Source organism: Narcine bancroftii, chromosome 3 (assembly GCF_036971445.1).
Source record: "Narcine bancroftii isolate sNarBan1 chromosome 3, sNarBan1.hap1, whole genome shotgun sequence".
NCBI lineage: Eukaryota > Metazoa > Chordata > Chondrichthyes > Torpediniformes > Narcinidae > Narcine > Narcine bancroftii.
In genome coordinates this window covers 364,025,413-364,097,501 of record NC_091471.1, presented here as the reverse complement: position 1 = coordinate 364,097,501, position 72,089 = coordinate 364,025,413, and the positions used below count along the sequence as shown (strand labels likewise).

Below are 72,089 nucleotides of genomic sequence, written 5' to 3'. Positions count from 1 at the left end.
TAGTGTGGTTAAAACTAGGGCAGTGCAAGAGGTTAGCATCAGAGAAGCAAAGAGATCCTGTGGTTACAGAGTTAGCGTGTTCAGGGTCAAATGATTTTTAAAAAATAAAAATTTTAAAATCTGGATATTGCCAAAGAAGAAACTGAAGTAGATCTTTGAGATGGAAGCAATGGTCAAAGTGGCGGAACAAACTATAGTTCAAGTTATTATTGTCTGAATATAGAGGGTTGGTCAGGTGAGTATTGGAAGAAGAATGCCAACAGTAGGTACATAATGACTGGTAATGGGAGAAGATAGAGGGGCAAGCAGTCCCTGTGATGGAGAAATTATGTGCTTGGAATCTAAAGCAACGAAATAGTAAATAGTTTTGGATTGGCATTGCTGACAAGGAAATACAAGGGGAAGAGGGCATGGAGACGAGAGGGTTAAAAATAAATGTGCTTAATGTTTCATCAAAGGTGCTTTTGGATGTGCAGCTTAAAAATTAACAATTTGAGGAAAAATGATGCTTTAGAGTGGGAGTGGAAGCCATTGGTGCAATGTGGATATCTCACCAAGAATAACGTCATGACATGAAATATGAGAAAGCCAAGGATAATCCCTTCAGGTCGACAAACACAATAATGTAGCAGCGGAAGGAGAAAACACATCAGATGATTTTTTTTTTAACCTCAAATAAAATAAAAAGGATGGAGCAAAAAAATACCAATTCCACCAAGATGGAAGATGGAATTAAGCTGTTAGTGTGCCACAGAAGGCAAATGATTATAGTCACAGTCAAGTTTTTCATGAAATAATTTAAATGTACTTTTTAATCAATTGTTATCAATGAAAGAAGAAATGACAAAGCAGAACCCAGAGTGGATTTGAAATGATTGGTCCTCTTGCTGGATTCTGACTGTTTTTAGTTTTAGCTTTCTTTTCCTTTTTTAGTTCACAAATAACACATGAATTATGATTCTGAATATTATTATAATTATGTTCAACATGGTAGTACTAACAACAGAATCTTCCTTTTGTTTTATTTCACTCCTCCTTTATCCTGTTGAAATCCCAGCAGCTTTCAGACAAAGCTAATGTTCTGAGATCGAAACTCTGCCAAATCCATTCATTGTGGAATCTTGACATGAATCGAATTATGCTATTTTTACTATTTAGTACTGAGCCAAAGTTAAAAGCTACCAGATTGTCACATATTTTCTGGAACATTTTATTTAGTCCCATATGACAGCCTTGGATATTAAAACAGAAAAAGTCATTGATGTGAAAATCCTGAAAATATTTTTTTATTGTTTCCCATGATTTTGCTCCATTCGGAGTAAAAATATAACATATAGATCATAGACTGCAATGAATGCCCTCGGTGTTCTTTCAAAAGGTAGTTACATTGATGTAACCATCTTCAGTTCAGGTCATACAATTAATAAAATTCTTACCTTCAATAGTAATGTAAATGTCATTTATATTTATCTTTGGCGTATTTGTCTCCATTTTAACAAGTGTGCAATTTGGCATCTCAGGTTTTGATTACAGAATGGTGATGATTTACACTTCTGTTTTCATTTTTCAGATTGGTTCTCGAGCTGGAGCAACTTCGGAGAGACTGACACAACCCCCTTCAATAGAGGACCTTCTGGCTGGGCTTCTTGGCTTCTTTGGCTGTGGCAATTTGGCATCACTATCCGTGCTTTGGCAAACTAAAGGCTTCTTCCATTAACTATCTGGTCAAAAAGTTTCTGTGTAGTGGTCGATGCTGCTCTCTACATTCAACATAATGCAGTGAAGATCATGTCCATTGTATACTGAGATGGGAGAAACCTATGTAACAATTCAGTGATTAACATTTGGACACCAGGGGGAGGATTTTGAGAAGGTTCCCGTTTAAAATTTTCATGTGGAAAACTAGCGTACTCTAGTTATTGAAAATGGATCTCCCACCTTTCTTGAAGATAGTTTTAATTAAGGCATTTCTGAAACAGCCCCTTTAACAACTGCAATGTGCTGACAGTGACGTCAATTTACAATAAACATCTGCCTGCCCATGCTATGCCTTCTTCCCTGTCCCCATTCATTATCTATATATGTGCCTATCTAAAGGCATCTTAAACATTTCTATTGTATCTGCTTTCACCACCTCCCCTGGCAGCGTGTTCCAGGCACCCAACACTTTCTGTGCAAGAGTTTTGCCTTAAATCTCTTTTAAACTTTCCTTCTCTTCTTTTAGAGACAAGCATCCCTGGGACCTGACTCCATCTTCCTTATTGATGCCTCTCATAATTTTATTTATTTCTATCAGGTCACCCCTCAGAGAAAATAATGCAAGTTTGTCTAACCTAATGCAGAGAGTATAGTTAATACTCTCTAATCCAGACAACATCCTGGCCAACATCTTCAGCATTTTCTTCAAAGCCTCCACATGCTTCCTGTCATATGGTGACCAGAACTGCACACAATACTCTGAATGTGGCGGAACCAAAGTTTTATACAGCTGCAACATGATTTCTCGACTTTTATAGTCAACATCCCAATTGATGAAAGCAAGTATGCTATACGCCTTTCTTCCCCCCCACCCTATCTCAGATTCGGTGCCAGAATGAGTCTTGGGGGGGCATTAGGGTAAATGGGGGGCACAGTCTAAAGCTCAAAAAACTCGTCCATCCCTCCGACGTAGTTGATGAATGTGTTGCTGATATCACACGGAGAGTCTCTAGCACCAAGCTTCGCTAGCGGCTAATGACGCTTGATGCACACTAGTAACTCTAGTGACACGAGTGGGGATGGGGGCGGGATGGTTCTGATCATAGTCAGGGGGTGTGAATAGTTCTGACAATGGTCTGGGGCCACGGGAGGTGGGGGGTTACAATTCCACATTTGGGGATCGATGGCCACGAATGTGTGGGGGGGTCACCTCATTTTGTGGGGGGGGGGGTGTTAGTACCCATGAATTCCCCCTCCCTTGGCGCCGACCCTGCCCTATCTACTTATGTTCCCACTTTTAAGAAGTTATGGATTTGTACCCGAGATCCCTCCATACATCGATGCTCCTCATGGCCATGCCCTTTTCTGTATACATTCCTCTTATAAGTTCAATGCCTCACACTTGTCCAAATTGAATTCCATCTGCCATTTTCTTTCCCTATTTCTAACTGGCCCATTTCCTGTTCAATCCTTTGACAAACATCCACACCATTGCCAATTTTTATGTCACCTGAAAATTAATTAATCAGCTCACCTACATTTTCATCCAAGTTATTGATGTAGATCACGAACAACCTGATACATGTGGGATATCATTATTCATTGACCTCCAGTCATAACTTTCACCATTACCTTCTGTCTTGTATGATCAATTTTGAATCAAACTAAATTTCCTTGAATCCCATGTGCCTTAAACTTCTGAATCTGCCAACCATGAGGTATCTTGTTAATTTTTTTTTAATGAAGTCTGTGTAGACAACATCCACTTCCCAACCTTCATCAATTGCCTTCATCAGCTCCTCAGAAATCTCAATCTTCCTGCATGGCCTCCTCTGGTCAAAGCAGGGAGAGAAAAGGCAGTGCGTTTTGTGCCCGAGGTCATCTCCCTCATGTTCTGCAGCAATATCAATCTACTCCAAAGGCCTTGTTGTTTCTCAAAATGGCAATATGACAGCCAATCTGGAACAAAATGATTGCTGTGTGATGACTCAAGGACATTCACATCAAGTACTGGTCATAGCTGAGGATTTTTTTACAAATGCTCTTCTCTGCAGGCAGTGATTGCCTTTACATCTTCGATCAGCTCTCCTCTGCTCTTGGATCATTAATGCCCTTGACAGAGCTCCAGAATCTGTGCATGATGCGGTCATTGAGTTGCTGGATCTTCCGAGTTCTTTCCACCCACATCTATTCTTCAGGCTAAAGATTTCTGTTAGTCTTTAGCTTTCAGGTGACTGTGGAGTCTTTGTCTTTAAAGATTGGTGAAGTTTACAATCAAGAATTCACAGTATTTTTGGTCCATTAGCTCCTGGTCAATCTTGTCAAACTAATCCTGGTGCTTTCTGGTATAGGAGACAATGGTTTCTTCACTAGTACCAATTATGAGGACTTCATGGTTATAGGAGACAATGGTTTCTTCGCTAGTACCAATTATGAGGACTTCATGGTATTTCATACGGTGAACACTCTGCCATTCCTGCAGGTTGCCTGTGAGATGATGTCTAAAAAAGAACCACTTTTTCAGTGCTCCTGAGATTTTGAACATTTTTGTTTTCTTCAGCCTTTGGACATTTGAGGAAGTGAGCATGTGAAAGTCAAGACCACAAAGATGGCAGAGATAATGGTCAGGAACATGTCATGAAATTATGATAGACATTAATATAAACAACCTTACAAAATAAATAAAAGGCAGTGCAAGAAAAAGTCAAAATAAGGCAGTGTCTGTGGTTCATTGTTCATTCAGGAATCTGATGGCAGAGGGGAAGAAGCTGCCCTTGTGCCACTGAGTGCTTGTCTTCAGGCTCCTGTACCTTTCCCCAATGGTAGCAGAGTGAAGAGGGCATGGCCTAGGTGGTGGGGGTCCTTGAGAATAGAGGCTGCTTTCTCAAGTCACCACCTCTGGTACATGTCCTTGATGGAGTGAAGACAAATGCCTGTGATGTCGCAGACCGAGTTTTTTCTTGTCCTGAGCATTGGCATCTCTGTACCAGACAGTGATACCATACAGCAGGCCTTCTTCATGATCAAGACTTCTTGTGAGAGGGCAGTGACATTAGTTCACTTACAGTATGCTGTCAGTGGACTTGGATGGCAATTATGCCTCGTCTGCAATCATTTTAGCTGCATGGTGTCAGTGGTCATGACTCAGAACTCTAAGGAGAGCAGCGCCTACTCTGATCTGATAGGCCATGAGCTTTGTGCTCGGTTTTAAGTCTTGTTATTAGCATTTTTTTCCTCAGATGACAAAAGATGTTCACGTGCACTGAAGGTGATAGTGAATTCGCCATCACAGAGATGCAATCCCTTCTGGATCTTCGGAGCCTGTACAATTACTATAAATGTTTCCTTCAAATTACAAAACTCCTGTCCTCTGACAGCCCGTGACTTAAAACAGCAATTCTTTACTTCTTATATGATTATCTATTACTGTAGAGCATTCTGATTAATTCTGGTCTGACTGGCTCCAGACTGACTGGGAGGATAAGTATAGGGAGGTGAAGCTCCCGAATGCAGAGCTGTCTGTCACTGGGAATATTAAGGATGGCACAGTAGTCATCTTATGGATCTGACTTGTCCTCACTTTTCAGCTAGTAACGATTTAAATATCCCCAGGTGTATTATCTGGAAACTGAAGTAAAATCCCCTCCAAGACACTATTGAACTGTTCCTGTGCTTTGATCAACATAGGAAGTCAAGAAACAGAAATGGGAATAGAAATGGAATAGGAAGAACACAGGTGAATATCCACTGGCTCTAATTCAATAAGGCATTGATATATTTAACCGATAAAGAATAATGGGAGCAACTCAAAAGGTCAAACAGCATCCTTAGGTAGAAATGGTCAGTTAACGTTTCAAGTCAGAACCCTTTATCATGACTTCTTTCAATCCCTGGGAATATTCTGCAGATGCAGAATTTTGTTTTGCATTCCAGACCACAATGTCCCTTTCAGACCTCATGTTGGATAAGGAGTGTGTGTTTCGATGTAAAAAAATTAAATTATACAGATGCTTTATTTGTTTCACGCCTTGTCAAGAACTTTTAAATATTTTAATTAACTCAGTAGACTTGTTAAACTTACCTCATTCTTATTGAAATAGACCCCCAAGTTTCCAAATGGATTATGTTTGTCTGATAGGAGCAAACTCCTTGCTTTATTTATTTCTCTCGAGATGAAGCCCAGTGCTTGTGATTGCTTCTTCCACCTGTGAGTGTTTTTAATGGTTTATACAGGCACCTGGACTCCAACCACTCCATTCCCTTCCAATTTAGAATACAAGAAATTGTCTTGTAATTTTATCTCAATAAAATGCATCAACCAAAAGAAGGGTCTTCCTGAGTCAAGTAATATCCTTTGGAAATTATTTGCTCAATTCACAAATTGCTTTGAGGAATATAGTGTGAGCTTCTGCACCACGACACAAGTAACATCTACAAATTTATATAATCAATACTTATTACTGAGACCAATTAATTTAAGAAAAAAATTGGGGTACGCCACAGATGCTTGATGGATGTGTTTATCACTGCAAACTAATAAGTGAACAACATTAATTAAACCAATGTCTGATCAATATCTGTTTTGATGCAAAGTCACCCTCCGTAAATATTAACTCTGTTTCTTCCTTCCATAAGGAATCAGTTGCTGCCTGCCTGCTCTGTTGAACATTGTGTGGCAATATTTTGCTTTTATTTCAATTCTCTATCTTGTCAGGAGATGGCGTCTAATTCTATTATGGTCCTTCCTGCACCTGTAAATTGGGACTGAACTTAGTGACAAATTTAACTTCTAATTCATCTGTCCCTTTTTCTTTAGGGACCTTGAACCCACCTGTTTCAGGTGAAATAGTCATTGGAATGGAATACTATGACATCAGTGGGACATAGCTGCAATTTTCAAGGCAAAATGGTCCTGGTGTATATTGTGCACAATCCTGGAAACATTCAACCATCCCATTTAAGAAGAGGGGCTGATCAGTCACAACAAATAATCTTGTCATTCAAAATAAGGTCATTGATTCTACAACCTGAAACGACTAAGAGAAGTTTCAAAATCTATCAGAATAGATTAGTAGCAATTGATTATTTTGGTTTGAGTTATGCAATCAGTGGAGAAGCACTAATGGTTAGACAGATCACAAAAACGTTATCCCAATGTCTGAGCTGGCACATTTCCTGATGCTGGGACATAACTTCTAGGGTAGATATTAATCCACCAGGGTAAATATTTAAGTGCATTGGAAAATTCTGAAAAAACACCAGACAACAAATTTCTCGGCAAGTGTCCACCTACTTCATGGATGATCGTTTACGGTGTCATTCAATGCTGATGGAGGGGTTCCTGCTGGATATGACACAGACTTGACAACACCGGACAGCAGTTTTTTTCTCCAAAAGGTTTGCTTCCTGAAAAGAAATTGGGGATTATGATAGACAACTTCAAACTGAACACAAAGATAATTTCAGATTTGCTGTATCACATTGGAAGTTGGAGAAACATGAAATTAATTTTTATTGAATTTTACCTATTTAATTGCATAACGACACTGACACGTTACAAAAGTTCAAATGACCTACAAATATTTCGCTGCTGATTTCCATTTGGATTCAGCATCTGATGCCTCCAACATTAGTCAGCCAACCATTGAGGGAATCCAGTTGACCCAATACCGCTTGTCCATGGTCACATTACCCTGGTGAAGCCTTTCACCGTGTTCACCACTGACGGCACCAAGATCAGCAGGGAAGACGTCCAAGTGCCAATGCAGAAAATGAATTTTCAACGACACGTTGCACTTCATGGGTTTGAAGACTTGAAGTAAACTTAAAATATGACAGGAGATCACAAAAATAGGTCATAGCTAAAACTGGCACATGATAGGAAAATGTTAAGGTGGTTTTTGTGACCCACAGTCCAAAATCCATAAAATACACCCAAAAGTGTTCATTGTTCAGAGTATTCATTTAATCAGGGCAAAAAAATCCATCAGTTAACCTCAATCGACATTTTAAAGATTTTACAAAGAATTCAATAAAGATTGTGGTAGGGACTCCATTTTAAAAAAATCACAATAAAAAAGAAAGATAGCAAATAATTTCCCAATAGTTTCAATGATCACGTTAAATAGGTACTGAAATTTGAAGCTATTATGAGAAAATGTTAATCCACAGATAAAGTCAGTTTTACTAGAGGTGTAGAAGTTGCCATGCAATACTAATTGCTAAGAATAGCATTAAAACCTCACACCTCGAGCAAAGTACATTTTTAGTTTTTAATAATGAGAATAATGGAGTCACGAGGCACGGAAGTGGGGTCTTCAGTTGCATCATGCCAACCTTTTTGTCCATCTCTTTCTACAATGCGCAAGTGAATACAATGCTTCCTTGCTGCAGGTGCACAGATACACAAAACACACGATCAAACAATTAGTGCTAACTAAATGAGCACAATAAGCTATGAGAGAGAAACAAGGATAATGGATAAGTATGTCCCATTGCAATGTACAGTTACAGTGCCAAAATATCATTTCAATTGTGCAGACAGATCTTTGGTGATCCTGGAATAGTGTTTTGGGGTGGTACATATTCTGATCTATCTCGTGTTTTGTCTGTAAGAAATTTGTACATTCTCCCATGTCTGAATGGGTTTTGCCTGAGGGGCTCTGGTTTCCTCCCACGGTTCAAAACGTACCGAGAGTTGGAGGTCAATTGGGTGTCATTGGGCGGCATAGGCCTGTGGACTGAAAGGGCCTGTTACTGTGCTGTATGTCTGAATTTAAATTTAAAACTCACATTCTAACTTTTGTGCTCTGTGCGCTGATTGACCAAGGCAAGCATGCCATTTGGGATTCGTCTTTTTCATCACCCTGTCAACCTTCTTTGCAATTTCCAGGGAAGTCGAGATTGAACCCTCCATTTATTAACTTTCCCGAGCGCCCTACTATTCACTGTCTATATCCAAACTGCATTGCCTCACATTTGTCAGGATTAAATTCCATCTGCCAACACTCCACCCATTTACTGTCTGCTCTACATCCTACTGAAGCTTCAGACAACCTTCTTGGTTGACCAGGGAATATGGATTGAAAAGGACAAAAGACTCAAGGTGCTGCATCAATAAAAAACAGTAAAGAATGGTCTAAAGGTGTAGAAGGAGCCCATAAGAGAAAAATATGCCAAAAAAACCTAACTCATGATGAAGGACCATGTGTGAATGGGATGGAGAGTAGCAGAGGTAACTGCAAGAAAGAGCCTCTAACAATATTCATCCAAAAGACGTGTATCATTTGAATTATGAAGGCATTTACACTCTCTGCAGTCCTGACCATTTTGTGATGCATCCAATAGACAATAGGAGCTGGAGTAGGCCCTTCGGCCCATCGAGCCAGCACCGCCATTTTACAGATCATGGCTGATCAACAGAATAGTTTGTCTTGTGCATCTACACAAATGAGTTAGAGTCAATGGGAACATGGTTCCAAGAATGTGGAGACATTGGGGCATTTTCATGACCTTAGTGTCATAGTAGATGGACCAAGACAGATGGCTGGTGATCGCTACACCTACAAATTTGAAACTCTCTACCATCTGCACCTCAGTTCTATTGATACAAAACAGAGAGTGAGCTCCACTCCAATGACTGAAGTCGATGATCAGCTCCTTCATTCAGAGGGAGATTGTTGTCCTCAAACCATGCCACTGAACCCTCTGTTTCCATCTCAGCATTGTTTGAGATCTGGCCCAAAATAGTGGTGGCATCTGCAAACTTGTAGAGGAAGGTAAGATGGGATGGGTGCAGGTATTGTCCACACGGTAAAAAAGGGATTATATGATAGTGAGATACCCCCTGAAAGCTAAATACTTGATGCTTTTTATCAAACTGCACAATTATCATTGAGTTTGAGTCAAGTACAAATTTATTGTCAGAGTAAATACATGACATCTCATACAACCCAGAGATACTTTGTCCTGTTGGCCAGGCAGAATTTCTATTTATCGGTCATGTAAACTGTACTCAAGAAAAAGGAATGTGTTCAAGAGTGAGAAATGTAAACAAGGAAAGAATGTCAAAAAAACTGTGCAAATGCAGGAAAAAAATTATTCAGTCATAAATAATGTGCTAAGTAAGAGTCTTTCAATGAGTCTGTTTGAGTCTTTGCTTCAGAGTCTGATGGTGGAGGGGTAGCAACTGCTTCTGAACCTGATGGTAAGTGTCTTGTGGCACCTATACCTCTTTCCTGATGGTAGTAGCATGTGCTGGGAGGTGTGATTCCTTGATGATCACTACTGCTCTCCCACAGCAGCATTCAGATTTCTCGATGGTGGGGAGAGTTTTTCCTGTGATGTTCTAGGCTGTGTCCACTACCTTTTGGAGGGCTTTACACTCTGGGGTATTAGTGTTCCCATCCCAGGCTGTGATGGAGCTGGTCAGCACACCTCTGTAGAAATTAACCAAGGTTTCTGGTGACCTACCAAACCTCCACAAAATCCTGAAGCAGAGGCGCGGTCATGCTTTCTTCACAATGCCATTGGTGTGTTGGGTCCAGGAAAGATCCTCCAAGAACCTAATTTTTCATACCCTCTCTACCTCTGATCCCTCAATGATCACTGGATTGCATACCTCTGGCTTTCCTTTCCTGAAGTCAACAATCAGCTCCTTAGTTTTGGTGACATGGAGTGCAAGATTGTTGTGGGTGTATCATTCAGCCATGTTTTCAATGTCCATCCTGTACACTGACTCATCCCCTTCCTTTATACAACCCACTACCATGGTATCATGAGAAAATTTGGAGATGGTGTTATTGTCATACCGAGCTACACAGTCGTAGGTGTAAAGTGAGTAGAGCAAGGGGCTAAGAACACAGCCCTGTGGCACTCCAGTACTGATGGACATTGTGGAGGAGTAGTTCTTACCAATCTTCACTGATTGTGGTCTGTTTAGTCTGCATGACCAAATAAAGGGCCTGTATTGTGCTGTAATGTCTGTCCTTCAATATATTCAAGAATTTGGCTTCAATTGCTTTTTATAGTAAAGAAGAATAAGGCATCAATTAATTGATTTCTAAGCCATTCACTGAAATGGCATACATACTACAAATCATCTTCAATAATATCTCATAAATAATGCCATACATATTTAGCAATACAACACCTAAAAACCTTCTTGTGTTTGGAGAACTGGTGCAAATGGAAGTAAACAGCACATGATTAGATCATGCATGAAGTTCAACTCACCAGACCGATGGCTAGTATACAAATTGAAGCGTGGCAGCCTTTTTATTAGAAGGTTGCAATGTTGAGAAAACATTCAATTGGTTTCATGCTTTGCTCCAAATATACCTTCTACAAGTCTGTAGGTGCCAAAGCCTTTTATATCAAAAGCATCTTTTTTTATGGCATCAACATTAAATCCCAATTAGCATTCAGGCAATGATGGAAACCCAGGAAAAGTGACGTTCGTTAAAATAAACTTCTATAGTTTTCATGGATAATGCTAAATCGTTTTCAAAATATTTTTGGCATAAAAACGAAACAATCTGTACAGCATCTTTTTGGTGTTCCAACTATTTATAGCAAATTTGTGAAAATTTAAACAATTACTGGCTTCATTAATTGGTGGAAGATATGCAAGTATCTTATTTGGCACAATTTCAAGCCAAAAGCATCATTATTATTTTTTGTAAATGCGTGAGAATTTTAAATTGAGTATGAATTCCAAAGATGAAAAGCAGTGGGATCAAACCCTCCTATCACACACTGGAACATTTTAAAAAGAAATTGTAGCACAAATATTATGGCTAGTTATGTTCTCACGCAACACACCACATTGGGAGTCAGTCTCAAGTGTTTTGTCAGCAAATGGATTGACTTATGATATGGTCCACTGGAAGATTGAAAATAAAGGAAAGCCATACTTCCAATTCTTGGAAATGATTGATTATTGGAGTTGATAAACTTCATAATCTTCAACCCTTCAGAGAAATAAATCCTTTGTTAGTGCCAAATTCTAAAGAACGACCACAGAGAAAGTTGAAAGTTATCTTAATGGTGATGTTTTTATCTGTTGGTTGAAGTGTGCTTTGTTCAAGGGGTTGGAAGGTAAATGGCATTCGAAGGTCGTAAAAGAAAAAAAAAATTGAAGCCCAGGATTTATGTCATAGAGCACGGAATCAGGCCCTTTGACCCTCCAAATCCAAGATGACCATCAAGCCCAATTTTTTGTTCTCACTGTATTCCTATTAATTTCTCCAGCATTCTCCCACTCACCAACCCACGAGGGGCAATTTATTTACCACTTTGGGATATGGGAGGAAACCCATGGAGTGTAATGTGGGAGGAAACCCAAGAGTGTTGAAATGCCCCAGAGGTTCAGGCCAATGGAGTAGAGAAGCAGCAGCAACACTGGTGGTGAAATTTTAAAAAATGAAGTAGAAAAATATCACAGATTTGACACTAAGCTTCCTAACAGCAACATCTTTCAGTGACAAGCATAATGTGGAGAGAGTGACAAAGGTAAACATGTCAAGACAATACCATTCTTCACAAAATGGATAATAAATAGATAAAGCTCACCTGTTGGCATCAAAACTTCAAATGGAATGAATTCTACTCACACTGGGCAGTAAATATTTCATTTACTCTAATCACCAATGGTGGCTTTGCAGATAAAATCCTTTATGTATGTCCAATGACTTGGTACCTTCTTTCTATTAAAGGGACGGAGGTGCATGTACTGGGTTTATGATACCCTGTTTATGCACAAAAGAGAATGGGGTTCTGCTAGCTATTGATATGAATCAACCAGATATTGTACAGCATGGGGGGCTAATTTCATTCGGCATCAGATCTTTTCAAAAGGTTCACTTCCCATAAATGATAGACGACTTCAAGCTGAACACAAAGATAATTTCGGATTTGCCATGTCACGCAAGAAGCTGGGAGAAACATGAACTTTTATTGAATTTAGGATGTTCAATCGCATAATCTCGCTGACATATTGTGTTAGTTCAACTGTCGTAAAAATCTTTTGCTGCTGATTTCCATTTGTACTCAGCATCTGATGCCTCTCATGTCAGTGTCCAACAATGGTCGGCCAGCACTGATGGAATCCAGTTGTATTGATACTGCTTTTCCATGGTTGCAATGGCTTGGTGAAACTTTTCATGTGTTCGTCACTGACTGGACCAAGATCAGCAGGGAAGAGGCACCTACACTGAGTGCATGCCCAGGCATGCTTGCAATTCTCACTGATGGTGATCTGGAGGAGAGGAAATCCATCAAGGGGGTGATGGTGCTAAATACCAAACTGTAGTTGATAAAGAGCATCCTAATGTATGCATCTTTGCTGTCCAGGTATTCCAGGGCTTTGTTTTGAGCCAGTGAGATGGCCTCCGCCATAGACCTGTTGCTATAATAGGCAAACTGCAATGTATCCATGTCACCACTCACACAGGAGCTGATATGCTTCAACACCAGCCTTTCAAAACCCATAATCACTGTGGATGTAAGTGCCACTGGTCGGTCGTCGTTAGCCCTAATGTGCTGCTTAAAGCAAGGTTGCACCTTCTCTCTGGCCATCGCCGATGGTAGACCAAGAATTAGAGTATAGAGTCTCAGGAAAAGGGGTGGTCATTTTGGATATTTCTTTTACTCAGTTGTAATATATATTAAAATCAAGCCATGCATTTTTATCATTTTCTTCCTCCCCCTTTCCTCTCAGAACCTTGTAGACATTTATTCAGTCACCTCTCATCATTCTATGCTGTGTTTCACTGGCTTGTATACGTATATATTTTATACTTTAGGAGAAATATTAGAGGTGGCTTTTTCACTCAGCGAGTGGTGGCAGAATGGAATGAACTTCCGAATGAGAGAGTTGGGTCAGGGTCCCTTCTGTCATGAAAAAGAAGGTTGGATGTGTACATGGAGGTGAAGGGGTTGGAGGGTTATTGGCGGTGAGCGGGAGGTTTGAGCTAGTGGAGTTGTTCTAGTGAACCGGTGCGGATTCGAAAGGCCGACGCGGCCTGTTTCTGCTCCGTAAATGGTGATATGGTTAAATCTTTGACTTCTCTACCTCTAGATCATAGATTCTCAAAGTGGGGTGTATGCCCCACCAGTGGGGTGTGGGAATATTTTGGTGGAGCATGGGAATATGCCAAAGGAGGGATCTGAGTTGCAAGATAAATGACTCTGAAAAATAGTGAAAGGAACCTTGATGAGGCTGTCGAGAAGAAAGACCCAAACTCGACTACTTTAGCAAGGGAGCTATTGATACCTTTTCCATCACCTTATTTAGTAGGATGTGGCTTCAGTGCTGTTAGTGATTGGCTACAACACTGAAATTACAAATTGTGAAGATTTAAGGTTGAAACTAACTAATCTGCAGCCAGCATCAGGGGCCGAGGTTCCCACTGAAGAGACGACAATTGTTGAATGAGTGTTTGAGATGGTTGACCTATCGTTCCAGCGCATTCTTGACTTTAATTCCATCGAAATACACTTGCAGCAAATGATTTGATGAAAACTTCTATAGAACATATCACTTTTTTTCCACTAATGGTGGGGCGTGCGTTTTTGGGGGGGAAAAATTAAAGTGGGGTCCAGGGTAAAAAAAAGGTTGAGGACCACGGTTTGGATGGGAATGCAGGGGCTAGGACCCGTTTTTTGAGCTGGCTGAAGGGGCATCAATTTCTCCTGGGTTGTGCCACCACCTTTTCACCTGATGGAGTTTCCATGAGGGCCAAAACTAACCTACCCCCCAGTGTCTCCGCTGAACTCCTGCTCCAGGAGTGACTCAAATCCTGCTTTTCTTCAGAAAGCCACAGAAGAAACGATGAAGTCCAGCTTGTGCACCAGATCCAAGAGACTGACCGGATGGGCATGAGATGCCGAGCGCAGCGAGGTTGGAGCGCGGGGAAACACCAGCTCCGCGTTCCCGCCGATAGAAAAGCTTGGCGGGAGGGAGCGGCCGCTGGGAATTCGTCGCCGCTCGGGGCTGAGATAGGTGAGCACGAGGTCGATTTTCGCTGCGATACTTTAAAGCGTGTTCAGCGGGCTCAGAGGACGCGTGCGCCGGGGTGGACGTCAAGGTCCAGCGAGGAGGAGGAGGAGGAGGAGGAGGAGGGGAGGAGGAGGAGGAGGAGGAGGAGGGGAGGAGGAGGAGGAGGAGGGGGGGAGGAGGAGGAGGGGAGGAGGAGGAGGGAGGGGGTGGAGGAGGGGGAGGAGGGGGTGGAGGAGGGGGAGGAGGAGGGGGTGGAGGAGGGGGAGGAGGAGGGGGTGGAGGAGGGGGTGGAGGAGGGGGAGGAGGGGTAGGGGGGAGGAGGGGTAGGGGGGAGGAGGGGTAGGGGGGAGGAGGGGTAGGGGGGAGGAGGGGGAGGAGGAGGAGGGGGTGGAGGAGGGGGAGGAGGGGGTGGAGGAGGGGGAGGAGGAGGGGGTGGAGGAGGGGGAGGAGGGGGTGGAGGAGGGGGAGGAGGAGGGGGAGGAGGAGGGGGTGGAGGAGGGGGAGGAGGAGGGGGTGGAGGAGGGGGTGGAGGAGGGGGAGGGGGTGGAGGAGGGGAAGAGGGGGGGAGGAGGGGGAAGAGGGGGGGAGGAGGGGGAGGGGGAGGAGGAGGGGGAGGGGGAGGAGGGGGAGGGGGAGGAGGGGGAGGGGGAGGAGGGGGAGGGGGAGGAGGGGGAGGAGGGGGAGGAGGGGGAGGAGGAGGGGTCAGTTGTCACGCTGAGCAGCAAGGCCAACCCAGCCTGACCCATCCACCGTCTCCCCGGGTAGGTCCAGCCCCGAACCCCGGTCTCCCTGGGTCGGTCGAGCCATCCTCTGGACTCCCTGCAGCCCCCCAGCAAGATGCTGGGAATGGGGTGAATGAATGAACATTGGTGCTGAGAGAACTCCTCCAAACAGTCCCTGATAGTTTTGGTCAAGCTCTTGCTGTCCACACTAACTATTCAAAGGACTTACTCCGAGAACCCATTGCGTGTGGGTATTTTGAAGATCCACACCCGAATATTATCCTAATTTTTCTCCCTTACCATTTGGCTGGTCTATCCGAGAGGCCTGAGTCTATTCACCAGAATAGGGAGGAGATATTGGTCGTTTCATTCTTTATAATTGTTAAATTTTAATTTGGAAAAAAAGTTTTAATTATTTTCAGGTTATTGAAGTTTTAAGCAGTGTTTGGATCTCTAACTACTTGGCTAAATGGTGCACCAACAGCAACCTTGCACTAAGGAGCTGATTGTTGGCTTCAGGAAGGGCAATCCAGAGGTGCACAATCCAGCGATCCTTGGGCAGGATCAGAGGTGGAGGGGCGGGGGGTGAGTAAATTTAGGTGCTTGGGAGTCACTACCTTGGAGGATCTTGCTTTCACCCAACACGCAGACATGAAGAAAGCACATCAGTGCCTCTACTTCCTCAGGAGTTTGCGAAGGTTTGGTATGACACTGGAAGACTGGGAAATTTCTACAGAGGTGTGGTGGAAAGCGCACTGACTGGCTGGTATGGGAACATCAGTACCCCTGAGCATAAAGCCCAATAAAAGGGAGTGGACAGAGCCCAACATCACAGGCAAAACCTTCCCCACTATTGAGTACATCTACGGGAATGCTGCCATTGGATGCCAGCAGCAATCGTCAAAGACCTTCGCCACACGCTCTGTTCTTTCTGTGGCCATCAGGAAAGAGGTCTAGGTGCCACAAGGCTTGCTCCACCAGGTTCAGGAACAGCCCTCCACCATCAGAATCCTTAACAACAAACTCAATCAGAGACTCATTTAAGGACTCTTACTTGTGTACTTTATTAATTTTTCTTTTGTTTTCTCTGTATTGCACAGTCAGTTTGTTTGCATTCATTATCTTTTCACAGTTATTTTATTTGTTTACATGTTTACACTGTGAACGGTTTATTTTTTGCACTACAAATTAGTGGTAATTCTCCCGTGTCTGCAGGAAAAGGGAATCTCAAGGTTGAATCTGATGGCATACATATTATAACCATATAACCATTTACGGTGCGGAAACAGGCCATGTTGGTCTTTCGAGTCCGCACCGGTTCACTGATTTTGTGCGCCCTCTTCAGGCATTGGTCCCGGTAGATCTTCATTCAATAATGATGGGCGAATTCAATACAGGTGGAATCTTATTGAAATTGAAAGCAAGATTGTTGTCCTGGCACCACACAACCAGATTCTTGATTGTAGCGTAATGTTTTCATCCTCTGCTAACAAATTTTGCTTTGCTTGGCAGTACAAAGTAAAGGGAGAAAAGTTTAGGGGAAAATTAGGGGATTTTTTTTTTCTTTTTTGTTACATGGAGATGTATAGGTGCCTGGAATGCATTGCCAGGAATGGTGGTAGAGACTGCCAAATAGGGGCATTTAAGAGTCTCTCAGGTACGTGGATGAAAGAAAATAGAAGGTTATAAGGTAAGGAGGGTATTCTGACAATAAATCTGAAGTATCTCCAAATGTCAGGTGCTTAAAATATTTGGTCGATTTGATGGCTAGCTGAGCGAGATGGGGGACATAACATTTACAGGGAACACTGCTTCTCTGCCACCCTTATGGTCCTGTGGATTGACCTCTTATCCATTTCCCTATAGCAGTGAGCTCAGTATTAAGTCTGCCTCTAGTTCTGCTTCATTGTAATCAATTTGATGCTGTTATAATTCTGTATTTTCTTAGCCGTCATTGTCTCCCGTAGGCTTGTCTCCATTCCCTGTAAATCAGAAAGCTTTCTCTCTGATTTATAATCGAGTTCTTTGCCTTGAATCTTAGTTTGATTATAGCATGGCCCCTCATGTGATCCATCTTGCCTTCAGAAGCTGTGGGAATTAACGTTGTACCATACTGTATAATTTCTTAGAAGCTACCAAGTGAGTTTGTTACACATCAGTTGAGCATCTTAACAATACATTAGTATAGTAATACATTCTCGAAACTGGTGACCAGAATCGGAATTTGTCATGAAATTTGTTGTTTTACAGGGAGCATTGCAGTGCAAATGTTGATATAAACTTTACAAAATAAATAAAAGTAATGCAAGAAAAAGTCAAAGTGAGGCAGTGTCTGTGGTTCATAGTTCATTCAGGAATCTGATGGCAGCAGGGAAGAAGCTGTTCTTATACTGCTGAGTGTCGATTTCAGGGTCTTGTACCTTTTTCCTGATGGTCAAAGAGTGAAGAGGGCGTGGCTGAGGTGGTGGGGGTCCTTATGGATAGAGGCTGCTTTTTAAAGACACTGCCTCTTGTAGATGCCCTTGATGAGTGAAGTCTGGTGCCCGTGATGTCGCAGATCGATTTAACAACTCTCTGGAGTTTCTTCTTGTCCTGAGTGTTGGCACCTCCATACCAGGCAGTGTTGCATCCAGCCAGAATGCTCTCCATGGTACACCTGTAGAAATTTTCCAAAGTCTTCAGTGACATACCAAATCGCCTCAAACTCCTCACAAAGTACAGCTGCTGGCGCTATCCGAACTATCCATTCCTCAAATTTAAACTACTCAGTATGGGTGCTGTGATTAAAAACATAATTGAATCTGGACTCAGTAAAAGCCTGTAGAATTCAGAGACTCAGGGATTGGTAAATCTCCAAGCAGTCATTCTGGCCTATGTCAGAATCAGGATTTATTGTCATGAACAAGTCATGAAATTTAGTGTTTTGTGGCAGCATCACAGGGCAAACATAGATATAACCATCTTATTACTATAAAAAATAAAATAATAATAACACTAATAGGGCACGAAAAGTAAGGCAATGTCATTGGTTCATTGATTATTCAGGAATCTCCACCTTTTAATGCAAACGATGAGTCTCAAAATGCCAGGAAGCATCAGGAGAAATGAACAGGTTGTAATCCTTTATTTAGATCCGACCTGAAATATGGACTGTCCGTTTTTCTCCATTTGCTGCCTGACCTGCTCATCCTCTTCATCTCCTTTGTTTGTTTGAGATTCCAGCATCTGCAATACTTGCATTTCCCCCCCTTGTGGTTTCACGCTCCTCGGATGGAACAAAGAATGATTAGATGTGCTTTCAACTCTGAGTAATCATTTAAACTCAAAAGGTGCAGCAAATGAAATAAGAATTCAACCTCCAAAAGATGTCGAAGCGGCATGGATCATCTCTTGATCCCTGTAGTGGTAGAGTTTCACCAGACTGGTAGCAATAGGAGGATGTTGGATTTGCCTTCATTACACTCAAGATGTGCATCATTTGAAAGTTTGTCTGGATGAGAACCTTGCAATATGTGCATTATGAAAGTTTGACATAGGGAAGAGTCAGGTGACTCAAACTGGCTTGCTCTGTTGGTTGTGGGTTTAATGAAGGTCACAAAGATGTAAAAGAATTGAAGTAACTGAACTTTTTTTAGTTGGTTTTCTTTTTTGGGGCAATAACTTTCTTGATAAATTTGCATTTCTGGCCCCACCATGTATTATGATGGAGGTGCAGATTAATGCTCTCAAGAGGTGTTAAGGAATCAAGCTGGACAATTCTTTGTTTCTTACCAACCAGATTTATTTCTGATTTCATATTTATTGTCAGAGTACATACATGACATCACATACAACCATGAGATTCCTTTTCCTGTGAGCCAGGCAGAATTACTACTTAAAGGAAGTGCAAAAAATGTGTACTCGATGTACACATGTCAATAAATAAAGAAATGCAAACAAACTGACTGTGCAATTCAGAGAGGAGAACAAAAAATCAATGAAGTGCAAAAGTCCTTCAATGAGACCCTGATTGAGTTTGTTGTTGAGGAGTCTGATGGGGGAGGGGGAGCAGCTTTGTATCAGTGAGAACCAAGTATGTGCTTGATGATATGGATCCTTGATGATATGGATCCTTGATCATTGTTCCTGCTCTCCGACGGAAGCATTCCCTTCAAATGTTCTCGATGGTGGAGAGGGTTCTGAACTGTGTCCACTACCTTTTTGCAGGGCTTTCAGCATCTGATACCATTAGTGTGTTGGATCCAGTTCTTGGGAGTCACTATTTCAGAGGACCTCTTCTAGACCTGGCACACTAATGGCATCTTGAAGAAAGCATGCCAGCACCTCTACTTCCTCAGAGGTTTGGTATGATATTGGACACCCTGGCAAATTTCTATAGCTGTGTGAAAGAAAGCATTCTGACCAGCTGTATCGTGATCTGATATGGGGACACCAATACCCACGCCACCCAGCACACACTCACTTCTCACTCCTACCTTCAGGAAAGAGGTCTAGGTGCCACAAGACTCGCACCACCAGTTTCCCTCCACCATCAGACTCCTCAACAACAAACTCAATCAGGGATTCGTTTAAGGACTCTTACTTTTGTACTTGTACATTTCTTTATTTGTTTACATGTGTACATTGAGTACGTTTTTTTTGCACTACTAAGTGGTAATTCTGCCTGGCCTGCAGTAAAAAGAATCTCAGAGTTCATCCATGTACTTTGACAATAAATCTGACATCTGAAGTGCAAAGTGGTGACATTTTAGATTTAGACCATTTATTTGGTCGATGGTCTTCCAAGGCATTTTCCCCAGTCCCAGCACTCCTTTAAATCATGCCTGAGATCAACCACACCCATATTTATTCCCAAATTGTCAGGTGCCTTTTGGAGGGTGAATTAGGTGCGACCAAAATGCCACTCACTCTCCTTTATGAAGCATAAGAGCTGCTGATGCTAGAATTTTGAGCAAATGTTGAGAAGCTTGAGAGACTCAGTGGGTCAGGCAGCGCAAGAAGAAGGAGCAGGGTTAGGCCATCTGACCCATGGAGCCTGTTCTCCCATTCAATAATATCTGGGTGAGGACTCAGTTCCACCTACCTGCCTTTTTCCCATAACCCATATTTCCCCAGCTATGCATGCAATGATTTAACTGTGTCTGAAATAATGTATGTTTTTTATGAGGTAGCCTCGACTGCTTCCTCGGGCAGGGAATTCCACAGATTCACTACTAAATGCAGTTCCTCCTCATCTCCGTCCAAAATCTGCTCTCTTGATTGTCCCCTCGTTCTAAAGTCTCAAAAAGGCACCCCAACCCGAAGTGTTAACTGTTGGGTCTTGATCAAGGTCCCTGGTCAGAAACGTTGACTGTCCATTGGATACCAACTGAGCTGCTAAATCCCTCAAGGTTCTTATTTTTTCTACTCTTCTTATTTTTTTATCAGCGGTCGCCTGCGTCGGGAATGGTGCCGGTTGCTGCAGATGACATAAGTGAAGCATCATGTGGGAGTAATAGCGCGCATGCGCAGGTGTGTTAAGTGTCATTTTACGGGTGATGGATCTCGGATGCAGGAGGTGGAGAATGAGAGCGTCAGGATCATCCGTGTGGCAGTGAGCCAATGTGAAGGTCAGAGGGGTTTGGCTGGGTGGTGTTTGGGGAATTGAAGAAGGCAATGTTGTGTCTGCACAAAATAAAAGAACGTCGACTTCAAGGTGTGCTGAAAGAAACGAGTGAGCGTATTTTTTATTTGTAACTTGTGGTAAATCAAAACTGTTAAAAGTGGTGACCCCGTGAGTTCACAGTACCTTTAATTTAAAATGGATAAGCCCCATACAGGAGTTTGGGGAGGTCAAACTGAAGATCCCCCCTCCTTTTTTTTAATTAAAAATGCACCAGCATGGTTCATGATCCTCGAAGTGTACTTCTCTGCCCTCAGTGTGACGAGCCAGAATATGGAGTATGGTTCAATTGTGGCATATCTTCCAGAGCAGATTGCCTGTGGATCTGGATGGTAATCTCTCATACAACATGCTTAAGGTGGCTATTCTGCGGTGAACTCAGCCATCTAGGGAGACTCGTATTGCCCAATTACTAACTGATGACAGTCTAGGCAATAGGCAACCATCAAAGATTTTGAAGAGATGGCGCAGGCTAGCTGGAACAGACCCTGTCAAAGGCAATTTTTGGAAGCAGATGTTTCTTTGATGTTTACCTCATCATGTTCAAGAGTGTCCACCCTTGCTCAGTTAGCGGATCATGATGAACTCGTTCTGCCAACTGCCCCCCCATTGAAGATAGAAGGCAGCATTGATAGAAGGTGGTGATGCATCTACGTGGTGTTGTGCTAACTGCTACGCCAACCACGCGGCCCAAATTTGCAAGGACTTTTGGTGGTCTTGGTCTTCGGCTTTGCCTTTTATATATAAGTTTTGCAAAGTCTTTAATGGAACAGTAATCTAAATGTACGCATGACAATGTAAAGGAGAAAGCAACATCACAAGAATATTGCATCTGTCTGAGAGAAAGGATTGTCTTTTTCTAAAGTATTCGCTCTTCTTTCTTTTTGGCAAATTGTTGAAGCAGTAAACAAGTTGAAAAGCTGCGTTCAGTCACATGACCTGTTCCTGCTGCTGAAAACTTCCTCTATTTTCTGTAACAAAATTGGATAACTATTCTATTGGATGAATTATGAGCCATTAAAAGCTGAGTTTGACTTTAATCTGTTAAATTTAAAACATATGATTAATTATGCCAGAAATGTACCAACGCAATAATTGTTATTTTTTTAAAAAGTTTTATCTTTCCTGATTTTAGACATTTCTCACGACTTTCTATTCATCAGCTTTTCATTGCAAGTTAGATCAAAGTACATTTCTTCTAATTGTGCACTCTGTACTTTCCAAGTACCAATTATGTGCTGAAACCTCCTGGGAGTGGCGACGGGTGCCTTTTTCATTTTCAAATTTTATTTCTTTTTCTTCTGCCTCTTGCCTCCAGCTTCAAACTGCTTCTAAAAAGAGAGAAACCACATTCTGTTGAAGCAAATCGGTAAACGCAGGATCTTAAAGAAGAGCAGGACGTGTAAATTTGCAGCAACTGTGGGTGCTGACCGCAAGAATGTATACGACAAAGGCTTTGATGTCATTTATCTGTTGTATCTAATTTCCCCAGGGCGCCACTTAAATGATTCAGTCAAAAGATGCTGCTCACATTTGTTTTCCTGAAGCCAAATTTGGCATCTATCTTCTGACTCATTTCTTCACTGTAGAGCAAAAATAGGGGTTGGCTCTCCAGTGCTGCAGCGATATAAGTGCTTCATGGTCAAAAGTGTCATCCTTCAGAAAATGCTTCCTACGAGATCCGCTGCTGTACTTGGGATGCAGTCCAATGCTAGAACAGGGATTGCTGAAGCATTTTTAATCTCCCCCAGTGAATATGCTCTCAGATCTGATACAGAATCTACAAACTCATTTATTTCAAAGGATGTTTTAGAATTGTCAGGAAGAAAGAAACACAAAGTTATTTACATTGTTTAAACAATTTAACTTGATAATAATATTTTAATTATTTTAAAGTGTTTTAGAGTATTTACTTGTCAAGACTAATTACCGGTATTTATTTTTAAAAATTGTTGAAGAAATAATTTGGAAAGGAAACCTTCATTTCACTCTGTAAAAAAAGATTAAAAAGTCTGTTAAAAATTAGACCTTTTTACTCTTGATTTGCTTTCTGTGGAGTTAGAGTTCTCCAGCACATGAAACAGGCCCTTCAGCCTCATGTTCATGCTGACTGTGAAGCCTATCTATGCAAATCCTTTTTTTCAACATTTAGCTTGTTTCCTTCTATTACTTTCCTTTCTAACTGCTCAAATGCTTTTTTTTTTAATGCCTTGATTGTACCACCTCCACCATCTCCTCTGGCAATTTGTCCGCATACCCACTACCCTCTATATGGAAACTTGACCCTCCAATCCTCTTAAAATATTTTCCACAATTAAACCCATGCCCTTCAGTTTTAGAGTTCTCTGTCCTTGCAACAAAACTGTGACTATCTACCCCTCTATGGTGTTCATTATTTTATAACTTTCTGTATAAGATCACTTCTTAACCTGCTCACCTCCATTGAGAATAATCCAAGCCTTTCCAATCTTTCCGTGTAACTAAAATCCTTCACTCCACAGCAAACCCTGGAGCCCTCCATTCCACACCAAACCCTGGAGCCCTCCACTCCACACCCAACCCTGGAGCACTCCACTCCACACCAAACCCTGGAGCACTCCACTCCACAGCAAACCCTGGAGCCCTCCACTCCGCACCAAACCTTGGAGCCCTCCACTCCGCACCAAACCTTGGAGCCCTCCACTCCACAGCAAACCCTGGAGCCCTCCACTCCGCACCAAACCCTGGAGCCCTCCACTCCGCACCAAACCCTGGAGCCCTCCACTCCGCACCAAACCCTGGAGCCCTCCACTCCGCACCAAACCCTGGAGCCTAAGAATTTCCCATTATGATCATAAATTTCCCTTTGTGGAAAGAATTATAGTACAGTAAATCCTCCGATACTCTGATATATCCGCTGGATATATAGATATTTGGAAATTCTGTGAAGATGTGGTCAGATTTGTTAGAACCATCCTTACCATCAAATAATCTGTTAAAATTGTCAACAGGTCAAATAAATTTTGACTGCATGGGCAAGATAAAAGAAAGAATGATTGATGCCTGAAACCTGTCAATGAAATTTAAGAGCTTTAGTGAATTTCTGATCCATCACTCACCAAGATGTGATATGATGAGAGTTTATTGGTGAGAGGCTGCATCTGGAGAACTCCAGGCAGCTCTGATCTCCTTACTTGAGGAAGGATGCACTGGCTTTGGAAGCAGTACAGAGGAGGTTCACCAGGTTGATTCCAGAGATGAGGGGGTCAGCCTTTGAGGAGAGATTAAGTCAACTTGGGTTGAGCTTGCTTAAATTTAGAAGAATGAGAGGGGATCTTATAAAAACATATAAAATTATGAAAGGCATAGTTAAGATAAAGTAGGTAAATTGTTCCCATTGGTAGGGAAGACTAGAACTAGGGGACGTAACCTCAAGATTCGGGGTAGTAGATTAAGGACGGAGATGAGGAGGAACTGCTTTTCCCAGAGGGTGGTGCATCTGTGGAATTCTCTGCCCATTGAAGCAGTGGAGGCGACCTCAATAAATATATTTAAGACAAGGTTGGAGATTTAAGGGATATGGAGAAAAGGAAGGTAGGTTGAGATGAGCCTATCATTAGTATCAGATCAGCCAAGATCTCATTGAATGGCGGACCAGGTTCGACAGGCCAGATGGCCAACTCCTGCTCCTATTTCTTATGTTCTTATTGTCATGGGCATAAATACAGTCCACAGAAGCAACAAGATGCTATACGCCAGCTATATAATGGTATCAATTATCATAATACTTTCGTGCAGAGAGACCTGAGTGTGCTTGTGCATGAATTGGCAAGCAATCAAGAGAGCAAATGGAATGTTGGCTTTCATTGCAGGAATGACTGAATTTAAGATTAATGGGGTGCTGCAGCAATGATATAGGGTACTGGGGAGACTACACCTGAAATATTGGATCCAGTTCTCCAAATCTCAAAAGTGAAGCAACACTTCGCTTGTGAATCTGCAGGGGTCATCTACTGCACCCTGTGAACCCATTGTGGCCCCCTCTGCATTGGGAGATTATTTCTTCGCTCTGTCTGCTGTAATGGTGGGGATCTCTCAGTGTCCACCCCATTTCAATTCCCTGTCCCATTCCCATGCCGACATTGTCTTATGAACTGCCAAAGTGAGACCACCCAAAAATAAGAAGAACAACCTCGTATTCCATCTGGGCACCCTCCAACCGGATGGCATTAACATCAATTACACCACTTTCCCCTGCCCCCAGAACAGCTTTTCTCTTCTGTCCTCCCATCCATGTCCACATATGGCCTCTTGGCTGTGGGCATGTGCTCTTCCCCCTTGCCTCTTCCCCTGCCTTTTTATTCAGACAGTGCTTGCTTTTTGCTCCTGCCTCGACAAAGGGCTCAGGCCCAAACCATTGGTTGTATATCGTTGCCTCCTGTGCACCTGCTGAGTTTCTACTGCACTTTTATGCATTTAACTACAATCACACCATCTGCAGGCTTTATTGCTTCACTGCGTACTGTTCTGGTCTTCTTACATGAGAAAAGTACTGGCTTTGGTGGCGATGCAGAGGAGGTTCACCACGTTGATTTCAGAAATGACGATGTTGAGAGGAGAGATAGATTAGTCTGGGACTGTACTGATGGAATTGTGAAGGGTGAGGGAGGAAACTCATCGAGACATAAAATAATGAAAGGAATAGAGGCAGGGAGGTTGTTTCCACTGACTGGTGAACTATTTCTCAGGGACTTGGCCTCAAGATATGGGGTAATTATGAGGAATCACTTATCCCAGAAAGTCGTGAATCTGTGGATGAAGTATTTTAAATTTAGACATACAGCATAGCAACAGGCCATTTCAGTCCATGCTGGCCAATTTACACCCAATTAATTACATTCCCAGTATGTTTCGAATGGTGGGAGGAAACTGGGGAAAACCCAGGCAGACACAGGGAGAACATACAGACAGCATGGGATTCGAACTCCAGTCCCGATCGCTGGCACTGTAAAGGTGTGGTGTTAACCTTGCTGCCCTATGTAGAAGCTTAGCCTCATTAATTGCATTTCAGATACAGATAGAAAGACATTTGAAGAATAGAGGAATTAAGGATTAAGGGAAACAAGAAGATAAATAGAATGAAGTCCACAACCACATCTTATTGAATGGTGGAGCAGGCTCTATGGGCCAGATAGTCTACTCCTGGGCCTATTTCTTATGTTCTTGTGTGCCATGATACAGAAAAAAGATAATAAATACAAAGGGATCGATAAATGTTCACAGTTGCAGCTAGTGCAAAAAGAGATGTAGGCAGATCTTTTAGTTTATGGTTAGGGTAGTTTGAGGAGGTTCTCTTGGTTCTTGAAACTAGAGGTGTCTGTATCTTCTGCCTGAAGGTACCAGTGAGAAGAGGTTGCTGCAGGGCCATGGGGGCTCTTAATGACGTTGGCTGCCCTTTTGAGGCATCATCTCACCGAGTTGATTCGGGAATGGAAGGACAGTGAATGCCTGTGATGGACTTGGCTATGTCTGCTGCATTCTGCTGCCTCTGTGTTCCTGGCAGACCAAACCAGGCAGTGATTCAGCCAGTCAGTGCACTTCGCAAAGTACATGTGTGGAAGTTCAATATGCTATTTGACGATAACCCGAATCTCCTTGACTATTTTTACTACTTTCACATGCCCCAATGTGACTGGCTGCACCTGGAGCCATACAGCACATATATATTTGCACATGGTTTACTTTAAAAATTAATAAAATTTCAAGGAAATAGCAATACAGTAAAATCCCCATTATCTGGAATTCAAGCAACCGGCAGATTCTGGCAACTGACAAAAGCAATTGAGGAAAATAAATAGGTTAGAAAGAATAAAAGTTTAAAATTGGCCCCAGCGGTCAGTCTGCTAATCCACACAACACAGTATCTCAAGCAACTGGAAATTCACTTATCCGGAAACTAGAGAGATGCCAAGTATCGGAGGATTTACTGTACTATAATTCTTGGCTTGTGACAGATCAAGCTGCAGTTCAACAACCTTTACTCATGAGCTGTTACTTTGAGCCAGACCTGCAACTCCTGATTTGGGCATGATATTATTGCCTTTGTGCTCAAATCCCAGTACCAAAGAATTTCCATTTGTCACACCCAGTACTGTTGCCTTCTGATCCAGAAAGTTTTCTGACTTTTTTACAGAAGTTCATCCACAGTCTTAATTGCATTTGACAGGAGTCTATTTCACATATCTACCCCAAGGGAATTCTTCTAATCTCTGGTCTTCCTTGAGGTTTGCTAATTGTGTCTTTTAGTTCTGAAATATATTTGCATTAACCATGCCTTGGGCAAAAGATTTATAGCTCAAATCATTTAGAAACCACTATTTTCACCTTCTCCTGCACCTTTTTATGCAAGATTGTAGTGCTCAGGTAGTAAATTATAAGACGTGTAGTTCATATAAAAATTCATCGAATTCATCACTGGACGTTGTTGCCTGCTAAATAATCTGCCATGTACATGCATCGCAATAATTCAGTATCCTATGCTCTTTCATTGTCTGGAGATTTTTTTACTCATTGGCTATCTTATTATGTTCTATTTTCAGCCACATGTGCACTTTATTTTTAATGTGGATTTGCCTATTAAAATGGTCAGCATTAAATCACTTAACTCAAGCAAGTATTCCAGAGACACTTGTCAGTATGTTATTAGCATCGGTGATTGCTACTTCACACTTTAATCATAATTAGTTAACATTGCTACTTTTTAAGCCAAACCTTAATATTTATGCTTGGAGAACACAAGCTACTCTGTGAAGCAGTACTATTCCAGAGCTCTGCATGGAACACCTTTTGTGACTCCTTGCGCATTATATCCTGTGGGCAGCTATCACTCCAATGCTTAAAACTGTTGGAATATGTCCTTGATGTGGATAATCTCAACCACACACCTCTTCCAGGACTGAGATATTAGCAAACTGTGTCTGTTCCTTCCCAGTTTATTATCTTCCAGTTTTCCTGTATGTGCGATGACATCCAGGAAACTTGTCTGGTATCTCTTGTGTGCAATTGGCACCAGCTCTAACTTGTGGCTTCTTTGTCCTGAATGTATTTCTTTTAAATCACAAGCGTTCAAATGTGCTGGACTTGCAGAAAATAATTTGGTGTAAGTGCAATTACCTTTCATCAGTTAAAAGCTGGTGTAATCTTGAGAACAATCTACTGTCCATCAACAGATCAGAGGTTGGGTATTCTGCAACTTGTTCACCTCTTAACACGAAAACCTTGTCCAACATTAACTTATCCGCATAGATTACCTCCCTGTTTAGCTGCTCTGTGGGATGACCTTAGCTGTATGCATTTTACCAGTTCAAGATGGCAAGTGTCCTAAACCACATCTCAGCAATGACAAAAATCCAAAAACAAAGTATGGTAGTTATTTTAATTTTTTTCTTATGAAATGCCCATAAAATAAGTTCCAAAATATTACAAGATAACTTCAGGGTGAGTATTTTTATTACTGGGATACATAGATAAAGTAATGCACAAAAGAGATGGAGTCTGCCTTTATTCTGCAGATGTATTATATGAATGCTTATTCAAAAATCATTCCCATAAGCAAAATCTTAGTTATTTCCCTGAGATGCTGATAATGGGTTTTATCCTATTTATGATACAACTGATTTCAGATTTATTGTCAGAGTACATATATGGCTTCTTGTACAACTGAGTAGAAAGAATTGGGAATGACCTTGAATCACTGGGTAGGAGCAGTAATTTTCTCTCTAAATGGCATTCTTGAACCAGTGTGCTTTACAATAGTTCATAATGACAGTTTATTGATAACCACTTTCTATTACCAATTTTTTCCCAAACCGAATTCGTCTTTATGAATGGTGGTGGAATGTGAGTGTGAATTTTCTGAAAAGACTGGTTTACACCAGTCATAATGGGTCAGTGCTGGAAGCAGAGGGACTGAGGTTGACCTGTATACTTGTACCTATATAATTGTTTCTGGACAGAAAACAGAGCCATATAACCATTCATGGAGCAGAAACAGGCCATGCTGGCCTTTCGAGTCCGCACTGGTTCACTAGAACAACTCCACTAGCTCAAACCTCCCGCTCTCCGCCAATAACTCTCTAAACCCCTCTCCTCCACTTGTATAAACTGAACTGCTCTCGGTGTGTGTGTCTATTTTCTTTCGGTAGCTCAAACAGCCATGTCAGGATAATTCAGAAGCCCTCTGTATAATCACCAAATTGTGTCGGAAACCTACGGTTACATAATGTTGAATCATCGCAGGAGCTTCCTTGCAACTGCTTTATTGAGGGGGTTTTGTTTCTTTGTGATGTTAATGATGCCTGTTAGTATTTTGGCTATGATGTGCAGGCAGGCTTGCTCAGAGAGACCACTAGGGGACACCACTTATGTTTACGGATTCTTTGACTTTGTGTTTGAAACTGCTTTTGCTTCATTTCCCATTTTAGGACTGAAATTGTCGGAGATCAAATGGACAAGTTCCTTCTTGAGAAGTGACAGGCATCAGTAGGCTCTTTAAAACTATTAAATGAGATCCAAATTTGTGTGATTTAGCAGCTAACTGTTTCTGTCTGAATGTCGTTCTCTGGCCTGAGAACAGCTGCAAACCAATTTATTAGTGGAATTAATTGATTCAGTTAAAACACAAAGGACTGAATGACTTCATTCTGCTTTGTGTTATTTTGTTTACACGATTCCTTAAAATGCTGGTATTAATCATGATTAAACTTTATTCTTTATCAAACCAAAGATTCCAAAGAACTGGCATGTTTAGAATTAACTAGACTGCTCTTCAGGGCAGGAAATTGAACAGCACAATAGAGTATTAATTTGAGCATTTGGTTTATTTCCTCATTTTTCCTCCCAAATCTTGGACCATCCCTTCTTTAGCTGTGCATTAGGATGGAAAATGCTGCTTAATTTTGTACAGAAAGCATCTTGTAAACTTAATGGAATAAGCTTACATGTGGTTGAAGCATGCATACCTGCTGTGGAGAAAAATCCATGATGGAAATCTTTAGGTGATTTAAAAGGATATATGAAATACATTGTTCATTGCAACTGTTATAATGGGAGCAGCTTAAACAGCACATTGCAGAATAATTGAATTGTTATGTTGGAAATTGGCTGATTTGCAGGTCTCATACTTCCTTCTAAAAAAATATAAATGCATATTTATCTCAGCAATAAATAAAAAATTATGCAAACCAATCACAATTCAAACCTAATAATTTTAACAATATATAACTAGCTAAGATATCATTTAGTGTTGTATCAGTGACTAGTTTCTAAGTTTCCCAATCCAACTGTGGACAATTTTTTAACCAATGGAAAGCACAAGTTAATGATTAGTTAATGACCAGTTGTTGTTGAGCTCATAAACAGAGCAACATGTTCATAAATTTGGGAGAGGAAGAGAAAATAAAATAAAGTTTTAACTTTTGAAATAAACTGAATCCCTGACATTATTACTTTCACTCCCAAAGGGACAAAATTATTGCCAGTAGAATTGTAAAAGAAAGGATCATATTTTCTGTAGTGATAGTGATCCTCCAGGCCACTAAAGGGAGTCGGAGACCAGTTTGTGGTAGCTTGGGTTGGATTCAAGATGGATGCCTCCATACAGTCGTGTATGTACTACAGCTGATAAAGTATAGTTGTTTTTAAAAACCCGTTTCTTTATTAAAATAAAAACATCACATGGTACTAGGAGTGGAAGAAACACCAGGAGTGTGCAGAGTGAGAATCAGCAGAGAATTGGAAAGTGTGAAAACTCTTGATGTAGTCAACATTTCCAGACCAATTTACAACAAGTGGAGGCTGTTCAAACAAAGATTCATGCTGTACCTGCAACCCATTGGACTTGATAACCAACCTGATGCATGGAAGAATTCACTGCTCCTTACCATGGCGAGACCTCAAGCATGAGAGGTTTTCAACATATTTGTTTTTACTGAGATAGAAGACCAGGGCAAATTTAACAAAGTTATTGAGAAGTTTGATGAACACTGTTCACCAAAGAAAAATGAAAAGCTCAAGAGATATGTGTGAAAGAGAGCTTTGATACTTTTTTAATGGATTTGAAATTAAAAGCAAGATCACTGCAAGATTCAATGATCCATGATCATATTGTGTTCGGGATTATTGATAAGAAAGTGAGAGAGAGGTTGCTGCGAGAGACAGAGCTTACCTTAGCTGGAGCTGTGAAGATATGCCACACCAGTCAAATAACTATGCAGCATGTGAAAAAGTTTGGTGAGAGTGCAAAAAACAGTGAAAATGTAGTCATAGCCACAGTGTGTGTCCACACACATAAACAAAACTCAAGGTATAGGAAACAACAAAAAGATGGAGAGACATTCAAGTACAAAAGATGTGGCACTCAATATGCACCAAAACAATACCCTTGCCCATGGAAAAGTCTGTAGTAAGTGCAAAGGGCAGAATCATTACGCAAAGCAATGTTTTTCCAAAGGGAAACAAAATAGAAGTGAAAGTGTGCACACTGTACACGCTATAGAAGAAACTGCCCTCAGTGATGCACTCTTTCTTGGCGTGGCAGCGCAGAAAGATTATAAACCAAATGACAATGAACAACCAAGCATGAACAGAGTCAAGCAGGATAAGTGGACTGTGTCATTATATATAAATGGAACAAATATTCTTTTCAAGCTAGACACAGGGACAAAAGTCAATTTGATCTGTGAGTGCATCATCAAGACAATGAAGATAAAGCCATACATCCATGCAAATCCTGTACAGCTCAAAGCCTACAATGGACAGAGCATCGACATGAAAGGTACATGTAAACTCAAGGTGAAAGTTAAAGATAAGGAGCACCACCTCCGGTTCACAGTCATCCCAGATGAACATGAATCACTGCTGGATGACAAAGCATGTGAAAACTTAAGCCTAGTCAAGAGGGTGTAAACACCAGGGAAACCTATTGTGTTAGCTGATGCATTATCCAGGGCAATGACACAGAGTGAAGCACACAATGAGAGTTCCTCAGAGTTGAATGTGAATCTCCACGTGAATCTGATCACCGAATCTCTTCCCATATCTCACATGAAATCCAAGCAAACCACAGCTGAAACAGAAAAGTACCCAGTTCTACAGAAGGTCATCAAGAATCTGAATGAAGGATGGCCTAGAGGTGAATGTCAGCCATACTACAACATCAGAGCTGAGCTGAGTGTTGTCAATGGGCCTCTACTCAGACAGAGCAGAATTATCCTTCCTCAATTACTGTGACAAGAGTTGCTGAAAAGGGTGCATGAGGGGTATGTTGGAATGGAAAAATGCAAGAGGATGGCCAGAACTGCTGTTTATTGGCCAGAGATAAATGCTGACCTTGACAAGATGATTTCAAGCTGTGAGACCTGTTTGAAACATCATGCAAAGCAGACAAAGGAACCCATAATAATAACTGATGTACCAGCAGAACTATGGCAGAAAGTCGGGACTGATCTATTCCACATAGATGGAAAGAATTACTTGCTGGTTATTAATTATCTATTGAACTATCTGGAGATTGTGTTGCTTGCATGATCAAATATATGAAATCAATCTTTTCAAGACATGGCATTCCTCAAATTGTCTACAATAATAATGGACCATGATACAATTGTAGAGAATTTCAGAATTTTGCAGAAGAGTATGATTTTCGACATGTGACTTCAAGTCCTTTGCATTCACAGTCAAATGGTAAAACAGAGAAAGGAGTTCACATAGTTAAACAGTTGCTCAAGAAAGCACAAGACAGTGTCTCAGATCTGTATCTAGCTCAATTGAGTTACAGAGCTTCACCACTTGAACATGGCATGTCACCCGCTGAGCTTATGGGATGTCGACTACGCACCACACTTCCCTACTTTGCAGACCCAGACAAGAATAAAGATGTAGAACAGAAACAAAAGCGTCTGCAAGGGAGACAAAAACAAACCTCTGACAAGTCAGCAAGAAACTTAGGGCCACTGGCACAACATGACACAATGAGACTCAGAGATTCCAACACTTAGGACAAAAAGGCCACTGTTCTGGAGGAAGTAAATCCAAAATCCTCCACGGTCAGAACAGAGGATGGTCAAATACTGAGAAGGAATCGAAAGAGCCTGCTGAAAACACAAGAGACACTGCGGAAACAGACAAATGCAGAAGTTCAAGCTTACACAGCAACAAAGGAAACAGCACCAGTGATGGACAGTAGTGATCCAGCAGAGCTGACACAAGCACCTGTGTTAAGAAGATCCACACGTGTTATCAAAGCTCCTGACAGACTGAATCTCTAAAAGAAAAGGAATGCACACTTAAAAAGTTTGTGCTGCTGATGTTTGTGTTTATGTTTGTGTGAACTTTAAATGGACATGAATACTGTATTAGTGTGTCATGTTGTTAGATTAAACATCTCGGATTCAAGATGGATGCCTTCACATGGTTGTGAATGAGTTCGATAGCTAATAAAGTATATTGTTCAAAAAGAACCAAGTTTCTTTCCTACAGTAAATTTTCTTTTTCACCCAGTTTGACTGAATGATTCTGCCACTTTCCTACTGATAATGCAATAACTGCCTGTATCCACTTGCTTTTATGTCAATACCCCTGAAAAAGCTTTGGAAGAACCCAAGCAAGAAATTTTGATGTAGGGGTGGGGACTGCAAGCTGATGCTTTGAATAAATGGTTGATGACTGCCCCAGATGGGGTTGACCATCAGGTCTACCGAGTTGAGGAACATTTAGTCTCAATTATAGCCTCAATGGTTGGGAAATATCGATTGGTACTTTTTCCTGCTAAACCATCATGTTGTACCTACTACTTGTTGTTCTCTGTCCATTCAGGTTGTACTTTCTCTTTGAATCAGCCCAATTCCATCATACCCACAGCTGGACACTGAATCCATTATAATGAATAGAAACTTCAGCGAACAAAAAGGTTTGAAAAATGTCACTTGCCAATTATCCCAACTTTCTGTAGGAATCTGCACATATTCCTTCAAGTTTTTCATCACTGCAATTAACCTTCTCTTGAACGATGCCAAAGATGACCACTCTACTAATTTATCTGGAACACAAAGGCACTTTCAGCTCATATGCGGCTGTTGGGAGGCCACTTGAAAGTGCAGGAGGTGCATGCGAGGTGAACTTTGTAACCCTCCTGTGGGAGGGATAATCGCCGGAGCACTGAGGTCCCCCCGGTGCATGAATGCAGTCGCCTGAAAGCGGCTGCTAAGGGGATGACAAATCAGCTGGCGAGTGCCTGACAGCCCCCTGGCACGGGACGTCAGGACACGGGCAGCCAGCATGGGCTGTCCCCATACTGATCCCACTTCCTCGCTCTCTCCCCACAGCCCTATCAGTCCCCACACAGTGGGGCAGCCGGTGCGGGCTGTCAGCGCTATCAATATGCGGGCAGTGGGATAATCATCCCCCTTGTGTTCACCGGTTTCCCCTCTCTGGGGTTCTGTATCACTCTGAACTGCCACTTTTGGCTGACCCATGTTTTCATTACACTGTGTCTGTTTCTAGCTCCTGCTGGGCCTTGTTTCTTCTCCTCTGGCGTGTTTCTGCATCGTCCAGTGTCTGGCTGGGTCTGTTGTGGGGTTTTACAGTTTGTGTGGGATTCCTGCTTGGGTTATTTGGGGGGGTTAGGGTAATGTTGGGTCTGAGTTAGAGTGTCCCTGTTATCCCTCTTGTGTGTGCTGGCTTGGTGAGTCTGCATTGCCCAGTGCCTGTCTGCTATGGTGGGATTAAGGACTTGTGTGGGATTCCTGTTTGGATCATTTGGGGGGGGGGTTAGGGTAAGGTTGGGTCTGAGTAAGAGTCTCCCTGTTATCCCTCTTGTGTATGCTGGCTTGGGGAGTCTGCATTGCTGATCCTGCTGCCCCGTTCTATCCCAACAGCGCTCTATCAGTCCCCACCAGCAATGCTGGCAGCCCGCGCCGGCCACCCCACAGTGGCTCCCCATAGGGCTGTGGGGAGAGAGCGGGGCAGCGGGATCAGTGTGGAGACGTCCCAGGTCTGGCAGTCAGCCATCCCAACCCTGACAGCCCGAAGGACAGGAGCCGGAGTGCACTTTGAGGCACCTCCCATGAAGCTGTCCTTTTCAGATGGCCAGCGCTGCCATCTGAATGACCATTCCACAGGTCTGAATCCGCTTCTTCAGGCGAATTCTTGGCGGAGAATGCACCTGAAGAAGTCTAAAGATGTCAGTCATTCTCCTTATACAACATACTTTTAACTACTTCCTACCCATGTCACTTTGTCATGCATTCACAATTTAATTAGTGTTCCAACTTTACCTTTCCCATTTCATTAAAATTTGTACAAAAGAGACCTCTCACTTATTTTTTAAAGTAGGTCCTTAATATTGGCTCCAAAAATGTCCTCACCAACTTACCTTCAGGGCTTATCCTCATGTATTATTTTTCATCTGTCTGACCTGAAAGTGCTTTTATATTTGTTGAGAAATATTACATGAATTTATCAAATGGTTAAAATTGGATAGTGTTTTACTTGCTTTTAACAATAGTTTTACTCCAAAAAAGATTGTTTAAAATTTTTTATTAACTACCCAGTTTTTACCCTTTAATGAAATTCATGCAATATTATGCCTCAGACTTTTGGAAATACTGTGTATGATCAAAATTCATGCTAAAAATGATCCATATTGCTCGTAAGGATCAATGAAGAGAAGTATGTGCAAACCATACAGTCCTATTAGAGGAAATGGTGAAACGTTTTGGTCCGAAACATTGACAATTCTTTCTCTCCCGTTGATGCAGCTGAACTTGCTGAGTTCCTGTGACAGGTTGTGTGCTTTGGTCCAGATTCCACCATCTGCAGTCTCTCGTGTGATACCAGTCATTTTCCCTGATCCTGACCCGAAACGAAGTGAAACAAGAGACAGCAGATTATTTTGAAATATTTTCAAGGGATGCTTTTTGCTTTGAGGCAATAAATAGATAAATAAAGGCTTCTGATAGCACCTGTTCACTGACAACCAGATTGTAGTGGGCCTTATTAGTAAGAGTGATGAGACAGCGTACAGAGATGAGGTGCAGACGCTAAACGGACTGGTGCAGAGCCAACAGCCTGTATCCGAACGCTAATAAAACAAAAGAGATGGTTGTCAGGAGGTCGTCAAGAGCATCAAGTTCCTTGGAGTGCACTTAGCAGAGAACCTCACATGGCCCCTTAAGCTCCATAGCCAAGAAAGCCCAGCAGTGCCTCTACTTCCTGCGAAGGCTGAGGAAAGTTCATCTCCCACCCTCCATCCTCACTACATTCTACAGAGGATGTGTCGAGAGCATCCTGTGCAACAGCATCACTGCCTGGTTTGGAAGCTGTTCCACCTTGGACTGCAAGACCCTGCAGAGGATAGTGAAGTCAGTGGAAAAGGTCATTGGAGGGGATCTCTTCCTCCCATGACTGACATCTACAACATGGGGAAAGCAATAAACGTTCTGAAGGACTCCACACATGTAAACTGTTCTCCCTTCTGCTCTCTGGTTGGAAGTACCGTAGCACTTGGGTACGCGTCCTGATTGGGCAACAGTTATTTCCCCCAAAGCCATCAGGTTTTTGAATTCCAAGAACATATGGGAATATTGTATACATCTTAATATTTTAACTTAAATGTATGTAAATCTGCTCCGTGGTCCTGGAGAAACACTATCTCATCTTTACTGTGCAATGCATGGCATGAATGACAAATAAAGGTGACTTGATTTGACTTGACTGTTCATCAGCATCAAGCCATTTTGTTTAAAGTTGTGTGTCTACCACAGCCATTGTAAACCTTTGTGAAGTTAAGTTGCAAAGGGACAAGAATCGTCCATTGTTGACAAGCAAGCAAAACAGCACCATAACATGAATCACAGTTCAAAGTCGATAGATTTGACAATTTGTAAAAGAAAATTGATCATCAGGAATGAACCAAAAAAATCCTTGTAGTGATGCTATTGCCAATTGTAAACATTTAAAGAGTACCCTTGCTATTTATAGCATCTGATTTGTGTCTTCCAAGGCACTCTCTGCAAGGAATGTGACTGGGATGTTTAAAGAAAAGGACTTGTATGCTTCTGAGAATTTCGATCTTGCTAGGTTTTTTGTATCATCTATTAACTCTAATTATTTGGATAAACATTGCTGTGTAACAGGTTTTATCGAACCAGCTCTGGAGTTTCCAAGTGACGTCATGACATCATTTGGAATGTGCGGGGTTTTAAAAAGCTGCATGTGACTGAGATAACGACTTTTACTGAACTTCAACTTGACTATGTCATAATTTTCTCGTTCTTCGTTTTGCACCGCGACACAATTGCTACAGCTGTATCTTTCTCATGCTACATTTGAACATGGGTGATTCTAAAAGTGTGGGAGACCATATGAGTTCTGTGATTCTGATCTTGACTATTCGCTATGCTCTTTTAATGACAGGTTTACATCTTCCATTCTCTAAACTTGAATTTGCCCAGCAGTCTGATGTCTAAATCTGATCTCCCTCTCCAATCACACAATGAAATTCAAAGGGGAAATTTCATTTCCTTCTCTCTCAATTTTTGCAGCTCCAAATATCTCCAACTCTGACCCTCTGAATATCTCTTACTCCACCACAGGCAGCTGTGATTTCTGCTATGCTCACTTCAACATTTCTTTCCACGTCAGCTCTGACACTTCACCTCTTTCTCCACAATGTTTTTTGTAAAAATTACCTCTTGGACAAGCTTTCATTTACTTCTAATGCCTCCTTTGGTTGTATACCCATTTTTGTCTTTTTTTCCATGGAGTGCCATGGGACATTTTTACTTGGTTAATGGAACAATGACAAGTTGTTCTGTTGTCAGCTTTTATTGGTGCGATAAATTCTTTGGAAATACACAAGTTGTTAATCATGACTGTCTGGGAATGAGGTTTCTCATTTAGATAAAGAAGTTTCTTGCTGATGAAACTATTTAAATTGAGTTAGATTTGCAAAATTAAAGAAAGCTGACTGTCTTACATTATCACAGCAATTCTCAAGCAGCAAGGAGCTAATACATGCATGCTTCTATAGCTGCTAAGGCAGAGAAACTATAACAATTAAAGATCATCCTGGAAGCACACCAAAGCATCTGGGATTTCTAAATTACTACTGAACAAAAAAAGGAAGGGCAATTTCTCTTCAAATCATTAAAATCACATCCAAACCAGTAATTACGATGGTGATTAGATACTTTTTATATCACTGGAGTTAAAAACAAGAGTCAGATAGTCTGATTTTTATCTCATTGGATGACTACAAAAAGAGTCCCATTCATCCATGGACCAGATTAGGCCTTGGACAGAATCAAATCAGGGCCCTGTTTGTCATCCCTGTAAATAGTTCCTTTAGAAAAATCCTCTTTTATGTTTTGGGAGTTACAGTTTCTCTTTTGACCAACTGTAAAATCTGGAAGGCACATGTTGCCTGATGATAAATTTAAACGGAAGCTGCAGCAGTGAGAAGGTATCTGTCCCAAAGATATATATTCACCACAGGAATCAGACAGGGATGATTTTCTTTGAAGTCACCCAGCTGTCCAGTGAAGCTTCATATGGTAGATAACAAAATGGATGGAACACAGAACGATATTGAGCGAACAGGATTTGTTGTTCCAGTTAAAATTCTGGGAATGTACCTTGGCTGCAATTTTCTCAATGTGTAGAAATTAATTTGAAAAAAAAAATGCATTCATCTCCTGTTATTGTGGTTTCCATTTTATTGGTGGGCTTTTGAGGTGTGGAAAATTGATTTTTTTTAGCCCAAATGCACACATCAAACTCCCACCAATTATGTGATATGACCAGATTTTTTGCTTTCCTGTCCTTCAATGAACATTAGATATTATCAGGGATGTCATGCAGTACCTGAGAGACAGAGGGAATTCTGGTCAAACGGGTAGTACCTCCTGACTGTGCATTTCTGCACTATGGAGTCCATTAGAATTGGTGCTGAAATCTCAAGTAAGTAGGAATTGAAACTAAAATGTCTGGATTCAGAAGTGAGGCTACTGTTGGGAGGTGTGTTGTTCGATATTGATTTGAAAATTGAGAGCAAAATGCTTATGCCTTAAAAATAAATAAATTACAATTTTTTTAAAGAATCTATTTACTGGCTACTAAAACCTTGTATCATTAAATCCACTTGGCCAGGGCGTAAGATTTAAAAAATTAGTAACATTGAGATACTCATCTCTATTCTACGACCAAAGTTTGTGCTGTATGCCCACAGAACGAGCAGGAGTGTCTTCTACACACTGTTTTTCTCCCTAGAGTATCTCCTCAGGCAAACTTATTATTGATATTTTTTTAATATATACCTTAACTGTGTTACACTCCGTGAGGCTGATTTTTATGCAGAGCACATGACGAGCAAATTGCAAGTGTTATTGAACCACTATCCGGTGGGCACAAATTAGGGCTTCACACTGCTTTTAGAAGTAAAACAAAATGCAAATGACAGAAATCAAAATATTAGAAATGTTCTGGAGGTCAGACAGCATCGATGGAGAGATAAATGGACGACATTTCAGATTCAAGATTCCTTTGTTGTTATGTACACATACGCAAAATGTGTTCATTTTCGCCTGCTGTGAAAGCACACAGGACACACAATCAGAGAAAAGCAAGATGGAGTCCCTTTAGTGTCTATGGATTTGCCTCCTGCGCTTCAGCAACCTCTGAAGCTGCATGGGTTCCTTTCATTCCAGTGGTCAACCTGAGCTCCTGGGTCCTGACCCTTGAGACAATCAGGAAGCTGTCAGCAATCCGAGGCCCTTCGGAAGCCCTGCTTGCAATCGGCACCCTCATGTGTCACAATTCCAATATCTTCATCCCACAAGCCAGTCCTTAGGAGCCAGGTGCATGTGCTTCAGCCTCTGAGCAACTTGCTGGTTATGTTGTGTTTGTATTGTATATAGATATGTTTTTGGGAGATAAATTGGGGCAGGTTTGTAGGTCACATTCACACACTTTAAAGCAGATCTTATTGAATATACTGAAGCTCTGCTCATGCTAGACAGAGCCTTTGCAAAAGCTTTGGAGAGTGCCAAAGAGACTTCAGTAATGGATTGTTGTTTACAAAAAGACAACAAATGAAAGAACTCATCGGAGCCGCAGACTGTCTGAAGTGGAACTTGCTGTTCTAAGAGGGTTATGTGGTTTTGCAAGCAGAGAGAGTCAAACAGGTTTTTTTCTCTGAGAGAGAGAGAGAGAGAGAGAGAGAGAGAGAGAGAGAGAGAGAGAGAGAAATTCAGTTTTGCATTAGCAGCAACAGCTGGGACTGGAACAGGACAAGCCGGCAAGCTTGTGGAAAACCCCATTTGTAAGATGGGTTGTGACTGCTTAGTTCAGACTGGTCAAAGCCCTTGTGGTTTATGCAAGAGGAGAGGACTGGCTGCCTAATGTTTCATGTGAAATAAGAGAAACAAAAAGGAACTCTGTGGTGACCTGAAAGCAAGAGGTTATCATCTGGAAAACCCTGACGGAGCAAGTTTCTTCGGCAAGACACTGATGTGGTTGATCGGAAAGGAATCAGTTGTGGGTCTCCAACAAGCAACAAATGTCTCTCTGAAAACCAACAAGAACCTTCCTGAGCGGTAACCATTTACCTTTCAAGCACCAAAGCCTGGTGAAATTCATAAATGTTAAATTCTGTGCACAGTATAAGAATTGCCTGCAACCAGTGAACTTGGAGGAATGAGAAGTGAGATTGGACTGTGAATCAATGAACTTTTCTGAACTTACATACACATTATACACATGTGCGCTTAGAATGAGAAGGGAGTTAAGTTAGGTTAGTTAAATAAATAGTGATAAGATAAAGTTTGATCCTGTTTTCATGTTTAAAGATAATTAAAAGCAACTTTTGTTTAAGTAACCATTTGTCTTAGTGAATATCTGTTGCTGCAAGGTTTTGGGGTCTGCTGGGCTCGTAACACTAGTCCACTGCTGCGGTCTCTTATCCTGTTATCTCCCAGGCTTCTCCTTCTCAACATTAAATCTGGGGTAGTCTATCCAAAACAAGTTTGTTTCTATTCACATCAACTATTTCTTTGAAAGCACCAGCCAAGTTGAATCTGTCTCACCTTTAGTAGCCAGTGAATTGTAGAATTTTGTAGATGACGGAAATTGCGGAGGATGATGTGCTGAATGTGGAGGCTAGTGGGTGGAGGTGAGGATAAGGGGAATCCTGTCCTTGTGTCTAGGGGCAGAGGGGGCCAGGGAAGAAATGCAGGAAATGGAGGAGATATGGGTAAGGGCTGAGTTAATGGTGGGAGAGGGAAAATCACGTACCCCTGAACGTATAACCCTGCTCAAGGAAGTGGGACATAGTCCAGGATGTCAGAGACAAAACTCTCCCCATTATTGAGTACATCTACAGGGAACGCTGCCACACCACCCAGCACACTCTCTATTCTTGCTGCTACCATTAAGAAAGAGGTCTAGGTACCACAAGACTTGCACCACCAGGTTCAGGAACAGCTGCTCCCCCTCCACCATCAGATTCCTCAATGACAAACTCAATCAGGGACTCATTTAAGGTCTCTTAATTATTTTTTAAAATTCTCTCTGCATTATTCAGTCAGTTTGTTTATATATGTTTACAGTTCTTTATCTGTTTACATACATATGTTGTATACATTTTTTTTCACTACCAATATGTGGTCATTCTGCCTCACCCGCAGAAAAAAGAATCTCAGGGTGGTATGTGATGTCATGTCTGTACTCTGACAAATCTGAAATTACAATTTTTAAAGAAGGAGGAAATCTCGAATGATCTGGAATGGAAGACTCCATCCTGGGAGAAGATCCGACGGAGACAGGAATTGTGAGAAAGGAGTAGAATTCTTACAGGGGACAGGGTGTGAAGAGGTGTAGTTGTGCTAATTGTGGGAGTTGGTGGGTTTGGAGAAAATGTCTGTGGAAAGTTTGTCTCCCAAGATGGAGGCAGAGAGATTGAGAAAGGGGAGAGTGTCTCCAGAGATGGGCCAGGTGGATTTGAGTGTCACCAGAGATGGACCAGATGGCATTAACGTTGCCTTCTCTAATTTCCATTAGGCCACTCCTCTCTCTTCCCCCTCCCCCTGTCACCTTTCTACTCAGTCTCTCCTCCCTCTTCCCTCTCCATTCAGATAGCTAACCCCTCTCCTTCTCACTTCTCAACTTTGTTCTCTTGTGCCCTCCCACCCATATCCACTAATGACCTCTTGTCTGTGGGTCTCAGCTCCTCCCCATGCCCTTCCTTCCCACTATTTTATTCAGGCGCCTGCCTGCTTTTTGCTCATACTTTAATGAAGGCCTCAGGCCCAAAGTGCTGGTTATATATCTTTATGTTCACTGTGTGACTCAATGTTTTTGTTCAAACTACAATCACAGCAACTGCAGATTTTCTTGTTCAACAAGATTCAAGGTTTAACTTACATAATGAAATGAGATTGTAATAAAAATCAGATTTCAACTGATGCATTGGAAATGGATTGCAGAAGATAAAAGTGTAAGAAATAAGAGCAGGAGTTGTCCATTGGGCCTTTAGTCTGCTCCATCATTCAATATCATTGCTGATTTTATGCATCAGTTCCATTTTACTGCACTGTCTCTATTGCTAAATTCTAGTGAATTAATGCCTGTATTCTTAATTTCCCAATTTTTTTAAATGTCAGGAATCAATCTATTGAGCTTCCTCCAAGGCAAATATACTTGTCCTTAGACAAGTAGTCCAAAACTGAATGTCCTATGTCCACCCAAGAGTCTATTTAATTGGATTGAATGGATGGGAACATGATGAATGGAACAGGGGAAAATGTGAGGTCATCTACACAAAACAGGAATGCAGAAATGTTTTAAACGGTGACCGAATAGGGACCTCACTATTCTTTTACACCCATCACTTAAAGGTAGTATAAAATGAAAGATGCTTGACAAGTCAGACTGCATGAGAGAGAGAGAGAGAGAGAAACGATCGATGTTTCAAGTTGAGGTTGGCGAGAAGTCTGCAGATGATGGAAATCTTGAGAAATACACATGGTGCGGGAGGAATTCAGTGGGTGAGGCAGCTTCCATGGGATGCCAAAGACTATTTGTATTTCAGCCTGAATTGTTGACTATTGCTTTGGATGCTGCCTCACCCATTGAGTTCCTGCAGCACTTTGCATGTTGCTCTAATCTTTCAAGTTGAAGGCCTTTCATCAGAACCGAACGCCAGCGTGTAAATGCAGCAAGCAAACAGGAAAGTGCATGGTGTGTGAGAGTTAATCACAAGAGGGTTTGAGATTAGAATTAAATATGTCTTGCTACATTTATATAGAGCTTTGGTGAGAACATAGTTATGAATGGTGTTGGTCTCCCTACCTAAAGTATAAACTGATTCATCAAACTGGTTCCTTGTATGGTGGATTTGCTCTACGAGCTTTCTCTAGAGTTCAAAACAATGAGGGATGATCTCATGATAGAAATGTATGCATTCCTTACAGAGCTCAAGAATATATTTGGATGGAAATGGGTCTGAGGTAAATCTGCTATAATCTTGATAAATGGTGGAGCAACTTTAAAGGCTTCTTGGCCTTTCCTGTGCCTACTTCATTTAATCTTGGGAGTTAAATTGATTTATTAAAAAAGGCTAATGTAGTAATTCGCTTCTTAAATGCATGTTGTATCTGGATATTACCAATGAACACGTGACTGAAATGTGTTGATGCATTTATCAATAGTTTGGCTGGCTTTGAATTTTTCGATTGTATTATGGGGCTTTATTTAATAAATGGTACTGAGCACAACCTTTGGTAAGAGAATAGCTACAAAAAACAAAACTCGTGTTATTAGTTGACAGATGATGAGGGTATGAGGAGGTAATTAATCCACTTTGAAATTAGAATTCCACAAAGAATAGCACTTTATGATCATATCCCTGATGCAGATATTTAAATCTTGAACATATCTGAAGAAACAAACTCAAGCAAGGTTTGGATAAAGAAATGATTCTTAGCTGTTTGTCAAACATGGTAAACTATTCAAATGATATAAAAAAATAGAATGACCTCGTGTCTAATATCGACTGAAGAATAGCCAAAGAGGTTAAAGTTTTGGAAAGGGATACATATCTTTGACTGGTTGCTTTCTCGAGCTTCTACCTTGCTCATTCCTTGATGAGTGGCTCAAACCCGAAACGTTGGTTCTGTATCTTTAACTTTGCTGTATAAAGTACACAGTTTGACCTGCTGATTTCGCACCAGCATTGTGTTTTTACTGCAATCACAGTGTCTGCAGACTTTCGTGTTTTATTAATGTCTTTGTGAAAGGGTGTTCTCCCTCATCAGTGGCCATCTCGTGATGTTATATTTCAGATTTACTGTCAGAGCGCAGACATGACATGACATGATGTAGGCTAGTTTCCCCACATTTCTCACTGACTTTTTTTTCAGGAGTACCCTCTGTAATCCTATTTCAGTTGTCATTAGTGTCTTTATGTGCTGCAAAGTTAATGTCTTTGTCTGACTGGAAGCTTAATGTTAGCAGAAAGATTGCTCGTGTAAAGGTGTGTACAGTTTCTAAATTAAAGTAAACTATAGTTCCCATCTTGTACCTTTAAAAAAATATTTTGTTTGGACTGAGTAAGATTGGAACTTTGGATTATATTTGAAACATGAAATTAAAATCAAAAAATTAGTGCAAGAAGAGGTAACGCGGCAAATTAAAGCACATCAACAGAAATGACACAAGCTGCCACCATAGATTCCATCAACAATGAGAAGGCAATTGATTAGTTCTAAATAATTAATCTAAATTGGGAATTATTACTAATCGGTTCTGATGAAAGGTCTTCAACTTAAAAGATTAGAGCAACATGCAAAGTGCTGCAAGAAATTAGAGAAACTATTCCTCACTATATACCGTATTCATATAATTGTTAATACTGTGCAATCGTTAATGCCCCTTTTTTTTGGTCCTGGCCTCCTGTCCATCCAATCTCCCGATACTTCAACCGTAAATCCTTGTCCTGGCCACCCACCTACTGAAGCTCCCGATGCCCCAACATGTCCTGGCTGCCTGCTATTGGAGCTCCCAATGCCCTGACCACGAACCCTCACCCCGGCCACCAGAGCTCCCAACGTCCCTTACCGCAGACCCTAGCCCCAGCCGCCCACCCGAGCTCCCAATGCCCCAACCGTGGACCCTCACCCCTGCTGCCCACACACCAGCGCTCCAGACACCCTGATCGTAGACTCACCATCCAGTATGGCCATCTGACCACCCAACACCTTGAATGATGCAGGTACTTACCACAGTCAAAAGTATGACCCATGTAAAAGCTGATGCTCCCCTCCCCCCACCAAATTTGACCTGAAAAATTGGTCCAAAGTATTCAATGATTATCTGTCTCCTTTTTCGTAAGGGTTGAAACAAAACTTTATGCCAAAATTTGAAGTAATTGTTTATACAGGAGTTCTTCAATAAAGCAACAATCGGCCAAACATGTTTATTCTGTGGAATTTAGAAAAGAACTTGGGAATACTTCAGCTGAAGAACAGTGTAGGAAAGCCACCTTGTGCTCGCTTGAAGATGTAAAACAGTCACCAAATGACTCACTGCCTAAAATAACATAATGGGACACGGAACACAGAGGAAGTTCATGTTAAAATGTTCACAGATAACGTCAAGAAAAAAAAAATTGGAAGGAGAGAGAATTTGGAAGGAATAGAAAGAATGCAAAACTAAAAACAGGATGTTGCATGTCTGGCCTCCATAACAGTTCTGCTTGCTCAAATAAAACAGCCCAAGTGCTTGGTTTTGCTTCTCAAAGTTTACTTTCTCTTTGTCCCCCACATAATAGTGGACAGAGATAGCTATTCTATTCATCGTGAAGAGTAGAGTAGGTATTTTACTTTTAAGTATTGCAATTTCAGAAAAGAAAAATGTAAATATCATTACTCTTTCATTATTGTATTGGTAGCATATGCGAGCTAAAGTGGGGAAAATTACAGCTGAATCACATTAAAGAGCCACCCACATGCTCTGAATGGCCCATTACTTTCAGATTCTTTCCATAACAATTTTGCCACATATCATTACAAATGACACAACTTGCATTCTTCAGTTAATTCAAACAAATAGCAGGCCAGGTTGAGATTTCAACTAAAAATGTGTTAAAATCGATTCAGTTAAAAGCCATGGGGTAAAATGAAATGCCTGTTATATTCTAAGGTTGAGGAGTTCTTCATATCGTAATTTGCCAATTTCCTCCAAAAGAAGATTGGAAGCTTGGATAACATCCTTGAGGTACTAGATTTTTCCTCTGACATGAAAGGAAACCTGGAGCTGCTGGAGAACTGAAATTAAACATAATATTCAGCAGGCCAAGCAATATCTGAGGAGAGATGCAGAGAAGATGTTTCTGGTTGATGAATTTGAAGAATTGATTTTGATTTGCTCTCCATCGATGATACCTGAACTTCCAATTTCAGCATTTTGTTTTTATTTCATCTCTGTGTGTGATACAGGTTCCATAAAAGTTCTAATATGACTTCTGGTGTTCAAACATTTGTAAGTCCCAATGGATGTCATCTGGTAAGGGTGAAGCATGTGTGCAGTTGTCACCAGCCAGTAAAACGGAGAATGGGTGGGTTGGGCCAACAACCAAGTGTGCAATGCTGATTTGATGTCATTGGTGCCAGTTTGAATCTCAGTGGCCTGACCTGGGGGCCAAAGCAATTTAAGTGAAAGCCTAGATTTCACTTCACACAACATAATTTCTTTTGTATTTATGTAGCTGGTAGGAGATAAGAACAGAAGAAACCAACTAAACTTGATTGTCTCACTTTGAGCAGAGTCCTAAGAGGGCTGTAGGCAAAAAAAAGGTTGAACATGGCTGCTCCATGCAACAGAGAGGACACTGTCCACCAGATTTCTTCAAGGTATGGTTTCAAGTAAACAGCTTTGTAATTCAGTCATGCACACAGTAACAGGCCCTTTCAGCCACCAAACCCATGCCGCCCAATAACATCCAATTGACCTACAACTCCCAGTATGTTTTGAAGGGTGGGAGGAAACCGGAGCACGTGGAGGAAATCCGAGTAGACACGGGGAGAACATACAAACCCCTTACAGACAGCACCGGATTTTTTTTTTTTTTTTAATTTTTTATTTTTCACACCATAAATCACATTAGCCATGATATACACTATTTCTTTTTCACACATATACAGTGACTTTTTCTCCCCCCCCCCCCTTTCCTCCCAAACCACCCCCCACCCCCCCCCCTCATCCATTTTAGGTATACAATCTAGGTTGCATTAAGCCAGTCAGACAATGTTGTCATTCAACAAAATTACACCAGAAATTCTACTGAGTCCATTCTTTTCTTTCCTTCTCTTTCCATCAACTTAGGTAATGTTTGTCCCCGGTAGGTTTTCGCTATTGTATTTAATGTAAGGCTCCTATACTTGTTTGAATATTTCCATATTATTTCTTAACCTATATGTTATTTTTTCTAATGGAATACATTTATTCATTTAAATTTAGTAGTTTCTTCCTTTTAATTTGGTTATGTATTCCATTAATATTTAAAGACATATAGTTCAGCGTAGCCCTTTTATATTTTGTTTATCTTCTCTTTCCATTTTTCCATCATTACATTTCCTCCTTTTCCATTTCTGTTTTCTTATTTTCAACTCTTTATAAGACAACATTCCTACAACATCCAACATTTTCCTTATTCTCCTATTTCTATCTTATTTATCCCCAATCTCCCCTTCACCTCTTGAGTTGTCCTTTATCCCTTGTCGGACAACCACATCTCCCCTCTCCATTTGGATTTGCGAATCCACTCGCAAGCGTCAACTGATTTTGCAGTGACCGCTATTTCCCCCCACCCCGCCTCCCCCAGAAAAGATTTCACTTTTCATATGTCACAAAGGTCACTCTTTTAATTCCCTCCTTATTCTCTCTATTCCATTACCTTCCCTTATTAATTCTTGTCTATACTATCTATATTTTCCTCTAAGTACAGATACATTCATGTATGCTCATTGTCTCTATTCACTCTTATACCTCTTTACCCGCATACATATCAATCGTGATCATTTTTACTCTCATTACCCGTCTTCATCCCTCAGTCTATTTTTGTCTTTACCCACATACATATCAATCGTGATCATTTTAACTCTCATTACCCGTCTTCCTCCCTCAGTCTATTTTTGTAATTGTTCTGCAAATTTTCGTGCTTCTTCTGGATCCGAGAATAGTCTGTTTTGTTGTCCTGGAATAAATATTTTCAATACCGCTGGATGCTTTAGTATAAATTTATACCCTTTCTTCCATAAAATTGCCTTTGCTGTATTGAACTCTTTTCTCTTCTTTAGGAGTTCAAAACTTATATCTGGATAAATGAAGATTTTTTGCCCTTTATACTCCAGTGGTTTGTTGCCCTCTCTTACTTTTTCCATTGTCTTCTCCAGTACCTTTTCTCTTGTAGTATATCTTAGGAATTTTACTACAATAGATCTTGGTTTTTGTTGTGGTTGTGGTTTAGAGGCCAATACTCTATGTGCCCTTTCTATTTCCATTTCTTGCTGTAGTTCTGGACATCCTAGGGCCTTAGGGATCCATTCTTTTATAAACTCCCTCATATTCTTGCCTTCTTCATCTTCCTTAAGGCCCACTATCTTTATGTTATTTCTTCTGTTATGGTTTTCCATTGTATCTATTTTTTGAGCTAGTAGTTCTTGTGTCTCTTTAGTTTTTTTATTAGATTTCTCCAATTTCTTTTTTAAGTCTTCTACCTCCATTTCTGCTGCTACTGCCCGCTCTTCCATCTTGTCCATTTTCTTTCCCATTTCTGTTAAGGTCATCTCCATTTTATTTATTTTCTCTTCTGTGTTGTTTATTCTTTTTCTTAAATCATTAAATTCTTGCGCTTGCCATTCTTTAAATGACTCCATGTATTCTTTAATAAGAGAAAGTATATCCTTTATCTTGCCTTTCCCTTCTTCTTCTATTTCACTGTATTCTTCCTCTTCCTCTTCTTCTTCCTCTGGGTTGGCCATCTGTTGTTTCTTTGTTGCCCTTTTCTTCTCTTCTTTCTTGTTTTCGTTGTCTTCTATGTTCTCCTCTTGCTGCAGTTGTTCTGCAGCTGTCGTTGCCGGCTGTGGAGATCGACTCCCCAGCTGGTCCCCCCTCCCGTCGGTGTGTTTTTTTTCATGCGCGGTTGCGCACTTTTACTCGGCTCAGCGAGCCATTTTTGTAGTCCATTATTTACCGACCTGAGGGAGCGGGTTTCTCTCTCCGCAGCGGGCCTCTTCGGACAGGTAAGGCCTTCACCTTTTTCCTCCTTTGTCTTCTCTTCCTCTCTTCTTACCGTTGCTTTCGATTTTTCTTTTTTTGTCGCCATCTTCTTTCCACCTTTATACTCACTTTTCTGTAACTTTTATTTCTCTGCCTTTGTGTTTTCCTTTGTTCTTCCCGACTTTTCTGGAGAGGGCTGGAGTTCACCGTCCGGCCACTACTCCATCACGTGACTCCTCAGACAGCACCGGATTTGAACTCCGGTTGCTGGCGCTCAAACAGTGTTGCACTAACCTCTACACTAACCATGCTGCCCTTTTGGCTTTGGCTCAAATCCGACCTGTGCTTGAGTTTTTCTTTAAAGTTTCTATTGTCTTTACGAAATGGCCAATGGTAAAGATTCTTGAAACTGGAAAATGCATCTTGAAAAGGTAACATACAATCTCAGGAGGGGATAGAACACCTTCCTAAAAATCTGGTAGCCTTATTTAGACCATATAGGTACCTCTCTGGTGCCAACATAGGGTTACGATTGCTACTGGCGAGCCAGTAGACCTCTGTAAAGATTTTAACACTGTGGTATTATCATGTCTCCATATGTTTTACTGTTTGCACTGACAATGGGATGCTTTTTTTTCTTCCTCTGTTAAATAGAATATATAGAAGGGAGGGGGTGGAGGGAGGGGTTCTCTTGATGTTTTGTAATTGGTATGATTGTTGATTGTTAAATATATTTAAAATGATAAATAAAACTCAGCAAGTCCATTCACATCAGTGGAAACAAAAGGTATAAGTTGACATTTTGGTTGAAACCCTGCATTGGGGCTGAGAGGAATGAGAAAATATTGCCATTATATAGCAGTGGGAGGAGCAGTGGGAAAGGGGATGATTAATGGAGACAAATGGGGAGGGATGATGGGCAAATGGAACCAGGTGGGAAGAGGGGGCTGGGAGAGGTGAACACAGGGAGAAGAATACTAGGTGGACCGGTGAGTGTGTGCGAAAGAACACTGGGTGTGGATGACCTGAAATTGGAAAATTCATTGTTCACACTATGAGGTTGTAAGCCACCTAAGTGGAATATTACAGTTGTTTATTCCATTGGATAGCCAAATTCTTGTCCTGAAATCAAGATCCCTGCACAAACCTGTTGTTGGACGATTACAGTAAAAACCTGTGGTATCTGGCACCTATGGGGATTGGTAGATGCAGGTTAAGTGTAATTTTCAGTTTCTTGAGATTTACTCTTACAATGCCTAAAGAATAGAGAAAGCAATCCAAGTTTGTCCAGCGTCCCCCTTGTAGGTAATGTTCGCTAATCCAGGCAATATCTGGTTGAACATCTTTTACTACTCCTTCCAAGCCTCCACACTGTCCTGTGAATTGGCAACCACAATACCCCAAATTTGCCTTAACTACAGTTTCATGCATTTGCACATGACTTCTCATTGTCTTCATTGATAAAGGCAAGTACACCTTCTTTATCACCCAATCTATTTGTTGCCACTTTCAGAGAGCTATGGACTTGCACCCCTAGAATCCCTCTGCTGAAGTCCTGCAATTTACTGTCTGTATTTGTCCTCCCAAATACTTATTAAAAATTGGACACCATCTGCCATTTATCCACCCAAATTTCCAACTGATCTCGATGTTTCACTCACTCTCTACAACTCTTCCAATTGTTGTATTATCTGCCAATTTACAGATCACACCACCCACAATTTTACCAAATCAGATATGTGAGTATATATGTATGCATGTCTCATTATGAACAAAAGATGTTATAGCACTGGTCACTGACTTCCAGTCAGAATAACAGCCACCCATCTTTGACTTCTCTGGTAAAACCATGGCTCCTTATGCCTTTATCTCTGCATCAGCCTACCGTGAGGACTTTGTCAAATGCTTTACCAAAGTCCATGTATACCATCCACTGTTTGACCCTCATCATCTTTGTCATCTCCTCAGATAAACTCAATCAAATTTGTAACTCAATTTTCCTCCCTGCACAAAGCCATGCCGATTATTTCAAATAAGTGTATGCTTTTCCAGAATGTGGAAATCTTGTCCCTTACAATTTTCTCCAATAATTTCCCAACCTCTGGCCTAAAATTTCCTTGTTTGGCCTTCTTATCTTTCTTAAACAAAGGAACAATAATGTATGAGGCTGCGATGCATCTGTCAGATATGCTCTCTGACTGACAGTAGATTGAGTGTTGGGATTGTGGCTGAGGTTTGTGATGTGATAGGCGACAATTGACTGTTCAGAGTCTTACCTCATGAAAAACAGCATTTGCTGAAGTTGTTGGAGGTCAGTCAACTCAGCCATAGGGCATCGCTGCAGGAGTTCCTTAATAGTATCCATTAACCAAATGTTTCAATTATGACTTTCCTTTCATCGTTGAGTCAGAAGTGGTGATGTTCTATGATATCTCAATGTTTAATTCTTCTTGAAACTGCCTTCATACACGAAGAATTAGAAAACAGCTAGGCATGGACTATTAAGTTGCAGGTAATATCTGCATCACCAAACTGCAAGGGAATTAATATTGCAGCAAAGCAGAGCCTCATCACCACCTCACAACATTCAATCGAATTCCTATTGCCATGTTTTCATCATCCTGTCATCATTATTAAGAAGGAATTGAACTGGTCCAGCCATATAAATACTGTTTCTGCAAGGACTGTTCAGAGACCAGTTACCCACCTTCAGACACCTCAGAGTTTCTCTATTATCTCTCTGGTACATCAGAAATTTATTCCTTGGAACGTAGAAGGCTGAGAGGGGATTTGTTAGAGTTGTTTAAGATATTGAGGGATAGATAGATGTGGAAAGGCTTTTCCCATTGAGAGTAGGAGAGATGGATACAAGAGGTCATGGGTTGAGAGTTGACGGGCAAAGGTTTAGGAGGAACATGAGGGGGAACTTCTTTACTCAGAGGGTGGTTACTGTGTGGAATGGGCTTCCGGGAAAGGTGGTGGAGGCAGGGTCAATTTTGTCATTTAAGAAAGAGTTGGATAAGTATATGGATGGGAGGGGGATGGAGGGATAGGAGCAGAGTGCTGGTAAGTGGGATTAGAGGAGGGGACTTGGATCAGTGCGGACTAGAAGGGCCAAATTGGCCTGTTATATGGTTATATATTCCTTCAGTGTCGCTAGGACTAAGTTGTGGAATACCTTCCCCAAGTTTTGTTGGAGTACTTTCACCAGAAGAAATGCGACAGTTCAAGAAGGCAACTCACCATTACATTCTCAAGGATGATCAATGTAAGAGCCTTGTCAGATCTACCCAGACACTGAATAAATGAAAGATAAAAAGGCTGTCATTGACCTCAAGATATTCAATGTTGGTCTTATTACTCCAGGTCCTTAGCTTAACCCCTGCCTTCTAGAGTCTGGGCTGAATGTACTTTCAAAGTTGTGTCAGAATTAAACAATGAATTTTCAATTTTTCAGCTCAACATGTTCAGTAAAGGTGCAACAGCTTTTTGTTTCTATTAAAGTGTTACCAGTAATCTGGGGATATTAGTTTAAAGCTCATCACAATAGCTCGGTTTTTTTAAATGAGTCAATTAAATGCATTTTGAATAACAGGCTACTTTTGGTAATGATAAAAAAATTGCATTGTTGCAAAATCTCAAGTCATTCATCACTATCCAGTTGGAAAGGAAATCTGCCATCGAGTCTGGCTGTAAATGACTCCAGACCCACCTAATGTGGTTAACTCTTATGTGTTGTCTGGAAATAGCCCAGCAAACTATTTTGTTGTACGAAAGCCACCACAAGAATCTATCACAATATTAAAACCATATAGCCCACCCAGTATTGATATAGGCAACAGAAAATGCAGTCAACCTTGCAAAGTCCTGCTCACTATGATGTGGGAACCTGTGCCAGAACTGTCCTGCATATCAGTCAAGCAGCTGTCTGGAAGGAGAATTGACCTTTCAGGATCATGTCCTTCAGCCAATTGCCCAAACGTTTGGGAGGAGCAGTGAAACCATAGCTCCAGGTGTATAAAATGTTTGTGATCACAGTTGGTTCCCACTGATAAAATATTGCTCACAGTGAGGTAAGTGGAAAAGCTGGTGTCTCGTGCCAAGGTGTGCAAGGGTGCGGAGAGCTTCCAGGATTCCACTGTTACAAAAATAGGCTTAACTTTGGGCAGGTGGTTGTGAGAGCCATGAGAAGCAACCTCTGCTCACATGGCTGACTCTTAGAAAGTTATTGTGTATCTGAAGCACTTCTTGTTGGTGCTGTTGATTGGAGGTTTGGAGTCTTGATGACCAGCATTATGTGGATAATACAAACTGCTGCCACTGGGAAATGGTGCTGAAGGGAACATACATTTAGTATGGTGGATTGGGTACAAATCAAGTGTGCTGCTTTACATGGATCTTGTCAAATCTCTTGTGAGCAGTGGACACATGCAGGCAAGTGGAAGGTATTTCACCATATTCCTGATGTACCAGAGAGATAATGGAAAAACTCTGGTGTATCAAATAACTCATGACAGGGTACCTGGACTCTGAACTGTCCAAAGTGTTACAAAGTCCAAACAGCTGATTCATCATGAGTTTATCTGCACCATGAAGTCAAAAGTAGGGATGCCCTCTCATAATTGTGCAAGGTTCTGTAGTGCTTGCAATCTATGTCTGCATGCAGTGAGGTCTCCACAACATTCAGACTGGGCCTGATGAGTGGCAGGTTCAAATGCACATGACATGAGTTGTCAGAGCATGACATCCTCTAAGGTTTAACTTCCTTTCCTTGCCATTCTTAAACATTATAGTCTCCAAAGACCCCACTGTCTTTTGCAGGTGTCACCTTTGAACAAAAGATCAACTTGACCAGTCACGTTGCCCTGCTGGGACAACAAGAGTCGGTATTTTGTGGCAACTGATTCCCTGCCTGACATCCCAAAGCTTTCGTACCATCCACAAAGTAAAGTTCTAGATGAGCACAGTTGCAATGACATTCAGGAAACTTGCCATGTTCTGAGGCAAAGCAACTCCCCCAACCACTACATTAAATGTTTGTTATCTTCATTACTGGCACAGCAAGGCTGCAGTGTGTATCCTCTGTAAATGTATGGCAACATTCCACCAAGGTCTCTTCACAGGAGCCTCACAAACTTTGTGGTTTCCACCATTTAGAAGATCAAGGGTATGAAACAGATGTGAAACACAGTGATTGTGAAAAAACACAGAGACCCACCCACCGGATGGCATTAACATAGACTTCTCCGGTTTCCATTAAACCACCATCCCCTTCTGTTGCCTTTCCCCCAGCTCTGTCTCCCTTTTCCCTCTGTCTCCTTTCACAGAGCCAAAATCAATTCTCACCTCTCATCCTATCATCAAATTGACACCTTTAGTTGGACTGGACTCCTCTGGCCAATCTTCGGTCTTTATTCTGACACCTTCCTTATTTTTGAAGAAGGGCTCAGGCCTGAACTGTCGGTTATATATCTTTATCTCCTCCAGATGTTGCGAGATTGACTGAGTTACTCCAGCATTTCTGTGTGTTTTTACTGTCAGAAAGATCTGACTGCTGCATTGGGCCATGGGTTTTCTTTTCCCTTAACTATGAAAGCAGAACACTGAAGTAAAATATGCAAAGCAATAAAAGAGTGCACCACAATGTAAGCATATGTGCAAAGTTAATTGTGAAGCATTGCTCACAGTAAAGAATGAATGCAAGGGCACCTCCCATTGACAATCATGGGATGTTTTACTGAGGACTTGTTCTCAAAGTAGCTCTAAATATTTTTTCAGGGAATGCTAATAAATGAGAAAATAAACATCTAAAAATCAATTTGAAATAAGAGAACAGAGTTCTTTTTTAATATAAGAAGCTATATTAAGATTTACAGTAGAAACCAAATTTATTGAGATCCAAATGTGAAATTTTGATTAAATGGAAAGATAACACTCTTATCTACACATGCTCAGTGGTTAAATGATATTATTTCTTATTTAAGTTTAGAAAAAATTCGATATGCCATCAAAGATTCAAATATTAACTTCCGAAAGACATGGGGCCTATTTATGGACTTTATCACAATCTTAAGAATTAGGGTAGTTCTGAAACATTGGTGCTGCGCTGTCCAGTTCCAAGTGGTTGTCTCTTGATTCCTACATGTTAACTTTTAACCTTGCTTAGTGGAAGGGGATTTTGATTAAAAAAAAAGTTTTATTTGTTTTTTTCGTTTGTGATTTTTATTTGTGTTTAATTTTGTGCTCTGGATTTTTTTTTATCATGAAAAGCATTTTTGTCAGAATTTTTTTTCCTTTGAATCTTATACCACAATCTATAACTGTACTGTTTAAGTATTTATGATGTATAATATAAACACCAATGGAAATACTTTGAAAAGAAAAAGGAGATTTTTTTTTGAGAGGATTCTAAGATGCCTTTACATTCCTGCCTGATGAAGAAGATTCACATCTTTAGTACCTCCAAGGTGCACTGTAAGAAATCTGAGAGTTAGGGTTAGGGTTAAGCTGAACTCTGGGTCAATTGCTCTGGGATTCCTGTCATAAGACACAGCTTCTTTGTTTCTAAACTAGAGCTAATAAATGTAGTAAATTTTTACTGTGCTTTCATCTGCTTGAGATACATACAACAATGGATCAGGGTGAAACATGAAAGTCTGAAGATGCAGTGATTGTTGTAAAAACACACCACAATACTGGAGGAACTCAGCCATCTATAGGAGACAAAGATATATCGCTGATGTTTCAGGCCTGAGCCTTTCCTCAAGCAAGGAACCATGTTCACGGTGTTAAAGCAGCAGTGGTGTACCGTATAACTACTTTCAATATTTTCTTCTTTTCTTTTCTTTCTTTGGCTTGGCTTCGCGGACGAAGATTTATGGAGGGGGTAAAAAGTCCACGTCAGCTGCAGGCTCGTTTGTGGCTGACCAATCCGATGCGGGACCAGGCAGACACGATTGCAGCGGTTGCAAGGGAAAATTGGTTGGTTGGGGTTGGGTGTTGGGTTTTTCCTCCTTTGCCTTCTGTCAGTGAGGTGGGCTCTGCGGTCTTCTTCAAAGGAGGCTGCTGCCCGCCAAACTGTGAGGCGCCAAGATGCACGGTTTGAGGCGTTATCAGCCCACTGGCGGTGGTCAATGTGGCAGGCACCAAGAGATTTCTTTAGGCAGTCCTTGTACCTTTTCTTTGGTGCACCTCTGTCACGGTGGCCAGTGGAGAGCTCGCCATATAATACGATCTTGGGAAGGCGATGGTCCTCCATTCTGGAGACGTGACCCATCCAGCGCAGCTGGATCTTCAGCAGCGTGGACTCGATGCTGTCGACCTCTGCCATCTCGAGTACCTCGACGTTAGGGGTGTGAGCGCTCCAATGGATGTTGAGGATGGAGCGGAGACAACGCTGGTGGAAGCGTTCTAGGAGCCGTAGGTGGTGCCGGTAGAGGACCCATGATTTGGAGCCGAACAGGAGTGTGGGTATGACAACGGCTCTGTATACGCTTATCTTTGTGAGGTTTTTCAGTTGGTTGTTTTTCCAGACTCTTTTGTGTAGTCTTCCAAAGGCGCTATTTGCCTTGGCGAGTCTGTTGTCTATCTCATTGTCGATCCTTGCATCTGATGAAATGGTGCAGCCGAGATAGGTAAACTGGTTGACCGTTTTGAGTTTTGTGTGCCCGATGGAGATGTGGGGGGGCTGGTAGTCATGGTGGGGAGCTGGCTGATGGAGGACCTCAGTTTTCTTCAGGCTGACTTCCAGGCCAAACATTTTGGCAGTTTCCGCAAAGCAGGACATCAAGCGCTGAAGAGCTGGCTCAGAATGGGCAACTAAAGCGGCATCATCTGCAAAGAGTAGTTCACGGACAAGTTTCTCTTGTGTCTTGGTGTGAGCTTGCAGGCGCCTCAGATTGAAGAGACTGCCAAACTGCATGAGTTTTTCAAGCTTTGTTGGGACCAAGGTAAACTGCCTCAGGATCTTCGTGATGCCACCATCATCACCCTGTACAAAAACGAAGGCGAGAAATCAGACTGCTCAAACTACAGGGGAATCACGTTGCTCTCCATTGCAGGCAAAATCTTCGCTAGGATTCTACTAAATAGAATAATACCTAGTGTCGCCGAGAATATTCTCCCAGAATCACAGTGCGGCTTTCGCGCAAACAGAGGAACCACTGACATGGTCTTTGCCCTCAGACAGCTCCAAGAAAAGTGCAGAGAACAAAACAAAGGACTCTACATCACCTTTGTTGACCTCACCAAAGCCTTCGACACCGTGAGCAGGAAAGGCCCCCAAAGTTCCTCAACATGATTATCCAACTGCACGAAAACCAACAAGGTCGGGTCAGATACAGCAATGAGCTCTCTGAACCCTTCTCCATTAACAATGGCGTGAAGCAAGGCTGTGTTCTGGCACCAACCCTCTTTTCAATCTTCTTCAGCATGATGCTGAACCAAGCCATGAAAGACCCCAACAATGAAGACGCTGTTTACATCCGGTACCGCACGGATGGCAGTCTCTTTCAATATACACACAGAATATTTACTAAAGACATTTCCTTTATCCATCAGTAGTTCAACAGTAAGCATCTTAGCATGGTAGTCCTGAAGTGGAAAACTAAACACAGTAAAGCCCCCAGTATCCAGCAACTGGCAAAAAAAAACTGCGGAAAGTAGATAGGCAAAAAAAAATCCCTAAAGTTTGAAAATGGCGCCTCTAGTGATCAGTTTGCCAATCCACACAATGCGCAATCTCAAGCAACCAGAAAATTCACTTATCCGGCATTTATCAATCCCCATAGATGCTGGATACTGGAGATTTTACTGTATCCACAATTAAATTGTATGATGGGTTATTTTACATTTTGTCCAACAAGGTTTCTTACCTGGCTGATGATAATTCAACTTCCTTTGAATATATGTGTGAATAAAGCAGTGACCGGAAAAAAATTTTTTCCTGCTTGAGTTGACTTCACAATCATTAGTGAGATCACAAAGTAATTACATTTAATATTTGCTCTCAACACAGGAAACAGGGAAAGAAAAATTGGTCTTTTATTTTACACCAAGAATAACAGAGGACCAATCTTTAGCAATATGTGTTTGCGGGTTTATTTTGCTCTTGTGGTAACTTGCTTAAGCATTGACCCATCACAAGTGTGGGTATGAACTTATGCAATATTATTGTAATCCAACATGAAAGATAAACACATTTCAACCTTTCCACAGAGGGAAACGTATATTCCTCTATGTCGTGAATGTAATGCATAATATATGTATAAACTCCAGTCCTGTCATGCTATGCAATTAACTACTTGTAGGACACATGGAGCGCTGGTGGCTCCAGTATGTTCGGAATTTGTGTTTCATCTGAAAGAGGGCAATGGTACCACAAGCATATACATATTACTGATTAGAAATTCAAAAGATTTTCAGGAACAAGGATGTTCCAAACTTACAATTTGCTGAAGAATATTGAAATAGAGACAGATCCTCACTGAATCTTTTGTAAATATTTTTTTTTAAATGCTTTCGATCTTGGTGTTCTACTGTATACATTGACCAGTGGTTGTGAGCCTCAGGCTAGTTGCCTAGAAGTTATACATCAACACTTCCAGTGTGCTCAGCATTAGAAACAGTGGGACAACAGTGACTTCATTCATAAGGTTCTGAAGGGATCATTGCATCTTAAAATTAATGGATTTTCTACAAAATAGGAAAACATTTGCAGAAAATTGGCTTTTAGAAGAAATCTTTTCTAATAAGACCACTTGTCGTGGGCGATTTATTTGAATCCACCTCAGCTAAAGATGTATAAATGTATGATGAGTAATTTAAGACAAAGGGGTCAAAGGTGGTGATATTTAAATTGCTGCCTGCATTCTATGAACCAGCAGGATTAATGACTTGATTTGAATGAGTGCTGTGTCAAGTGATAAGAAGAGGACAGAACTGGACATTATTTTACCTAATTTCTCCGTTTGATTCAAGCAATAACAATAAAGACCAGTGAGAGTACCTTCTCTGCACGCGCGTGCACACACACACACACACACACACACACACACACACACACACACACACACACACACACACACACACACACACACACACACACACACACACACACACACACACACACACACCCCCAACATTTGGCAATTGACCTTTTTTGTACATTGTTCCCAGCACTTGATTCACAGAAGAATTCCTAATTGTAATGGAAAATATTCCGTTTCTATTGTAAATACATCAAAACTTTATCGTGCTTTTGTGGCTCAGCTGGATTAGGACACAGACATGGAATAGAACTCTGTTTCGGCAGCAGTGGTGATGGTAAATGTAAATGCACAAACTGTACAAATTATCTCAGTTTTGACTACACGGGGATGGAAAAGATTGTTTTGCAACACAGTTTTTCGAGGTTAGTTTCCTGTCATGCCAAGTCACATTCAACAAGTTTCAAGCTGAAATGGAGCGAACATCCAGGGTTAATGGGAAACTGCTGGACATTACAGTACCTGTAAACCATAACAAAAGATATCAAAAATTCAATAGTTGAAACTTCATTAATTTAGGGTGCATTTACTATGGCATTATATCAGAGGCCAAGGTTAAAGATGTTAGGTTAGACTAGTAGTTAGCGCAACACAATTTCAGCGACAGCTACCGGGATCAAGGTTTGAATCCGATGCTGTCCATAAGGAGTTTGTGTGGTCTCCCCATGTCTGTGTAGGTTTCCTTCGGGTGCTCTGGTTTCCTCCCATCATTCAAAAATGTTCTGGGGGTCAATAGGGTAAATTTGGGTGGGCACGAACCTATGAGCCGAAAGGGCCTGTTACCGTACTGTCTGTTTAAATTTAATATTGTCAGTGCTCACTCGTGAGGGAATGGGACTTACATTCAATATCTGCACTTTTAAGCACTAACCGCGAATAATAAAGTCACATCAAGATTAGATCCTAAAAACCATGAATCATTTCCCATATTTTGCGAGCTACCAAATCGATTGGAAGACTACGTAGACCAAAATCAGCATCCACTCCCAGAGTATCAGATGTTTTAAAGCATTCCTTGCAACATTCCCATTCACTCATGGGAATTTCAAGTCCATTTCTGGTCAATGTGAAGAAGGAAATTAGAGGTCTGTGACTCTCAAGTCAGTGGTAAGGAAACAAATGGAGAAGATACTTATGGATAGGATTTTTGTGCATTTGGAAAGGCATTTTCAGCTTGGGGACAGTCAGCATGGCTTTTTGAATGGTAGGATATGTCTTACAAATCTGATTGAGCTTTTTGAGGAGGTGCAAAGGGAGTTGATGATAATAGGATGGTGGTTATTGTCTATGTGGACTTTCTTAGGCATTTGACAAGGTCTCTCATGATAGGCTGATCCAGAAGGTACAGATGATAATTAGTTTATTGTCTTCTTCATTGTATAATGTACATACACACTGAAACTCTTGCTTGCTGAACAGGTACTTAAAAAATATAATAATAACTTTAATTAAATTAAAAAAGACAATAAATGCATAAAACAGACACGAAGGTAGCAGTGAGAACAGGTGATGAAGTTCCTTTATGATGTGGTCTTCCTTCTTGAGGCAGCACGTCACATAGATGTCTGTCATGGATGGGAGATCATGTAATGGACCTGGCTATGTTTGCAACCTTCTGCCGCCCTCTGCATTCCTGGGCACTTGAATTGCAAAACCAGGCTGTGACATAACCAGCCAGAATACTTTCCACAGTACACTTGTACATGTTTGATATGGTGTCTGACGACATGCAGATCTCCTCAGACTCCTTAGAAAGTAGAAGCGTTGGCATGCCTTCTTCACGGTTGCCTCAATGTGTTTGCTCCAGGAAAGGTCTTCTGAAATATGGAGTCCCAGAAACATGAAGGATCTGATGATGCATCGGGATCCATTGGTGAATTGATAGATTAGATTTGGAATTGGTTAACCCATCGATGATATCATAGTCGTGGAAGGCTGTCATTGTGGCTGGTGGCCTGTGACCAGTGGTGTTCTGCAGGGATCAGTGTCGGGACCCCTGTTGTTTATGACGTATATGAATGATCTGGATGAAAATCAGGTGTTGGCTAGTAAGTTTGCAGATCTCACTAACATTGGTGGAGCTGTTGACTGTGTAAAGGGCTATCAGTTAATACAAGAAGATAGAGATCAGTTCCAGATGTGGGCAGAGAAACAGGGAATGGAGTTTCATCCAGTCAAGTATGAGGTGTTGCATTTTGGGGGACAAATGTAAGGGAAACACAGACAGTTAATGGCAGAACTCTTAATAGCATTGAAGCGCAGGGGGATCTGGTGGGGGGAGGGGGTGGGATTCTGATCCATACCTCCTTGAAAGTGGATAGGGCAGAAAATAAGGTATATGCGTGTTTTCATTGGTATTGTTATGGGAGACAATTCATAAATATTTCCCCAGAATAAAAATATCACATAGAAGAGGACATGTATTTAAGGTAAGTGGGGGGAAAGTTTAAAGGAGATGTGCAGGGCAATTTTTCTTTGCAGAGAATGGCAGATGCCTGGAAGGAGCTGCCGGATTAGTGGTGTCAGCAGGTATGATAGCATCATTTTAGATAGTCATCTGAATATGCAGGGAATAGAGGGTTCACAGCAGAGTTTTACTTTGGGCATCATGCCAAAGGGCCTGTCCTGTGCTGTGTTGTTCTATGTTCTCACACCTCCTCCACAATCTCCATCAGTACTGGAGCATCCCAGGGCTGCACACTTAGCCCCCTGCTCGGTTTAAACCTTTGACTGGGCACCTTGGTGCGACAACAAGACCATCTACAAATAATACACAGAAATGTATTATATAAAAGTTGGCAATAAACCAACATACAGGATGTAAGCTGAATGGTGTACTAACAGCAACCTCACACTCAAATTCACCAAATCCAAGCAAGGGAAAATCAGAGATGTATGATCCAGTGGTCATTGGGTATCAGAAGTGGAGAGGGTGATTTAAATTCCTGGGAGTTACTATCTCAGAGGACCTTTCCTGGACCGAACACACTAATTTTATCGTGAAGAAAGCATGTCAGTGCCTCTACTTCCTCAGGAGTTTGTGGAGATTTGGTATGACACCTGAAACCTTGGCAAACTTCTACAGATGTGTGGAGGAAAGTGTGCTGACTGCCTGCATCACAGCCTGGTATAGGGATGCCAATACCTCTGAGCAGAAAACCCTGTAATGGACATTGTTCAGTGCATCACATACATGGAATGCTGCTATGGAGGGGGTGGGGGGGAGGGGGAGGGAGTAGCATCAATATTCAAGGATCAACAGACCCTGGACATGCTCCGTTCTTGCTACTCCCATGAGGAAAGAGGTACAGGTGCCTCAAGCCTTGTACCACCAGGTTCAGGAATAGTTGCTACCCCTCTACCATCTCTTGGACTGCACCGTCAGTACATTTACATTTCTCTCTTTGTATATGTTTCTTTTCGTGAGTATAGTTTTTTTCACCACTGGTAGAGAAATTCTGCCTGGCCTGCTGGAAAAAGAATCTCAGGGGTTGCATGAATATAACTCTGACAATGAATAGAACTTCGAAGGTTGAACTTTGAACTGTTTGTTCCCATATTGGTCTCATCAGTCATCACAGAATCCACAAAATCAGATATTGAAGCAACTCATCCCCTCTCCTGTCGAACTCCCTGAGAAAAAGATGAAATTTGAGGGAAGTGTTGCCAACACACAAATGAATTATATCACAGGTGAACAAAGGTGTGGAGTAAAAATAAACTTGGCAGAAAAAGGTGGAAGGGAGCTGGCAGCACTTTCATTTGTGACTTTATTCTGACAATCTGGCTTTCTGAATGCTTTAAAAACTACAGGGGTTTGTCAGAAGAACTGATATGAATTACACAAGAACTGCTGCAAAGCAGCGACTAATGGGGATTGGTGAAGAAAATTATTCGGTAACTGGATATACAGACAATATTACTGATCTACCAGCTAATTTTCCATGTAAACTATTGAAGTTATACAAAGACAAAGTAGACTAGAGGGAATGGTCCTGATGCTACCATAGTGATTTGCTGGACACAGCTTATTATAATGACATATAATTATTGCTGAGAAAGAATTCCAGTCAGACAGTCTATTGCATATTAAACTGAGGATCATGCATCGAATATAACATCCTCAACTTTGATGACACTAGTATAATGTGAGACCAAACCAGCTCATTGCTCATAAAAAAACATGGGGCTCTGCTAAAGCTGTAATAGCAGCGTTGACACTGATGCGGACCTGGAGAAGAGAGAGCAGGGAGTGGAGATACAGTGCTGCCCCGCAGGGGTCCTACTGCTGTCTGCTCTGTACAGGCTTTAAGTGGCCTCTTAAAGGACTGGGTAGTATTTTATTTAAAATCCTGCAGCTGCGGGGTCTGGGCCTGTTTTTGGCAGTGCCCGCGAAGGGTTACAGACTCCAGCACAGGGCACCAGTAGTGGAGAGAACACCCTCTGTTGAGAATGAGAAGCAGAAGAGACGGCCTAAAGACAGTGACCATGGTGGCTGACCAGCGAGAGGCTCTGCATCCTAAGGATACACACAGGCAGCAAGCTGTTGAAGGCTCGGGGGTGAGGAACCCACACCGGCTGCAGGCTGCCCGCAAATTGAGGTCAAAGGACTTACACCAGGCTGTGGGCTGCTGGAGAATCGGAAGCGGGATTTGAGAAGGTTCTGAGGGCAAGAAGGGCTCTCAAATAGCCCTGGATGCTGAAGGCTTCCTCATTGTCTCAGGGGTTTGGATCTGAGCTCAGGTTGCTGATGGTTTGAATTGAACAAGCTGCAAAGCCTGCTGGAGGGCTGTGTCTCTGTGGGGACTCTATTTTGCTTCTCATTCTCTGATGGAAAGGGTGCCAGGCAAATACTGATGGTGAGTCTTTGTTTTCCTTCCGGCAGACTAAAGGCAATTTCATATATTTCTGTTTTACTACATGACAATAAATAGTATCTGATCTGATAATGCCCCAAACAAAGTTATGTAATAATGATATACCGTATATTTTGGTGCATAAGTCGACCTTCAGATAAGGCATGTCCTAATTTTCAGCCTCATTTTCATGGTTTTATCATATATCAGGCATATAAGACATCCCTCAAATTTTCTGCAAGGAACTTTCTGTCCAGGCTTCCCAGCAACAACACAAACTTGGTTACAACACACCAATCGCCCAATAACAAACCTGTAAATTAAGCAAGCAAATTTTTTTAAAAAAACAGTTAAAAAAAAAACCCTTTGCTTCTGGCCAGGAAGATGCCAAACAGTTCTGGAACTAAATCTTCAGCATCGGCTGGAGCCGGAGTCGGTAACAACAACTTCATTCTCAACATCGGGTGTGGTGCTCCCTGCATCTAAGAGTGTGATCGGTGCGGGAACCACGGCTATGTGTCGGCTCCCGGGCAGGATCGAGGAACTTGGGCTCCTGGGCAGGACCGAGGACCTCGGGCTCTAAAATTGTTTTGGTGGCTTATGGGGAGATATCGGGGAGTGCCGGCACCAGCAGCGGGGAAGCTATCCTGGATTGTCTTATATGCCGAATCTACATTGAGCGTTTTTTTTTAGTTGAACTTAAGGTCTCATTTTTGTATCTGGTGTAAAAGTTGACCCCTGATTTTTGAGTGCTTTTTGAGCGTTTCAAGACTCGACTTGTATACCGAAATGTACGGTAATACTTGCTTATTGATGCTTATTGAGAAAGAAGTATTGGCCACGTTATTTGGGAATTCTCCCTGCTTACTTCAAAATAAGATCTTTCACAAAACTTTGAGTGGGTGGATGAGCCCTCACTTCAAGTTGTCCTGCAAAAGACAGACAGAAATGCCACAGTTCTGTAGTCACTTAGTTTGTGTACCCAGTCTCTGCAGTGGAACTTCAACTCACCACTTCCTGACTCAGAGGCAAAAACACTACCAATTGAGCCATAGCTGACTCACCAGTCGTTACACATGTATTTTGAAAGTAAAAGATGGAACTAATAGTAAGCAGATGTCCTGTTTCAAGACCACAGCTGGGGAAATGTTAACTGCAAAAGTCTAAAGTCTACTTTGAGGACATGTGAATATTTTAAGTAGCTTTGCCACAAAGAGAAAATGGCAAATTTGTAGATGTTACACTGCAGAGCCAACACAGAAGTACATTATCGTATGCCTTATTAATACCATCAGTCAGAGATCAAAATAATGAATATGGCATTTGGTGGCAATATTAACGTTATTTTAATCATTTCCAAGTTCAGTAATTTTCAGATAAATTCTCAGATAAGAGCAATCTTTTTCTTTTTGAACCACACAAAGATACAATTATTTTCCAAACTCGAAAATTCTGAATTTCTCTAAAAAATACTATCTGCACCTGTACTAAGTGCTTGTTGCTCAGGATATCAGTGCTGAAGGACAATGTGCACTTTTTTTTTCATGATTGGAAAGGCTGTGGTGAAAATTGCCAGGTCTGCCAAAGTAAGCAAGTGTGCTGTAAGACACCACAATGATACGTAAACCAAATACCAATCTTCTTGAACAGGCGAGAGGATTCACACTTTCAAAATTTACAATCCCTGCCATTATGTGAAGTTTCCACATTCTCCCCGTGACCATGTGATTTTTTTTTTCTTCTCTCTTATACTTCTGTTGTCCATCTCAACCAAAAGGCATTTAAGCTTTGTCAGTTAATTAGACACAGTAAATTGCCTCTTCCATGAATGGTAAAATCTGGGAGGAAGTTGATGGGAGGTAGTGTGGAGGTCGACGCAACGCTGCTACCGTGCCAGTGTCCAGGGTTTGAATCTGGCGCTGTCTGTAAGGAGTTTGTACATCTTGTATCTTCATGGGTTTCTTCTGGGTGCTCTGGTTTCCTCCCATCATTCAAAATGTACCAGGGATGCAGGTTAATTGGGTGGCAAGGGCTCGTGGGTCAAAAGAGCCTGTTACCATGCTGTATGTCTAAATTTTAAAAATTAACACAAATTGCAATTAATATAAATGGATCCTGATTGTCAACACAGACGCACGAGACAGGCCTACTTCCATGCAATATGACTCCAAAAACTCCTTTTCAGTCAGCACAGTCACATGTAGTAATAACTTCCTCAGCTTCCAGAAATTACTATGATGTCATGAATGTTTAAACTGAAATGGGAGACAATGTTATGTCAGAACAGCAGGTGAATGGGATGGTCAGGGAAGAGTAGAGTTTTGAACAAGCAAAAGGTTAAGGTTGGATAGATCAAGGGAAGTCAAGTGCATTGAAGCCATGGAAGAGAGTTCCCAAAACAGATGAGCTGTCAGAATCGAAATAAGCAGGATGGGTGCTTCCAATATTTATTTTGAGGAAATCATTGCTCACCAATTGCTGTATTCTATGGCCAACTGGGCTGAGAACAAGGCAAAAAAAAAAGCATTAATTAGATTGCTACCCAAAATACCCTTTTCCATTGGAGCAATGATGGACAATCAGTTCCTACTTAGGTGGAATAGACTATTGTTGAATTTCCTGCCTCTAGCCATAGTCGGATAATTCTTGCTTCCCAATCAGTCAGTTGCACTCAAAATGGCTGCAGGTTCTTTGAGTGATTGGGAAGCAAGAATTATCTGCTGCTACCCAGCCAGGCATAGGGCAATGGGATCCTAACCAATGACCAGTGGTGGTTCGCACAGTGGGGAGAGATGGAGTCTATGAAAAATGGGATGGTGTTTTTTTTTAATTTATAGTAGTATTGTAAGATGGTTATAATATGAATGTTTGCACTAGGACGCTGCCGCAAAACAGTGAATTTCATGACTTTTTCATGACAGTAAATTTTGATTCTGATTCTGAGAAACATTTATTTCCCGAGCATCTTCAAACTAGCTTCCATCTGGTTTAAACTTGGGAAAAGGGACAATCCCAGGCCAGTCGAGATAGGTTCTGGTGTGTTACTATCTCGGAGGAACTTTCATGGATCCAACACACTAATGGCATTGTGAAGAATGTATATCAGCACCATTACTTCCTCAGGAATTTCCAGACGTTATAAACCCTGGCAAATTTCTACAGATGTGTGGTGGAAAATGTGCTAACCGGCTGCATCACAGCCTGGACACCAATACACCAGAACATAAAGTCCTGCAAAAGGTAGTGGACACAGCCCAGTAAATCATGGGTAAAACCATCTCCACCATCAAGAACATCTGCAGGGAACGCTGCCATTGGAGAGCAGCAGCAATCACCAAGGATCCACATCACCCAGCATGCACACTTTTCTCACTGATACCATCAGGAAAGAGGTATCGGTGCCACAAAACTCGCACCGTCAGGTTCAGGAACAACTGGCACCCCTCCATCATCAGACTCTTCAAAAACAAACTCAATCAGGGACTCGCTTAAGGACTTACTTTTCCATTTTATTGTTTTTTATCCTCTCTATATTGCCCTGTCAGTTCATTGTTAAGTCGTAGACCAGCAGCAATAGAAATTCATCGACAAAATGGTATCAAAAATTTTTTATTAATAATATAAAATCTAACTTACTCTATACTTAACCCCAACTATGCACAAATGTGTGTGCATGTATTACCCAAATCATTACAGCCTTGGGACAATTCTGAAAAGTCACATTCAAAGTTCAATCCTTAGAACTTTTAAAATTGTTGTTCAGAAATTATTTTATGTAGTTGAGATGCCAAATTATCAGACTTCTCAAAACTCACACATTCTTGTTGAGTTGCTTTCAGAGAAATGTTTCTTCATACAAATGATTTGACACAACTTCCCCCTTTCTTGTGTATGGGATACGAAGCGTATGACTTCCACGATGCTTTCACAGACCCAGGCAAGGCTTTTAGATGAAATAACCATCAAAAAGGTTATGATCCAAATGTAAGAATGATCTTTCTTTCTTTACCCAGGTTTGGGTTTGTCACAAGTGACCATTTCAATACCCGCAGCAAATCATTGTTTCCCGCAGCAAGAGAACACAACAGCAGTGCCCATCTCACAGAAGGTCACTGCATTTCTGTCTTTAGATCAATCTGGTTGATGATACTCAAGCTGTTTTTTGAAGTGTCTTAATCATGTGGCTGGCTTGAGCAATACCGTTTTAGCTTTTTTACCGAAAGCATGAGTCATTAAGGAAAATGGCCTCTTGTTTGACCAGATGTCTTTCTGAGTAAACATTCCATTGTTTCAGCATTTCAATTGAACAGTAAACAAACTGCTTTCAGCTCTGAAGTAACGGACAGACTGTCTTGATGAGCAAATATTTCATTGTTTTAGGCTTTCAATTGAGCAATAATAAGGCTTTATGGCTCTGAACGTAGGTGCCTTGGTGCCTGCTTCAAAATGGTGTTCTGTGTATCTTTCCCCTGTTTCCAAACCCCCACAGTAACTCTCTAAAATAGAATATATAAAAATACAGATTAAAAAATAACAAGCCTGTAACATTGTTTACATTTCTTTATTTGTGTACATGTGTATGTTGAATACAGTTTTTTGGCACAACCATTAAGTAGTATTTTTGCCTGGCCCACTGGAAAAAGAATCTCAGGTTTGTATGTGATGTCATGTATGCGCTCTGACGATGAATCTGAAATCTGAATCTATTCCATTTCCTAAGGAAAAGTAAAGGATAGTTACCTTTAAGTGTCTTCTATTTCTTTTTTCCAAAGGGAAATGGATTTTCTTATGCAACACCTCCCTTATCCAACTGTTTCCAAATATCCCAAAGTTTCCTACAGCCTAATGAATTGCTTCTGAAATATAGGCACCATTATAAATATGCCACAAAATGGCAAATTTGGGAAGTGATAAAGTTCAGAAAATTTCTTTTAGTGATGCTGCCTGATGGGTAAATGTTATCCTGGCCTCTTCCTCAAAGTGACGACCTGAGATCTTTTACCACCATCTCAGCAAACTCATCCAAAGGACGGTAACTGAAAGAACTTGCGTTCCCCTCGTCCTGTATCAGTGGTGTCACCGTAGCGAGTGATCTGCTTACCACTGTGTGTCAAATCCCAAAGTGGAATTTATCTCTTCTGGCTTTGAGGCATCAATGCTGGCTGTAGAATTACACCTAACATATGCTAGCCTTAAGCTTTCTGTCTCACTTGCTCAGAGGGGCAACCTGCATGGAGAAGACAGCAAGTCCTGGATGGGAAAATCCCTAGGGCAGTTTTAACTGCCTGCATGGTTTCCGCCTTTGTGTTTTTAGGTCAAACTTGTGACCTTAAAGCAAGAGGAATGATTTGCACTGAAAAACTGGACAGGATTGGGATGATTTTTGCATTTTTATTGAATTAAATTCTACAATCGTGTTTCAGCCAACACGCAGACCTACTTTAAATTTGAGGAGAAGGGTAAGTTCCCATTCTCAAATAGCTCTGGCTCAGTTATTACTTCTCACGAAGTCAGGTTTCATGTGCAGGGTCCTATTTTGCCGCCTAGTTTATCGCACCACATAAATAAGGAAGAGATTTATTCTTTCTAAAGATATGCTTCAGAAATTCACATCATGTGGAGTGGTTAGCGCAATATCTTTACAGTGCCAGCGATCGGGACAGGACTGCGGTTTGAATCCCATGTTGTCTGTAAGGAGTTTGTACATACTTCCCGTGTCCGTGTGGGTTTTCACCGGGGGCTCCTGTTCCCTCCCACCGTTCAAAATGTGCTGGAGATGTAGGTTAATGGGGTGTAAATTGGGCGGCACGGACACGTGGGCCGAAATGGCCTGTTACTGTGCTGTATGTTCTAAATTTAAAAATTAAATATTTATTGGCAGCGCAAGACACAGTCACTCTCCAGGCTCTGAGAAAGAACACAGAGTGATAGAGCAAAGTGTACCATCCAATGGCGCTAAACCAATATTGCACTGCACCAATCTTCCATAGCCTTTACAGATGGAGACAAACAAATTATTCCTTGATAGCAGCTTCAGTGGACTGGGTGATGAGCAACACATGTAAATAGCTTAGCAAATTGTATCCTTTGATGGAAGCAATAAATTAATTACCTCGCTGAATTGCAGAGGGCTTTGCTAAATTTGAAAGCTCTTCCCTGCTGTGTTTTTAAATGGTCCAGTTGGTAGCAGTATGTAATTCTGGTTGTAATGTTCGGTCCCTTGAGATTTCAGCCTCCTGTTTTGAACTAAACCATGAAAGGTCAGCCGATGTGAATTTCAATTTGCTTTGCACATTTCCTTCTCTGTACTCCATCATACTTTCCAACTGGATTGTCATGGTTTCTTGCCACCAGCCATTCCAGTAAGCTGGAACTTAGCAACACACACTGAATCGACACAGCTCCAAAAGTGCCAAGAGTATCAGATTCACCCAGGTCATGAAGGATGTGGACTTTTGCATCAAAGAAACATTGTGAAGAGATCATTTAAAGAAAATTTAGTCTTTTGGACCATATTCTGCCTTAACATCTCTGTGTAGTGCCATTTTTTCTCTCTCTTGGCTCCCCCTGTACACTTCCAGCAGATGTTATTGAAGCTATTTGATATCATTATGCCTTCTAGCACAGAGAACCCTTGGCCTGTTGTTGTAATTTTAAAACACTCTTTCAATTATTCCAATATTTCATCATTTACCTTGGATTTTTTTTTTCAGTTTAAAACCATTATGACCACAGGGTAGATTAGACAAACTTGCCTTGTGCAGCCCAGTGGAACAGTATTCCACTGACTCTATAGTTCTGTGATATAAGGCAAAACAGTTTCAGATGCTATATTGATCTGTGGTGAATTATTTCAGCTGGAACACAAATAAAGGTATTGCAGTTGGCATCAATATCCCAGAATTAGAGAAGAGATCAGAGAACATTCCTCAGATGATGACCTAATGATAACTGTTGGAAAGTGCATGATTCCATGTACTCTACAGATAGGATCTAACTTGGCATTGCTGATACCCAAGTTCAAATGGACACCCTCTGTTGTCTGGGATGCATAGGAACATGTAAGTACTATGTGCAGCACCAAAAGCCTCATAGAAGTTGGTTCACTAGCCTGACTAGAAATAAATGGCTGCCGTCAGGAAGGAACATTTCCTGCAGAGACCTTGCAATCCAATTTAAATGTCACTCTCTCTCCCACCACCACCTCCCCCCAGTGACAGGGGTAGGTTTGTGTGAGAGAGTCTGGCTTCTTGCATGTTTTGTTGCCGAATGACTTGTGTACCTATCACGCTTCTGAGGGCTACAGGCAAAGCAAGAGATTTGGCCACACGTGCCTTACAGAGATGATGAAGCATTTTCTTTTCCAAAAACTACGTTTGTCTCTGCAATCATGATTAACTTGAAAACCTCCACGAGGTTGAGAGAAAAGGAAAGAACATATCAGAAAACTGTAAGTGTGTTCTCAACTGTTTAGATCTCAAACTGTAAAGATTTGATGATTCAGGATTTCACCACTTCCCAAACCTGAAAAGTCACGAGATACATGGAGAAAAGGACAATGGTCAGTCAAAGCAAACGTTTGTTTCTTGTTAATAATCCAAAGTGACGGGCAGTTCTAATTAACACAAGTGGCTCATGCATCGTTTATCCAGATTGAAATAAATCAGCAGGCGGAACCCAGCAGGTCAAGCAACATCAGTGGGAGAAAAAGAATATATCGATGTTTTGAATCAAAATCCTTTCAACTTGATAATGCCATAGTTTGAAATGTCGACCATTCTTTTATTCCGACGA

General features: G+C 41.4%; 1 long non-coding RNA gene across 1 annotated transcript; it reads right to left on the bottom strand.

Annotated features, from left to right (window-relative positions):
• Window positions 1–22,177: 22,177 nt before the first annotated feature.
• On the bottom strand, window positions 22,178–58,352 carry LOC138756641 (uncharacterized). The gene is made up of 3 exons (XR_011353218.1): window positions 58,267–58,352; window positions 52,637–52,690; window positions 22,178–22,413 (listed from the first exon to the last, which is right to left on the bottom strand). It is a non-coding gene; the product is annotated as an uncharacterized lncRNA (long non-coding RNA).
• Window positions 58,353–72,089: the final 13,737 nt, after the last annotated feature.